Source organism: Eimeria necatrix, genomic scaffold (genome assembly GCF_000499385.1).
Source record: "Eimeria necatrix Houghton genomic scaffold, Enh_scaff32, whole genome shotgun sequence".
NCBI lineage: Eukaryota > Apicomplexa > Conoidasida > Eucoccidiorida > Eimeriidae > Eimeria > Eimeria necatrix.
The window spans coordinates 1-68,398 of record NW_013655314.1 but is presented as its reverse complement, the minus strand read 5'-3'; the positions used below and the strand labels follow the sequence as shown (position 1 = coordinate 68,398).

General features: G+C 51.0%; 11 protein-coding genes across 11 annotated transcripts; 6 read left to right on the top strand and 5 right to left on the bottom strand.

Moving 5' to 3' along the window:
• Nucleotides 1-5,289: 5,289 nt before the first annotated feature.
• Nucleotides 5,290-13,067, top strand: ENH_00044130 (hypothetical protein, conserved; the record flags this gene model as incomplete). The annotated part of the gene is made up of 12 exons (XM_013585362.1): nt 5,290-6,630; nt 7,130-7,736; nt 8,111-8,356; nt 8,520-8,642; nt 9,108-9,260; nt 9,468-9,534; nt 9,642-9,757; nt 9,916-10,053; nt 10,148-10,516; nt 10,696-11,420; nt 11,590-12,495; nt 12,678-13,067. 12 exons carry the CDS (start codon nt 5,290-5,292, stop codon nt 13,065-13,067), a joined length of 5,181 nt encoding a protein of 1,726 aa, XP_013440816.1.
• Nucleotides 13,068-20,118: 7,051 nt separating this feature from the next.
• ENH_00044120 (oligoribonuclease, putative) lies at nt 20,119-20,664 on the top strand (the record flags this gene model as incomplete). Its single annotated transcript, XM_013585361.1, has 1 exon — nt 20,119-20,664. One exon carries the CDS (start codon nt 20,119-20,121, stop codon nt 20,662-20,664), a length of 546 nt encoding a protein of 181 aa, XP_013440815.1.
• A 904-nt stretch (nt 20,665-21,568) lies between these two features.
• On the bottom strand, nt 21,569-26,953 carry ENH_00044110 (exosome component 10, putative; the record flags this gene model as incomplete). The annotated part of the gene is made up of 12 exons (XM_013585360.1): nt 21,569-22,054; nt 22,153-22,190; nt 22,362-22,836; nt 22,960-23,052; nt 23,274-23,372; nt 23,619-23,771; nt 23,964-24,021; nt 24,210-24,311; nt 24,493-24,647; nt 25,073-25,302; nt 25,497-25,607; nt 25,810-26,953. The coding sequence occupies 12 exons, from the start codon at nt 26,951-26,953 to the stop codon at nt 21,569-21,571; spliced, it is 3,144 nt and encodes a 1,047-aa protein (XP_013440814.1).
• A 1,481-nt stretch (nt 26,954-28,434) lies between these two features.
• ENH_00044100 (hypothetical protein, conserved) lies at nt 28,435-29,802 on the bottom strand (the record flags this gene model as incomplete). The annotated part of the gene is made up of 1 exon (XM_013585359.1): nt 28,435-29,802. One exon carries the CDS (start codon nt 29,800-29,802, stop codon nt 28,435-28,437), a length of 1,368 nt encoding a protein of 455 aa, XP_013440813.1.
• Nucleotides 29,803-34,347: 4,545 nt separating this feature from the next.
• On the top strand, nt 34,348-38,137 carry ENH_00044090 (cation efflux family protein, putative; the record flags this gene model as incomplete). The annotated part of the gene is made up of 6 exons (XM_013585358.1): nt 34,348-35,171; nt 35,868-36,539; nt 36,735-36,825; nt 37,109-37,265; nt 37,485-37,570; nt 38,054-38,137. The coding sequence occupies 6 exons, from the start codon at nt 34,348-34,350 to the stop codon at nt 38,135-38,137; spliced, it is 1,914 nt and encodes a 637-aa protein (XP_013440812.1).
• Nucleotides 38,138-40,025: 1,888 nt separating this feature from the next.
• On the top strand, nt 40,026-41,838 carry ENH_00044080 (hypothetical protein, conserved; the record flags this gene model as incomplete). Its single annotated transcript, XM_013585357.1, has 4 exons — nt 40,026-40,119; nt 40,891-41,103; nt 41,368-41,498; nt 41,680-41,838. The coding sequence occupies 4 exons, from the start codon at nt 40,026-40,028 to the stop codon at nt 41,836-41,838; spliced, it is 597 nt and encodes a 198-aa protein (XP_013440811.1).
• A 1,512-nt stretch (nt 41,839-43,350) lies between these two features.
• ENH_00044070 (hypothetical protein, conserved) lies at nt 43,351-44,195 on the top strand (the record flags this gene model as incomplete). Its single annotated transcript, XM_013585356.1, has 2 exons — nt 43,351-43,686; nt 44,004-44,195. The coding sequence occupies 2 exons, from the start codon at nt 43,351-43,353 to the stop codon at nt 44,193-44,195; spliced, it is 528 nt and encodes a 175-aa protein (XP_013440810.1).
• Nucleotides 44,196-44,503: 308 nt separating this feature from the next.
• Nucleotides 44,504-47,699, bottom strand: ENH_00044060 (activator 1 36 kDa, putative; the record flags this gene model as incomplete). The annotated part of the gene is made up of 13 exons (XM_013585355.1): nt 44,504-44,587; nt 44,706-44,742; nt 44,898-44,976; nt 45,238-45,291; nt 45,406-45,541; nt 45,643-45,680; nt 45,807-45,850; nt 46,286-46,376; nt 46,564-46,661; nt 46,926-47,011; nt 47,172-47,248; nt 47,397-47,473; nt 47,626-47,699. The coding sequence occupies 13 exons, from the start codon at nt 47,697-47,699 to the stop codon at nt 44,504-44,506; spliced, it is 975 nt and encodes a 324-aa protein (XP_013440809.1).
• A 1,222-nt stretch (nt 47,700-48,921) lies between these two features.
• Nucleotides 48,922-55,278, top strand: ENH_00044050 (Tyrosine kinase-like (TKL) protein, putative; the record flags this gene model as incomplete). Its single annotated transcript, XM_013585354.1, has 8 exons — nt 48,922-49,860; nt 50,049-50,120; nt 50,232-50,382; nt 50,693-50,801; nt 51,117-51,391; nt 51,518-54,306; nt 54,647-55,092; nt 55,182-55,278. The coding sequence occupies 8 exons, from the start codon at nt 48,922-48,924 to the stop codon at nt 55,276-55,278; spliced, it is 4,878 nt and encodes a 1,625-aa protein (XP_013440808.1).
• Nucleotides 55,279-58,041: 2,763 nt separating this feature from the next.
• ENH_00044040 (MORN repeat-containing protein, putative) lies at nt 58,042-60,799 on the bottom strand (the record flags this gene model as incomplete). Its single annotated transcript, XM_013585353.1, has 5 exons — nt 58,042-58,283; nt 58,589-58,737; nt 59,189-59,291; nt 59,693-59,865; nt 60,294-60,799. 5 exons carry the CDS (start codon nt 60,797-60,799, stop codon nt 58,042-58,044), a joined length of 1,173 nt encoding a protein of 390 aa, XP_013440807.1.
• A 1,838-nt stretch (nt 60,800-62,637) lies between these two features.
• ENH_00044030 (hypothetical protein, conserved) lies at nt 62,638-64,782 on the bottom strand (the record flags this gene model as incomplete). Its single annotated transcript, XM_013585352.1, has 9 exons — nt 62,638-62,715; nt 62,800-62,887; nt 63,078-63,107; nt 63,271-63,371; nt 63,630-63,724; nt 63,916-63,981; nt 64,251-64,351; nt 64,513-64,585; nt 64,704-64,782. 9 exons carry the CDS (start codon nt 64,780-64,782, stop codon nt 62,638-62,640), a joined length of 711 nt encoding a protein of 236 aa, XP_013440806.1.
• Nucleotides 64,783-68,398: the final 3,616 nt, after the last annotated feature.

The following is a 68,398-nucleotide window of genomic DNA, read 5'->3' as shown; positions in this document are numbered from 1 at the left end:
TGTAGCGATCATGCTTCCTGCAGCATGAGAGCACATGAACGGAAATATTGGGCCGATTTCAGCATAACTCAGTTGTGCCCAAGGCGCCTCGGTCTCCCAGGAGTCCCGCCTTGTTGCCTTGAAGTATGTCCCATCTAATGTTCTTTTTCCCTTGTTTCGCCATTTTACCCATGCATTTGCGCTTCTTTCGTGTAAAAACTGAGTTTTAGTTAGGGCACACCCTCAGCTACATGTCAGCTCATTACCAGGCATCGATACAGAACATGTTGACAATTTCTCAATAATCCTTCCGCAGCTTGTGCTGCGAAAACCGTGTTGCAAATTTTGGACTTTTCAGATTTCTCTATCAACGCAGCTTCCTAACCAGCTCCAAAGATGACGCTGGCCGGGAAAGCCATATGGAAGGCAGCATGCATGAAGAAGATGTTCAGTGCTGGAGCACCTTGCAAAAAGCGTGTGCGCGAGGTCATGGTTTTATGAAAAAGTGATAGCAACAATTTGACGCAGATAGAAGAAAATATGCTACTTAGGTAATATGAATGAGTAGACTGATTTAGTGGAGAAGTGCCAAAACTAGGTGCTAGGGCAATGTAAACGCTAATAGTCAACTAATGCCTCATGCATGGAAGGAAACTTAGGCAAAACTCATTTCTATTCCAAAGCTTCTTCTGGTAATTAGCGCAATAGTAAAATGAAGTATCTGTTTAGGGTTACAACGGAAATATGTTGGGGATGTTGAGGAGAAATACTCTTCGGCTTGCAGACTTATAATAGAAACCAGCGGGCTGCCCCACAAGGCAACAGCCGCTTGGAGGGCTATATCACTCAGCAGCCAGCGTGCTTTAATTTCCCTTATTTTCCTTTCATACTTTAGCCGGCATATCCTTTTCTATAGTTTGGCGGATTTTTCGTTCGGCAGAAAGGGTATCCAGATTCGTTCTACTCACCTTCTTGCCTCCTCCAAGATAATATTATGTGTGAAATCTCTGTTGAGAGACTTTCACAGTATAAGATGCACTATGATCATTCATGGCCTCAAAACTTGAAACTAAATGTACATGAGCACTGCGGAAACGCTTTTTGGAGATAAGCAGATGCCTAAGAAAACTTGACAGCATGGTATTGACTAAGAACAAACACTGGACAACTGCGCCTGCTGTTCGAAACACTTTAAGCGGAAGAAAGTTTGTCCCTAGCGTAGCTCATAAAGAGCACAACAGGTAATAGCTGCTTTTTGGAAGCACTGGATGGTAATAATGAGTTTTTATTGCTTATCCGTCAAAAAGGAGCTTTGTCTCTTTATTAGCGATACGCCTGCTGTAGCCATCAAGAAACTCCGGATGAGGATTGGAACGTTAAGACTGGTGTTCGCAAATCATCATCCAAACATGAATTTGGTAATCTGTTGTTGTGGTTCCTATTACGTTTTGCCAAAATACTAAAACCCCTAATTAGTTAGAATGCATCAATGCATCTATCACGCGTCTGGCAACTCAGAGCTATAGCAATAGCATTCATCCAAGCGCTTTTAAAACGGCTCTAACCGACATTAGGCTCACCAAATTCCGTATGAAGTACTGCATGTATTCATAACATGGCATCGACCAAAGTATAAACTCCTCTACTGTCCGATAGTTTGCACAGGCCGGCTAATATGCGTTTCAGCAGGGTCTCCCAATGTAGCAGCCAAAAAGCGCCAAGGACACTGGATCTCCTACACGGTCTGAGATCGCAGCGCTTTGGAACGATCGCAACGCATCGTCTTGCTAACGTGAAACTAAGAATAAGGTACGAGCCTAAACGCAGCTCACAAACTGCCAACCAAATGGCTGCCAAATTGGTGTCAGCATGAAATACTGAATGGCCACCTCTATTGATTCGCTCCTACATTTGTAGTAATTCACAGATATCCCAATTTACTGGAAAGTGAAACAGCAAGCACTTCTACTTGTTGGGGACTCCGTTTCGTTCCGTTAGCAGTAGTTGGACTGTTGAAGCCGTGCTCTCAAAGTTTATACCTCAATTATCTCACCTATGCACTAGTGAATGCGTTTCAGCTTTCACCGGGCAACAAAGGATAAGTACGGGAGGCGAAGTCTCCGCCTTTCCACCAGCAACTAGCAAATGGAAGCCGACGGAAGACTGCTATGCTGAGGGCAAGGCGCAGCAACATAAATATACACGCTCTTTACCGCTTTTCTCCCCCCCTTAGAAATACTCACGCCCTTTGAAGAAACGACGAGAGACGAAAACGACCCATGGGGACTCCATAGCGCCCTTATCATCTTGCCTAGATCTACTGCTTTTTCACTACGATGCTTATGGGGCCTCCCACTCCAAAGGTCGAACCCAAAAAATAAGGTCCTTTAACGCAGACCTAGCCACTACTGCAAATTTGTAACTTCAAACCTAGCTGTTGGCTGTTTTGGGCGCGACATTAGAGTGGTAATTAGTCGTGGAATTGTGAAAAGGCGTTCACCGGACCTCTTCACTCGAACTCTCTTATTCGCTAGCACATGAAGTCAGCATTCGCAACTCATAATGAATGCGGAATGTGTAAGCTTGGCTGTAAATTTGTGTGCACATTAGTCTTGACGCAAGCAGGGGTCAAACGGCATACTCTAGACAGCAGATACCTTGGGCTTGTGTGCATAGCGAGAACGCATCTCTAAATTTACTGTCAAACTCCACTGTTCTGTAAGCCTTACGGCAACCACAAGGCTGCAGGCGTCATCAGTTAAAATTGAAGCAATCCAAGCTGGCGTTCTCTGAGCACTGATGCGATAATGCTGACGGCGAGCAGCTCTCCCTGGTCTCCGCTTCAGGAGTGTATTGGCTACTTGCAAGGATTCCGAATGTCCAAAATGTGATAAATTCTCAGGGAGAGAAAAATTCTGTAGATGTAGAGAACAGAATCTCCGTTTTCACCTCCTTCAGGCATGGAACTGCTGCTAACATTTGCAACTTACGCAGCCCCCTGCCAGAGACGCTTAATTGCCCAATGTGTAGCCCTAGAGACCGTTGCAGTGCTTTAACTTTCTATTCTCTCAAACTATACCCCTCCTGGGCCAAACCTCAGCAAAATCCACTGCGCTACAAGTAAGTCCTTGCCCTGGGAAACGAGCGTTTCTGCCGTGTGTCGTCCGCCTAGCTCTCTCGAAGTCGCTAAGCTCCTAGTGCAGCACTATACGTAGTGAGTTCTGTGCCCATAAAAGTGTTGGGGCCCACTAGAGCGATGCAGGCTTCTGACTTCCATCACTGCGCATTCGCCCCGCTGGCTAGTTGTTGATAGCAACTCTACCGCACGGCGAGCAGCAGGCACACCTCGCGCCAGCACAGCAAGACAGTCAGCTTATCCTGTGGGACTTCTGGACTAAGTACTGAAGCAGGGCTTCCATTGTAGAATGCAAAAGTGCTACGAAACTCCGTGCTCGCCTCTCTTCAAGCTCTGTCTGTTGCCAAGAGCCACAAGACCCCACCCAGAAACCCAGCACTGCCGACCACATGTCTTAAAGTAATGATGCAGTTCCACGTATGATTTGTGCTAAAGCATGCAGGGTTTCATGTTTGACAAAACTGCGCTGCTAGTTCACCGGGAAGTTGAGTGTTGCGGCGTGAATAGGGCCGTGAGGGGTCTTTCGAAGGAGCCGTGAGTCTCCGTACACGGGCTTAGGAAACAGGAAGTTCTCGTGGATGTTATCTTGTAGTTTTATTTTTTAAATTAAAAATGAAGGACATGTTGGCACAGCGGCGTTTGCTGCTGTGGCCTGGGTTGTCAGCACAGCAGCGGCAGCAGCAGCAGTAGCGGCTGCTACTGTAGTGGCTTCTGCTGCAGCGGCAACAAGCTCAACGGCGAGCAGCAAAGCAGCACAGCAGCACGTGTCCCTCTCTGCTTTTTCGTGCCTTGCAAGTTCCCATTCTCTAGGGGCATGTTCCCCTCCTAGCCCTGAACCCTGAACCCTAGCCTGCTGCCCTCCTGCGGCTCTTTCTGCATTAGAGTATTTCCCATTGCCTTGGTTCCTTTTATCTTTCAGTTATATTTTCCTTCTTGTACTGCCATCCTTTAATCGGAGAGCAGCAACTGGGGCGAGGGGGGTGTCTGTACACCTCAATTGCATGTAGAGCGGCAGCGGCGAGGCATTTGCTCTCCCTGGTGCTACTACTGCTGCCTCCCAGTGGGCAGACACAACGCCAAGGCCCATAACTGCAACAGCACCGGCTGTATCCTTCCAGCTTCTGCGGAATATCACAGCTTCAGGCGGCAACGGCAGCTGCAGCGGCTAAGGAGCAGCACCCGGAGCGGAAGCTGCAAGGAAATCCGGAGCCGCAGCACCGCGCAGCAGAAAGTTGCATCTCCCCTTTCTTGCTGCGGCGGCTTCGCTGGGAAGTTTCCGCAGTGCCTGTGCTTCGAGGGTTCCTCTGTGCATGCTTGCAGCTGCCTGTGGCTTTCTGTGACCGCGGCGGTTTTCTGTGAGGACTGCGGGCTGCTTCGTGCTGCTGCTCCGCGGTCTTCTGCTGAGTGAGGCAGCAGCAGAAGGGGTTGTTCCAAGTTGCTGCGGCTCCGCCTGCAGCAAAGTGCACTCCTCCCTGCAGCAGAAACCAGGGCCAGCTGCAGGTCCACCGCTGTGGCAGTCTTGGCCTGTGGGCTGGTGCAGCAGCGCAGCAAGGCGCAGCAGCTCAGTGTCTATTGGGAAGTGTTTGTGGTTTGGGGGCTTCTGCATGTCCGGCAAAGTTTCTAGTTTTGTGGCACTGCTGCTTTCGTTCTTTTTGTCTGTCTTTTCCACCAGCTGTTGGGAATTGCAAAACACTTCTTTAGCAGCTTCTTAGAAGCATCTTTCAGCATTTGCTGCGCAGTAGGGCGTGCTGCTGAAGCGCGGGGGGCAGCAGCAGCAGGAATCCGCTTCAGGTCTGCAGCAAACGCAAACAGCACTTGCGGGGGGGTCCTAGCAGCCGCCGCTGCTGCAGCAACAAGGAGCAGCTGCAGCAACGGCGGCAGCAGCTCAAGAAGCCACTGCAGAAGCTGGGCAGCTGGGAAACAAGTAGCAGCGCTAGCAGCAGTAGCAGCAGCTCTTCCGCAGGCCTATACAGGTTTTGCAGCAGCAAGTGGAGCAGCAGGGTGTCTGCAGGGAATAGTGACGCAAAGAACTGCACTTAGCTTAGAGTTCGCAGAAGCAACAGCAGCAGCAGCAGCAGCAGTAGCAGCAGCAGCAGCAGCAGCAGCAGCAGCAGCAGCTTCAGCAGCAACTGAATCTTTTGCACTCCGTAGCTCGCGATATGTTGTTTGTGGAGATGAGCGACACTGGAGCAGCAGCACAAACACCAGCAGCAGCCAGCGTGGAAGGCTCCAGTGGAGCAGCAGCGACTTCAGCAGCTGAAGCTGCAGCAGCAGCAAATGCAACACCTGCTGCAGCAAGCGAGCAGCAGGTGCCCGTTTCCTGCAGCGCGGGGTCCGACCCCGCAGACCATGCTTCTGCTGTTGCTGCTGCTGCTGCATCAGTGCCTCCTCTTCCGCAAATCTTAAAGACTGAGGCTGGCTGCTGCTTGCTGTGCCGTGAGAAGAAAGGCTTGACGCTGCTGCAGCTGCTGAAGGTGCAGCTGGCTCCCCAGGAAGCAGCAGCAGCAGCAGCGCCAGATGCAGCAACAGACGCAGGCGCAGCAGCGGCCGCTGCTGCAGCAAGTGGGCAGCAGCCAGCTTCTCTAGAGATTCAGTCAGCCAGCACTACAGCCAAAGATGAAAAGGGCAGTGACAGACAGGTGGCAGCGCAGCAGCAGCAGCAGCAGCAGCAGCAGCAGCAGCAGCGAACTGTGCTGATGCCGCTGCTGTTTGTCCCGGGTGCAACAAAAGAGGCCTTGTGGTCTCCCTGTGGCAGGAGATTAGCTGTTGCTACTGCTGCTGGCGAGCTGCTGCTGCTGGAGCATCCCACGTGGAGTGTGGGGCCGCAGCTGCAGCAGGAAGCAGCTTACCAGTTGCTGAGGGCTGACTGGCTGCTGAAGCAGGAGGAGGGCGAGCTGAAAAGGCCGTCAACTGCTGCTGCTGCTGCTGCAGCAATAGCTGGCGCCACGCCCGCTGCTGCACCCACGGCAGCTCAAGCAGCAGCAGCAGCGATGAGGGAGCACGTGCTGCAGCTGGTAGCTGAGGAGCTGCAGCAGAAGCTGGTAACTGTGACGCTAAAGCCCGAAATAGTTCCTCAGGATGACCAGCAGCAGCAGCAAGAAGTCCTGCAGGTGGACCAGGAGGCGCAGGTGAAAGCTCTCCACTGGTCACCGCTGGGCACTTTCTTGGTAGCCAACATTCAGCCGGACATGAGGACTCAGCTGATGCAGCAGCAGCAGCAGCAGCAGCAGCGCAGCAGCAGCGCCGCCAGCGCTGAAGGCGGGGCTGAAGCTCCATCCAGCAAAGCAGATGCTGCATCTACAGCAGCTTCGGGAGCAGCAGCGGGAACGCCTGCAGCAGGCGCGTCGGGAGCAGCAGCAACACCAGCAGCAGCATCTGAGCACAATGTTTTTGTTTGGGAAGCAGCAACGGGTAAGGTCGTTGTGTCTCTGCAGCAGAAGAGGCTCGTTTGGCCTCTGCTGCAGTGGCGGGATGATGAAGCCTTTTGCTGCATTCCAAGAAGACCTCACTTGTTGGTGAGTGGCGCCTTTTTCCTTTGGATCTTCATAACACTATGTTTTTAATGTTTCTTTTTGCTGTTTTTAGAGCACTTTTCGTATCGGTTACTGCCGCTGCTGCTGCTTGCTGCACCTTGTGTCCGGTGTTCGTTCATGTTTTCTTTTTCTTGCACAGCCTACGTAGCTAGTTGTGAATCGCCGCCCCCATTCGTTACAGTTGGCTTTGCGTTAGTGTTCCTGGGTTTGAGCCCATTGCTGCCTTTGTTGGCGTCATGTGTTACCTTTACCTTCCGTTTGCCGAGTTTATTCCGTCTTCATTTGCTCTCTGTGCCAATTCAACTTCTTTTGCGTCTTATCTCTCTCTTGGCCGGTCTTTCTCGTGCGTTATCCTGTATCCTGTTGGATTTTGTTTTTCGTCTTTCTGTTTCTCGCGCGTCTTCTCTTTCTTTGCCAGTTGCTTGCAACGAGGGCATCAGTGACTTGGGGCTTACGTGACGGGCTGTGTTTTGGCTTCCAGGTCTACGCTGGCAACAACCTGAGTCGTCTTCTTTTTCGCATTTTCGTGAGGCGCCTAAAGACCTTTGAGATCGGCCCTGCGCTTCAGTCGCAGCAGGAGCAACCTCCACAGCGCCTCTGCGTCGCTTGCTTTTCCTTCGGTGCTACGCAGCAGCAACAGCAGGCTGCTGCTTCTCCCCCGTCTTTCTCGGTGATCGAAGTTCCCGATGTTTCTGCTGCAGCCGCAGCCGCAGCAGCCGCAGTAGAGGCGGCGAAAGAGAGGGGAGAGGATGTCGAGGCAGCATCTTGTTTTGACCCCATTCCAAACCCCCAGCAGCACCTGCTTGATCTTCTGCAGGAGCAGTTGCAGAAGCTTGGAGAAACTGCCACGGGCGGGACTGCTGCCACCCCAGGGGAAACCAGTGGTGACGTGGCAGCACTGTCAGTGCCTCCCGCCCGTGCTGCTGCTGCAGTTTTTGCAGCAGCAGCCAAAGCAGCAGCGTATGAGAAGGCCCTAGTCCGGCTTCTTGCGTGGCAGGTGCTGCCTTCAGCTGACTCCACAGACTTCCTGTGGAGCGCATCCGGGACTGCCCTCCTTGTAGTGGCCAGCACGACCGTTGATGCAACAGGTGCCTTCCAACGACTGCTTTTTCTAGTCTTTGCATTTGGCCGTTCGTCTGGCCTCTTCGGCCCCCGTTTGCCTTGTTTTTTCTCCTTCTTCTCACCATTTGGGTCTTCGTTTCCGCCTTCATGCCAAAACCTGTATCGGCTTCTTTTGCCGCCATTTCTTGCATCCCGTTTATTCTTTTCGGTATTTGTATGTCTTGTGCTCTTTTAGTAGTACATTGACCCTTGCCGACCTACTCTGAACTGTGGATATAATTTTTTTGCTTGAACATCTTGACTCTCCACTGACTAATTCCGTCCTAAGTCTTGATCTTACGGCAAATCCTTCATTTTTGACAGGGGTGCCTTTGTGCGATGTCTGCTCCGCGTTTTTCAGGAGAAAATTATGGTGGAGTGGGGGACTGTTGGGCAGTCTGTCTTGGGACGCCGCAGCATCCGCAGGCTGTTTCGGCGTTGCAGTGCATTCAGCGCGCGGCCTCGCAGCAGCAACAGCAGCAGCAGGAGGAGCCTCCGCTGTCGCTTTATTGCTGCGTCAGGCGCATTAGCAAGAAGATAGTGCAGGATGTCAAGTGGAGTCCCACCAGGGATGAATTTGTCCTTATAGAGGGGAAGTCGCCCAGTGGTAAGGCGCAACCCGAACATTCTGGACCATGAGGTTTCGTATTGCATTACGCCTTCAAGAGTCTTTTCTTGCTTGTTGGTAGTTTTTAAAGTTTTTTCTCATCGGTTCCAGACCATTATTTTCCAGTTGTCACTCTATGCTCCTGTGTATCTTCTCTCTCCAGACATCGTGCTACTTGACCGCCAAGGCCGCACGCAATTCGTCTTTCCACGTCGGTATCGGAACTTCGTTTCTTTCTGTCCCTTTGGCCAGATGGCGGTGGTCGCTGGTTTTGGCAATTTGGCAGGTGAGCGAACAAACTACATGGGTTTGTCCACGCTCAGGACTGCCTTCCGAGGATTGTAGTGTCCGAATGTGGCCGCGGTGGCCTCGCAGTCTGGTGACTGTTCCTGCGTCTTTACTAACGCTGCTATGTCTTCAGCTTCTGTTGCCTTGAGTGTAATACACTGTCTCTTTTTGCATTCCGTGCTTCATTCCGAAACGGGAGCCCGTTTTGGTCTCCTGTTAACCTGCACTCTGTTCTCGTGCCGCCTGTGCTGCTCTGGATACATTTTGTTCCATGTTTTTTTGGAATGCTTACATGTCTCTGGAAGCTGGGCTAGCTCCAGCAATGATTTTAAATTCTATGTGTCTCTCAAAACTCGTCTCCTGTTGTGGCACGCCACAGCCTCTCCCCGTGCGTTCACGCTTGCTTGTTCATAAACTTTACCTTTCACCCGTCGGTGCCTTTTTTTCTGGCTTCCGCGTGCAGGGGAGGTTAGTTTCTACTTCAGGGATAAGGCCTCTCAGGGTATGCAGCACATCAGCGAGTTTAGGGCTCCATGCACTGTCTTGGCTCTGTGGGCTCCTTGCGGCTCCTACTTTGCAACGGCGTCCACATATCCCCGCATGAAGGTTGACAATAGTCTGAGCGTCTTAGATTATAGAGGCAAGATTCGCCAACCCTTCAGCCCCAAACCCAGCCATTTTCGGCCATTTGTTAGCTTATTGACACTTCCTCCTGTGATCGTGTACGAGCTTGTGCTTCTGTGGCTAACGGGCTCGAGATGCTTCTGCTTAAGTCGTTTGCGCCATGCTTAGTGATGTTCCGTGTTTGATTTCGTTACTGCAGGAGAATCTGTACAGCGCCTGCAGTTCGATGAGCTCTATCATATCGCGTGGAAGCCGGAATCTGACTTGTGAGGGCCGAGCGATGTGCAGGTGCAGCAGCAGCAGCGACACTGGGCTAATAGTATTGAGCATTTTGCTGAGTTTTCCATTGGCCATGCGCATGTTTGTTTTTTAGGGAACCCCCGTGTGCGCCCCAGCCAAATGAACGTCTGCTGGCGGCTGCCGAAAGTCAAGCATTCCGGCCGAGAGGAGCAACCCATCAGAGACGAATCACTACCCGCATCATGAACGGTGAGCAAGCGCTACTGTTGGAGCTGCTTTCCTCTTGTGTTTTGCTGCTGATATCTGCGTGGCAGCGAATAATTCCGATGTATTTCGCAACGGCGATTATCCTAAGCCGTGGCATCTGCAACAACGGCAGCAGTTTCTGTGGTTCTGTCTTCGTGCAGGCGAGGCAGTGGACGATTCTGAACTGCCTGAGGACCTACGAAGGCAACGCGAGCAGATGAGGCGTCGGAAAACCGCTGCTGCCGCTGCTGCAGCGAAGAGGAAGGAAGCAGAGGTTGTGGAGCTGGAGTGGCGACGCCGTAAGTGATTGCTGCTTCTGCCATTGTCGGTTCGTGTTATGCTTGCTCCTTGGCTTAATATGCATTCATTGCGAGTTGCAGCTGCTGTCTACAGAGCCAAAGGCCGAACCGAAAGTGTCTCCTGAGGAGCCAGCAGTGGGAGCTCCAGGAGTAGCTGCTCTTGCTTTTGCGGAGGGAAAGCAGCGAGGAGGAAGCTGCACCAGCAACGCGTCGCAGGCGAGCAGTGCAAGTAGGACCTCTGTGGCTCCAACGGCGGGGCGTCAACAGCCCCAGCAGGATGCTGTGTCAAGTGCTCCAGCGAGTGCTTCTTCCTCGGGCGATGAAGCTGCTCAGGATGCCCAAAATGCTGCAGCAAAGGAACAGCCGCACGGTCAGCAGGAACAGCAAGACCAGCTCCACCAACAGCAGCAGAACATGCGACACAAGGCGGGGGATCTGGGACCAGACTGTGCTGCTGCGAGCGGTGCGTCAAAGTGTTGTATTGCTGTTGCTTGCCTTCCATCTAAGAGCCAAATGTAGCTGTTCCTATTGCTTCTGCTTGCCTTGTGTCTAAGAGCCGAATATGGCTGCTCCTGTATTCTGATTTCGCCGCTCCCCGAGCGCGGTGGCTACGCACGTACTTCACCTGTATGCTTTGCTCAGGAGTAGACGACTTGACTGCATTGCTGGAGCAGCAGTCTCTCCAGCACGCCCAGCAGCAGCAGCGTCAGCAGCAGTGGCAATCGCAGCAACACTGGCAGCAGCAGCAGCTACAGCAGCAAGTGCAGCAGCAGCAGCTGCAGCAGCAGCAGCTGCAGCAGCAGCAGCTGCAGCAACAGCAGCTCCAGCAGCAGCAGATACAACAACAACAGCTCCACCAGCAGCAGCTCCAGCAGCAGCAGCAACTACAACAGCAGCATTTGCAACAGCAGCAGGGAGTTCGTTCTTCAGGGACGCAACAGCCATTAACGGCTGCTGGCCTCCAAGTGCTGGGGCCAGCTCATCCAGGCGTAGGCGTTATCGGTTCCCAGGTGCGGCAGCCACAGCAGCAACAACAACAGCAGTTGACGCCTCAGCAGCAGCAGCAGCTGCTTCAGCATCTGCAACAGCAGCTGCAAATGCAGCAGACAGGAAACGGCGCCTACTCCCGTGTACCAGGACACAATTTACAGCAGCTGCAGCAGTTGTCGGCTGAAGAGCTGTCTGCAGCACTGCGGATGATGCTGCCAAACCTGCCCACAACGCAGCAGAATCAAGCATTGCGGCAGCAGCAGTGGCAACAGAGCAACCGTGGAGAAAATGCCCTCAGCGCCATAGCAGCGGCTGCTGCGCGACAGCAGCAGCAGCAGCTGCTGCTCCTGAGACAACAGCAGCAGCAACAGGACCTGGTAAGCATCCGGTGGTTCTGTGGTTGACGTGGTTAGTGCTGTGCCTGCTGTAGCTGCTATTACTGCTCTTTTAGCTTTTTATTTGCTTGTGGTGTTTCATATTTTCTCGTTGCATGCGTTGTTGCTTGCTCGTATAGCTCTGTGGCTTTCTGATGTGTGGGTGTTGCAGCAGCAGCAACAACAACAGTTGGAGGCCCAGCTCCGGCCGCTGCTTCAGCAGCTACAGCGTGGCAGCGGTGAGTCGGCACTGGGTCGGGGAGCCGCTACAATGCAGCAGCAGCAGAAGGCACTGGCTCTGCTGCGTGCGGCTGCTGCACAGCAACAGAAACAGCAGCAACAGCAACGTAACCTGACTCTTCAGCAGCAGCAAGCGCTGCAGCAGCAGCAGCAAGAACTGCAGCGCCAGCAGCAGCTGCGGCAGCAACAGCAGCTGCTGCAGCTGCAGCAGCAGTCAGAGCTGCAACGGGATGGCAGCCTAGATTTGCAGCTGCAGCAGCAGCAGCAGCGCCAGTCCGCGTCAGCATCATCAGCTGCGGCAACCTTGATGAACCTGCCAAGAGAAGCCCGCTTACTCCTGCAGCGACTGCAGCAAAGTGAAGGGGCGCAGAAGACAGCGCAGCTCCTGCAGCAGCTGCAACAGCAGCAGCAGCAACAGCTGGAACGCGAGGAGGTCCAACAGCAGCATTACCGCGGACCTCGTTCCAGTGCTGCAGCGCAACAGAGGCACGGTCTTAGGCAGCAGACTTGGGACAGCGGGGCTGACAGTGAGCCTCAACAACAATTCACTCGGCAGCAACAAATGCAGCTGATGCAACAGCTGCAGCAGCAAAACAAACAGCAGCCGCAGCAGCAGCAGCTGCAACAGCAGCAATTGCTCCTGCAGCAGCAAATGCAGCAGCATCAGCAACAACAGCTGCAAGGGGAGCAGTTGTTGGAGCAACAGCAGCAGCTACAGCAGTTCTTGCAGCAACAGCAGCAGCAACAGCAACAGCAGAGGCAGCACCAACAGGGACGAAGGCCAGACGCAATGAAGGAGAAATGCTGGCAGTACATTGACCCAAAGGGCAATGTTCAGGTAAGATGCGAACTTTGTTATCGATGAGTTTCCCCTTTGCAGCGGTAGCTCTAACACTTCCCAGCAACAGGCACAAACCAGATACCATGGGATCAGCATTTTGGGGGGCTGTTTGGAGAAACGCGCATTCTTTTGTCTGGCTCACATGTTTGATTAGGTAGTTCTGTGCGTGTTTTTTGTAGGGTCCATTCTACATTAAAGAAATGCTCGTGTGGAACACTATGGGCTATTTCGATCCTGGACTGCCGGTGCGCTGCTGCACCTCTGACAGATTCGTCCCTCTGAACAAAATGTACCCTCCACCTGTACGACCCTTTATGCTTCCACCTAAACTGCAAGCAGCAGCTGCTGCAGCTGCAGGGTTTGGAACGAGCAGCGGGGGAATACCTTCAGCCTCGAACACTCCAACAGCGGGGGCCCCTGCTGCGGCACCGGCAGTTGCTAGCGCTGATGATGGCAATAGCAACAGCGGCACTGCGGGCACTGGCGGGCTTTCCGTTGGTGACATAGGCGCTCTAGCTGGTGCTTCCGGAGGTAGTACAGCCCAAGGCAGCAACGATGCGCGCAGTTAAGTAGTAGTGTTGGCGCCTGTATCGACGCTAACTACTGCTGCTAGTGAGACAAGTTTGCTCCAGTGAGCTATGCGGCAGGCTACTTCACTGCACCATGCTGCCTCGCAGCTCATTCCTGCTGCGCAGGTGCACAGCTGGGGGGGCTCAGGCGACATTTTGGCTGCCAATGCATGCTCAGGTGCTGCTTTAGCAAGGCTTCTCGCACTCTTGCTGTTAGGGGAGGAAGCGGTCGAGAGGTTGGATCCTTGCTTGCCTTCACTGGCTTTCTCTGTGTCATTTTCATAGTTTTTGCTGCAGTAGCTGCAGCAGTTCTAGCAGCAGCACCTACTGTAGCAGCAGGTACACCTGCCAATGCTGGTGAACCTGCTGCTGACTACAACGTTGTAGTCAGCCCATCCTTGGCGTGCAAGGCGGGGAGGAGTTGCTTTTGTTTGTATGGACTTTGTGGATGAGTAAAGGCAACAGAGATTCTTTAATTATGCGTTTTCTTTTGGTGCTGTCATTCCTTGACTCTCGGTACTGTCTTCTTACATCTTGACTTTGTACCGATACTGGCTGGTAGCGCCTCTTCTGCAAGCATTTTCACGTAGAGAGCCGCGACCCCATCAGAAGGCTTAACTGCAGGAGCCTTAACTGCTGCGAAGATAACAGCAGATGTTCTACACACGGTGCCGGCGTCTGTGAGTATGTCCCATGAGTGTATCTTTCTGCGTGGCAAACAGTAGTGGAGTGGGTTTGGAAGGTGCACGGGTAAAACACGCAGGCAGCGAACGATGTAGGCACTCTGGTAACATTTTACAACTGACCTTCCTGCTAGATTGAGTTTCTCTTTCGCATTGTTTTTTTCAGTCCTTCAGCTTGGACTCCTATGCTTACTTGCCTGTATTCTCTTATTCCGGATCCTATGCATCTTCCGCATAGAGGTGTGTTTGCATGCTATGTGGAAAACCTACGTGAGCGTATTTGTGGATCTCTCGGGCTAGTTTAACTATAAGGGAATCCGCTGGTATCGTCTAGCTCTGGATCGCACCCACGCTGCATGAAGTCCCTAGCGGCACCAAATCAGTTGTAGAACCCTGCATGATCCCTAGCAACACCAAAGCATTTATAGAACGCCGCATGATCCCTAGCGGCACCAAGTCAACTATAGAACGCTGAATGTTTCTGGCCCGGAAAAGATTTTTGAGTCGAGGACGGACGCCTCTGGATGCGCAGTGGGTGCGCCGCTCAAGCAGGAGCAAAAACCTATTGGTTTCCTCAGCAAGGTCACGACCGCCACATAGCAGGAGTATTTTACCTACACCTGGTCGTTCTGGCCCTAGCAACCGCTTTGAGCAAGCGCCATCACTCATAAAGCGCCGCTGAGGTTACCGCAGGCACTAACGAACAGGTTGGTGTGCTGTAGCATCACTGAAGTACATCCGAGCTGAGCGTGCCATGAACCATGCGCGGTCGAATGTTCTTGTGTTTTTTTTGTGGCAAAGTCTCAGCAGTGTACGCACAAGGTGAGCACGGTCACATGGCAGATGCTCAACGTCCTGCAACCTTATAGCACAGTGTTGACTCGTATCACAGGTACTATGGAAGGAATGCCACATTCGGATCGCCGGTCATTGACCAATCTCAACAGTATGAGAAGACCCTTACTGATTACTACTACGTTCGCTAGAGTGTGCCATATGAGGGCGTTGACAGCATTGCAACAGCCATAGCGAAGGATGACGACAAGTATCTACGAGCCGCCTGACCACCTCACACACCAATTTAGGCTCCTCCAGACGCTTTCCAAGTATGGCTTAGCATGCAGGCACCCCGTGCGCGAAGAATACCCATGGAGGAGTTTTCCGCTGACTTTATCTTTCCGACAGCAAACCTGCATCTGGAAACTGTGACACGATTGACACAGCCGACACAACTAATCGCTTTTACACGGAAGGGTGGTTTTCAGCTTATCTCACGAGAGCAACACTCCGCAAGCCATACGCCGCAGCAACTAAACAAGCGAGTGAATGCAGCGACTGAAGCTCCGTAACAGTCAGCTCGAATCCCTCACAGTGGGATTAATTTCAGCAGCTCTGCACCCATTTTAATACCGAGAATGTTATATCATTGGCGTGTTACTCCCAGAGGAGAGAATATATTCGTAGAGCCAATTGCTGCCTGCTCAGCAGTTATACTAATTTGGGTAGGCAGGAATAGGAGCACCTTGTTTCCCGCACTCGATCCAGCATTGTAGTGCGCAGAACTACAGTGTAGCCCGAAAATAGCCTTCAGGGTCGAATAATTCAGAATGTATAGATTGATGTAGTAAATAGACACAGCATGACAGTTTGCTTTGCAGTTAGTGTAACGTTTTGGGGGGTGCCAAGAGGGAGACACGCTGTACTGCACACCACGGCAGCGTAGGGATGGAGAAACGTCATGGCGCAGACTGGCGTATCTCTTTGGAAACTGGCCCTAGAAGGACATTTTCAACTTTCCTAATTTTTAAACGGCGCCTTCGCTTAGTAGCGAATGGTAGGGGTAGGATCCTATGCGGCCAGAATGAGAGAGATAACACGGGAGCCAAGATGGGCATTGCTCACTACAAGCATACAAACCGGCTGGCCACTCTTTCAGCAAACTCGCCCCGTGTAAAGTGATGATTAACTGAATTGTCTTGATCAGAGGGCAGTAACACTTCTGGCGTTTCGTCTTCGCTGTTTCACCCTCCATCACAGCATATCCAGCAGTATTGCTATCAAGAGCAGTGCGGTATCCAAGGTTGTGAGTGATAGTAAAAGGCCTACGCGGACTTCAAGCGCTTTTCCGTTGTACTTCCAATATTGCTAAACGCAGCGCGCAGCAGCAAGCGTTTCGCTGCTATCAATTAACTCTCCAAATTAAAATGCCATCGCTGCGGCTCACTTAAGCTGACTGAGCACATTCGCACAGTTTTTTATTGTTTGTCGCATGCTCCCACCTATTTCCTCCAAGTATTCCAGCTCTTTTCGTTCCGTATTTCCACCAGCATAACTTAAGTCCGCACGCAAGAGTTTCGGCTGCGAATGCATCAACTGACCAACGAAGTGGTGTTCGGAATGTGACTTTGCGTTTGCACGCTTATTTGCCTGCTTACTCAACATGCGTGCATCGGTGCAACACCGCAATACAAGCGATCCTACGAGCAGAAACACGCGTCCAGATACACACAAAAGTAGTCTCATAGCCGTAATAATGAGGAAAATAATGGCTGTAGGAATAACATAATAAAGAAATCGCAAAGCACAAAAAAAGAAGACAACTGAATTAAAAAACTGACGAAAACCAAGTAAAATATAGTGCGCTAAGTAGTTCGCTAATGGTGCCAATGTTTTCACATGCGAGCTTACACGGAGCAGGAAGTGAGGCAGGCTAAAACTCCCTGCATAAAAAAATGGGTTAAATGCGGGGAAAAGAGGAGCTTAAGGAAGGGAAAAAGGCTAGAAGTGCGTGCATCATTAATAGCAGGTCATTGAGACCGCTGGAAATATCTCACAAGAGCACCAGTTGCAGTGACAGACGCAGCAGCTTCAGACCGACAACAGCAATAGCAGCAAGACAAGATACAGACACATAAGCAGCAGCTACAGCAAAAATGGCACCAGCGAGAGCAGCTGCAAGGTAGCATATGCGGCCCCAATCGACAGCTACAGATGTTGCAGCAGAAATAACACCACCAAAAATGCTCCCGACTGTATCCGCAGCAGCCAAAACGAAAGTGACAACAGCAAGTGCAGCCAGCTGATACTGCAGAAATCGCAGCAACAACTACAACGCCCGCAACAAGCGTGATCACAAACGCAATAGCAAATCCACAAACAGCAAAAGCTGCATCGGCTGAAGCAGCAACAACGGTAATACCAATAGCTGCAGCAGCCACGACAACAATAACCGCAACTCTACAGCGGCAAAAGCACCTGCGGTAGTGGTAACAGCAACCGCAGAAGCAGACTTTACGTAGTTGACAGTATTACTAAACTTAGCTTCCTCTGTATGGCAGCCAGTGTGATGCAGCTCCAAAAGGAATACCATTTGGTACCCACAAACAAAAAATAAAAGCCAGAGGCAGATTTTTATGCTGAAGAAACTAAGGGGAAAATACGGACAAAAAATGGCAAGTACCGGCTCGCGAGGACGCAGCGGAATAATAAAGGGAGGGAGGAACTTGTAGTGCTGTGCACTGCATTGCAACCACAAAGTTGTCTTTTGTTTTGACAGAAATCAAAAGAATTACGATGATACAAACTAACAATTCTATGTGCAGATGGCAGAGCCTTACCCTCTGTTGCGATTCCAGGCTTTGGTGTTGGCAGTGACTCTGCAGTGGGTGGAGCCCCGTGCACGCCGAGAGGTTGTGCACTGTAAACACAATCCAGTTCTATTCTGAACACTCATCCGAACCCTTGGCCTCTTGAAAATATTAACAGCATGCACAGATGTCATAATCTCCGAATTGTAGGCACATCGCTGGAGACTTGTTCTATTATGGCCATGCACAGATATCATAATCTCCCAACTGTAGGCAAATCACTCGAGACGTATTGTATCTACTGTTGTTCGCTACTGAGCAAAGCGTAACTACCAGTCAGAGCTTGGAGTGCGACACTTTTGCGCGTCATACAGCTTTACTAACCGAGATCGCATATGATATATCCTGTTTTATGCCAATCGTGGATATGCTTTTTCCACATCAACGTGCTCATTATTTAGGTCTAAAGATACTACTTCGTGCACTAATGCCACATGCAGCGCTGTGTCCTGGAAATGACGATCAAACCACGGACAACGCCAAAAGATTGGCACCGAATTGTGCTTAAAGCCTTCTGCTTCGCACTTGAGCTCTACTGATTGCCAGATGGGCAGGGGCCTCGTGAACCCCTAGAATCTTGTTGTGCCACTGCGTTATTGTGGCTGGCATCCCTCTCCTCTCCTTGGCAGGCCTCTGCAATCCTAGGCAGGCACTTCTACAGAGAAATTCCTAGCTATTCCTAATTTTTGCCTGCTCTCTGTCTCAGGGGAGCCTAATCACTGCAAAAACACCCTTGTGGAATTATCGTCGTCAACATAACCCAAATAAAAAGCTGACTAATACGGAGCCCCGGGTGGCCGGCCAATGTCTTGTCTCCAAACGGATGCCCACCGTACACCACAGGCACCGCTCACAGCCTTGAGGGACAGATTTACCTGAATGGCGTCTTACCTGTACGGTGAAACGGTTGTCGGCGAGCACTCCCCAGTGTCTACATATTTAGCCTCGTTGTGACCGAGCACTCCCCAGTGTTTACACATTTAACTTCAAGTCAGGTCCACAGCACCAAAGCAGTTGCCCTAAGCCCCCCAAGATATCAGAAACTCCTATGTCCACGTATTTTTATCTACTGCCTTCGAACAGTGAGCCACAAGAAAGCCCTAGAAGTCCCTCCTCCTATTCTCTCCGTAGCTTCCCTTTCTCCCACCTAACCTCACCCGTCAGCGTAAGGAACAGTGTAGGAAGGGAGCCCTATGGGACGCAGTGCCACAATCCTGAAGTGCCACCCGCTTTTCTTCAAAGCGCAGCATAGACTTCACACTGCAACCACATTGTCAGCCTCTCCCCGACGAAGTCACACCGCCCGACGCCTCAAATCCCCTACGTGCAGCCATGAGCAAAACGACTAAGGGTTTGCAGTGTAGCTATGCTCAAGTTACACCTTCTGAAACTAAGTTACCACGCACGAGACCTGTCACAACGGATCTCAAGAGACATTGTGGGGAAGTACGCACAATCCAGTTGCCCCGTATGGTAATCACTTCGCACACACTAGCGGTGCACGCAAAAATGGTACAATAAAATTCCCTATTACTCTCTAATATGCAGAATCACTGAATGGGTTGGAAGGTGGAAATCTTCACATTCACTGGAATGTCGGCCTCTGTTGCAGCGAACGGATGCTGGGGGCCTCTGCAGCCCCCCCTCCCTTGGGCAAAGCAGCGTGTTAAACAACCGCCACCTCGGGAATCCCTGCTACCGCTGAAATATCTGGATCTCTGCAGCAGCGAATTTGAGGCGTAGCTGATTTACAGTGTGCAAATTCGTGTACTTAGTGTTAGTTTGTCGCGTTGAGACATGCAGGAGTGAGGGGCAATGAATGCGGCTGGAAGGGTGTCGGTGTTGCTGCACAGGGTCAAGGCCCAAACTCAACAGGCTCCGGGCCACTGAGGCCTCTCAGCCAGCCCTTTTATGGGGTTCTATTTCAGCAGCAGTATAGCTGCTGCCAAGGAGAAGCTGTTGAGGTGTTTGCGAAGAGCCACTGTGCAGCCTCTTGGCGGTGTCTGCTGCTACGAGGAGGCCTTACAGCGGTGAATTCCCTGAAGGGAGCATAAGGGGCATTCTCTTTCCACTTATTTAATCACTCGTGGCTTCTTTGAGTTCCAGGAAATAAACATTGCGGCCAAAGCTCTTTCCTGCTCTCCCATTCTCCGCGTTGCGGTGGGAGGTAGAGTCCAAGCAGCGTGTTTCGGGATTTCCAGCTCGATTTTGGTGGAGTTTTGCCGGAATGTATCATTAGTTGACTCTTAAAAATTATATATGAGCTGCAAAGACATCATTTCAGGTAGAAGGGAAGGAAGGAGCTCCTGGTCTACTGGAAGGCGTGTCTAGACAGCTGGCTGTTCGTGTCTCCATCGACCGCCACCGAGAGTCTCCACCAGACAGCCATCACCGCAGGCGTTTGCCGCTTTTGGATGACATCATTCTCAATATATATGTTTTTGTTCCCTTCTTAAAACGCAAACCATAAGGTAGGTGGTACTGCATACGAAAACCTCTTATAGCGTCGGTGTCGTCTTGGGCTGGCTGTAGCTCTGAATACCATTTAGGGCAGGGCTTATTGAGGAGGTAGCCAGCTCTTGATGCGGAGCAAGTATGTAGCCATAACCACAGACTTGTTCCGTGTGCCTCCGGATGCTGATTGTGTGAGTGTTTTTCTATTATGTTTTCTCTCTGCAGCGAGAACAAACGTCTTAACTGTCTTCTCAAAATCTCGCAGTGATGGGTCGCCAATTCGACCAGCCCCTTCTGTGGCTGGATTGTGAAATGACCGGCCTAGACCCGCTTCACGACCGGATCTTGGAGGTTGCTTGCATTCTAACCGACGGAGAGCTCAAGTACATGCAAGAAGGGCCCTGCATGGTGCTGCATTGCCCTAAAGAAACACTCGAGGAAATGGGGTCTTGGTGCCGAGAGCAGCACGGAAATTCAGGCTTGACGGAGGCCTGTCTACGAGCGACGCTGACGGCAAAGGACGCGGAGCAGCGCATAATAGCTTTCTTGAAGCAGAACAGCGTGGGAGCGAAAGAGGCGGTTCTGGCTGGTAACTCCATTCACATGGACAAAGAGTTCTTGAGAAAGGAGATGCCAGCCCTTCTTGAATTTCTGCATTATCAAATCTTGGATGTCTCGAGCATCAAGATCCTGGCGCAGTCTTGGTTCCCTACGGTCGCTCCACCAAAGAAGCTCTATATGCACAGGGCACTTGACGACATCAAGGAAAGCATCCAGGAGCTCGTCTATTACCGCAATAAGATTTTCAAGTGAACAGCGCCCAGTTTGTCATTTTGCGCAGTACGCGTCTGAGCAGCTGAGTCAGGAAGTGGAAACGGAGCAGCGATGGAACAGTGCCTTTGACGGAAGACAGACCCCAAAAGAAGCAACTGATTCTGTGCCAGTGTTTCTCCCGTCTACGTGGAAGATGGCGATGCTGCACAGTGTCGCATTGCTTAATTTTTTTTTGGATGTTTCTTTTCCTTCATGTACTTCCACCTGCCACTCTGCACACACTGCGGTGCTGGACCACGCCCAAGTCTGTTAAAGGGATGCTGTGAATACAAGCACATGCCGCCTGGTCAGGTTTGCCATCACTACTGAGGTGAAGATATGCAACCACGGGGACAAGGTTCATCCAAACTTCCCATGGTAGTGGGAGCTCCCCCATGCACCCTCACGGAAGGCTCTTCTTGGGGTTCTGCTGGAGGTGGGAAGCAAAACTCTTGGGATTTCTGTGTGTCTTTCAACCAGTTCTTTGTCTTGCAAAAGCAACAAGCTTGTCGAAATATATTTTGCTGCGTAATAGTCCTATGCCTTCACGTTTTTCAACTCCGACGAGAGGCTGACCTTCGGGCCCGCTGGGAAATAGGTGCCCAAGAGCTCTGTCCTGGTGTGCCTACGCGGGCTTGTGGAGGGTCGACTGCTAATGTTTGGCTGTAAAGATGTCGCCTGCACTAAATTCTTACGTCTTCTGGTTTGACAACTAAATCGAGCGCATTTGTGGATGCCAGCTCTTGAGACAGGCGCTACGTATCGAACCACCGTGCTATCGGATAAGACAAAGAAGGCTCGCCTTCTATTAAGTTTTTCACATCCCTCTAGAGCTGACATGTGACAGCAGCAGCCAGGATAGTGACCGCTGTGCCGAAGCCAACATTAGCGAGAGGTAGCCTATTTAATTGACGAACTGTGTAGCTTCTAGTGGTCGTGGCAACTTCGCTGGGTGCTGTCGCTGCTTTTTCCGCCTCTTCCACTTCTGTTGAGCTACGGGGAGCAGACCCATCGAGGCCTCGACCTCTGCAGAATGTCCCCTTTTCTTGCTTACATTCCCCACAGTGGCGTCCTTGGCTACAGTGGGTGACGTGGAAGGCGCCTCCGGTGCGGTTGGAGCTACGGCCGCTGCAGAACCACTGATCCCTATTGCTGCTACTGCTGCCGCCACAATTTCTGGGTCTGGTGGCGGGGGCGGGTGAGCAGGGAGTAAATGAAGACCCGTGCTGACGACTTCATCAACCTGATGATGCTGTTTCTGCTCCACCTGTTCTGGTACCTGGACGTCCGGCATTTCTTGACAATGCAGCAGTCTGTTCATTTCCATTTGCTGCAACTGCCTGTATACCCAACGCGCAACTTGCCGCGCTTTGTGAGACGCGTTGCGGACCTGAGAAAACCAGTTGAAACGCAGCAACAACGGTGATTCACATTTCGTGCTGAAACCTAACTTGATGATGCTTCTGTTCACAGCTGCTCCTCACTCACACTGGCAGATTGCACCGATATACCCGATGCTGCTGAACCTGCAAAGTCATTTGGACAAAGCAGCACCCACACCAAGAGCACAAAAAAGATGAGAACGTGAGAGGAAGAGCTAGAATCTACTGTAGCAGAAGCACAAAGGAGAGTTGCGGTAGCAGCAATAGTCAAGGGTGGCAGGAGCAACAGCAACGGCAGCAGCGGAGGCCACTTACCGAAGTAGTTCTCCATATGACAAGATAAGACATCCGAGGAGATCCTAACCACCACTGAAGGTTTAGGGCCAGTCGAGCCGATCCGGAAGAGGCCTCCTATTTGCACCGGCGACTGTTGCTGTTGCTGAAGGCTGCTAGTGTTGGTGTCACTACGACTGCTGCTGCCAGGCGAGCTACTGCCATTGTTTTTGTCGAAGGCGTTGGGCTCTCCCTTATTGTCGGAGGCTCCTGCTGGTGCATCCACAGAGGCCTCCGGTGCATCAAATGCGGCAAGCAGTTGCTGCTGTGCAGTCACAGCATTTCTAAGCACTTCAGCAGATGGCAGCAAATCATCCGTATCGTCGAGCATCGGCTCTGGCTGATCTGGCTGTTTCTGCTCCTGCGGCTGAGTCTGTTGCTGCTTGCTCTCCGCTTCAGCCTCCTGATGAGCGTCTACTGGAGGAGATGGTTGCGTTGCTGCTTTCTGTAGACCGTCCTGTGGAGACATTTTCGAGAGCAGCAGTAGCAGCACAATCCCTCAATGCTTTTCATGCGCCATACAGCAATACGACTTAGAAATTGGAGAGGCTAGGTTTCCAAAGTACAGATGGCAGCCTACATGAATGGCTTTCAAAATATCCCCGCTGTACCGGCGGACAGCCGGCGGTGTTGGGCGGATGGCGCTTCGAAGCTGCATGTGATCTAGCGGTCTCTGCAGCACCACCAACAATCAGAACAAAGCCAGTGATTACTATTAGGGGAATACTAAATGCAAGGACACAAAGGAGAAGGTCTAGCCGCGGAAGCAATAAATAAAATTGGCGTTGGGGACAGCAGCTGGCGCCAATGTATTTGTCCTGCGACGCAAGCAGCCACTGCCGTTGCGGTAACAGCTTTTGGTGCTTTGATGCCCTCTTTTAAATAACTTCTCACTCTTTGCGCCAAAAGCAAGATGCAAGCATTTGCGAGGACTGCGTGGGGGCTGACGTCCCTTTTCCGGGCAACAGAATCTCTCCACGCGAGAAGCCCCTTCTGCAGAGAAAAAAGATAGTCAAACCAATGTACATAAAGTTCAGCAACGGCAGCAAGCGCATGATGGCACAAGCAGCAGCAATACTCCAATGATACAGTCATGCGCCACCAACGAATAAGTCCCACAAATAAGCACAAGCGGGGTGCGGCGTGTAGCCGAAAGCTAGCCACATACGTTAATGATGGATTTGGAACGGGGAGAGTAGCAATAAGAGCAATGCAAATAGAAGAATCAGCAAGCCTTACGAGAGCCGCAAATGATAAAGGTGCAAGCGCGACGTTATTCCTTTTGAGGAGCTGAGTGGCTTCCTTCTCCTCATCAAACGGTCCCTCGGTGTACAGGGAGAGACAGATATCTCTACTGCGTTCCATCACTCCCAGAACTGCAGCCTTGCCCGACTGCATGCAGAGGCATGCATACGACAATGAAGGAATTGGCATGCTGCTGGTGCCGTTAATCGTGCTGCTTTTGTGCGACGCTGCAGCTAACTCTGGATCTTGCCAACTTCGGTGTTGCTGCACTCTGCAGCAACACCAGTAGCATCATGCAGTGGCCTGTCCTATTGCATTTAAGGTGTTTAAGGCGCATACTCCAGTGGGGGTGCCTAGCTCCGCAGGCGTTGTGCAGCTCAGATTGAACATTCCCGTCCTGCAACAGCACCCACAGCAGCAGTCGCACTAGCAAGTATTCACATTGACGACTTCCCGAAGGATCGACCAAATATGAAGTAAAATGCGGCCATTCGATCTCGAAGTCTGTGACAAGATCTTGACGTTACGGTATTCCAGCTTGCTAAAAACACGACTAGCAGAAACACACGCAGCGGCTGCACGTACTGGTCGTCCCTGGCGAGAAGTTGGTTCTGCATGCACTGGTAAATGTAAGGCAGATAGTGTGTGTCCGACCGGCCGTAGCTCTTCATTTCCTTGGTAAGGGGCCTAGACAGCAAAGAAAGCAGAAGCAGAAAAAACAAGAACTCCACAGCTGCACAGAGAAATGTCGGACAAAACGTGACCCCGGGCAGGAGCAACAGTAGGATTCACTGCATACGTAACAGGACGGCCTGAGCACTACAGGAAGTGCTTGATTTGAATACAAGCGTCGAGATGTAGGACTCACCTGACTCTCCAGTCCGCTAGTTGCATTTTCCTGTCCTTCTGCTTCTTTAAGTAAAAACTTAGAAGATTTGCGAGAGAAGCTCCACCAGGGATCGCCAAAGTTCTAGCTGCCACGGCCGTGTCGAATACATTAACCAAGTAAACGGAAAAGTCACGCTGCGACAAACAAAAGGTGACGAGAAGAGTCAAAGCCTCCGCATAACAGACAGAAAAAAGACAATTTAGCATGCACAGAGTATTTAGCATGCGCAAAGGGCAGGAAAGCCTGCACGTCAATACGCACGGGAAATGTAATTCGGCACGCGTCCGCCAAAGTGGCAGAGGTTGCAGTGCCGCATGTCTATGAAGCAAAGATACACAGGGACACCAGAACAGCATGCACGGGGCATATGAAGGGAAAATGGCTGTCAGGGTCAAGCCACGACAATGTCACGAGAAGATCTCTCCACCGCAGATGCCGACAGGTTCGACAAAATGGTGGGAGCGCTGCGATGCAGGAGGGATAGCCAAAAATTACGCAGACAACGCTTAAAAGCGAGCTGTGTAACTCGCTTTATGAAATAGTGAAAAGCTCGATGCACCTGCAGCCATATGACGTCACTTGCTGAGCCGTGAAGGATTTTGAGAATTTTGGGGTTCGCGGTGAGCTCATTCAAGGCAGTCAAGTGAACAAAAAGAGAAAATGGGTCGACAAGGAAATCCTTAGCCGCTCCTGCGCTTCCGCATGTGGAAAGCTGAATCAAGCATATAAAACCTTTGTAGCTCTCGTAGGAGTGGTGCTCCGTGTCAATGGCTACCACCTTATGGCGCCCTAGAAAGCAAAATCGCATTGGCACAACACCAGCAACAATATGATGCGCACAATGGACTAGGCGCAAACAGCCCACGGCAGCTGCGACACGTCTGCCAAAGACATATACGCAAGACAGGCACAACAGAACAAACATACTAGAAATTCACGTACGGCAGCTGCAGCACCTTACAGCCGACAACGCAGCAGCTTACCGCTACAAAGCTCGTCTAGCATCTCCCGAAGTTGCTGTGGCGTTTCCACAAAAACCAACGGAGTTTCCTCGACAGGTGAAGGTAGAGTAGCCTCTTTCAAGGTGAAAAGTTCTACTCAGAAACGGCAAAAGAAGTCAAACAAAGCACATGGAGAACACCAAATGTTGGCAATTTACTGTCAGCCCAGCGTTGCTGAAGGTGGCGTCTTCGCCTCATGAGGCGCCTGAATACGAAGTGCTTTCCGCAGCAGCTCCAACAGCAGAAGAACTGTTAAGCATCCTATCGCTGATATTTAATAAGAGCGTCAACACACCTGAATATACACCCGACTGTTGCTTGTCTCCCTCTGCAAGCCACACTAGATCCTTCAGTTCGCCCTCATACGGATGTGGCAACGGTTCAGTGCTTTCTGCGCTTTGCGCCTCATCTTCTTCTTTCTGTAGAGTTATCAGGTCCTCCTCATGCTGCCTGAGCTGCTCCAGCAGCTGCTGCTTCTGCTGGCCCGATGCAGTCTCGGCAGCAGCAGCAGTAGAGACCGTGTCCTCCAGCAAGTCCCTCCGCCTCTCCAGCCAAAGAGCTCTCTCCTTCTGAGCATCCACTGTAGCTGGAGTCAAAGGGTACTTTTTGTGGGGCTTCTCGTGAAGGCGAGGCACAAATTTTCTGCTGTCGTTGTTGATAAGGTATGCCCACTGACTCTGAGGGCGGCCCTCCAGCACCGAGAAAATGGAAGGCAGACTTATAACGCGTCCATCACGTCCCAGCACTGCAGATTTCTCATTTGCTTCTGCTGTCTCTCGAGTCTGCTGTTGCTGCAGCTGCTCCTGCTGCCGCTTCTCTGGCTGCCCCCCGTGCTGCTGTGAAGGCAGCTGCGCACGAATTCTCGTTTGGGGACTGCGTCTGTGTGCCTCCAAACACAGATCAACTGCCTCAAGCAGCTCATCCAATAAACCCTGGATGCCAACACCAACACCTTCGTGAATTTGCTGCCCATGCTCCTGCAGCAGTATGCTGGTGCTAGTGCTGCTGCCTTTACCGGTGTTGCTTGTCGAGTCAGAAGGCCCAGCTAGTAAACGGTGAAGCTCCTCCGCCTTCTTCAGTACACTAAGATTGGAACTTTTCCCTGAGCAGCCTACAGCGATATCTAAGAGGATTTTGAGGGTGTCTGCTGCTGCTGCCTCTGCTGCTTTTCTCGCGTTGCTGCTTGTCGATGTCCTGATGGTGTAGTCATCACCCCCAGGGATTCTCTGTGCAGCAGCAGCTACACCCGCTACCTGGTGTAGCAAACTCTTGAGGCTGTTCGGGCGTGGAGTAACATCGTTAGTTGGATCGACTTCCACTGCTGTTGCTTCTGCAGCAGCTTCTGAGCTTTGTGGGTCCTGGCTCCCCCTTGAGTCATGAAGCAGCGCCTCCGTCCTCTGACAGAGGTACGCATCTACAGTGGAAAGACAGAAGTTCATTGTGGGAAGATGCTATGACTGTCCCCCCAACTCAGTACATAGTTGGGTGTGGGGCCCCCCAGAGTGGGACCGCAGAAGGCTCTTGCTGCACCTTTGCTTGGTAAAATATGGAAACAAAGGCGATTGAAAAACAAATGCAAATGAAACAAAAGAAGACAGGAGCATGTTTCTAAAAAATTGAAGGCTCCAAGGGCCCCCGGGCGCCCGCTCCTTCAAAGTTTCACTAATGACTCCTGCATAGCCCTTGGGTTGCCATACGCCCAGTTGAGAGGAACAAATATATAAAGAAGAACAGTAGAGAATGGCAGATCCCGAAAAGGCGCACAATTAGGTTTCCAGTACATGCAATTTGGGGCTGCGAGGCGGCTAGCGCGGAGCAGATTTCCTCGTTTGTGTTTACGCACGAAAACGAAAGGCGAGCCATTAACTTACGTTTAAATGCATCCAAATACTCAAACCTCTTGTTTGAGCGCTGTACAACTGTGGACGCGAGAGTACACTGACGCATTGCCGTGATCGTTGACGAGTGACCTATGGCGACCTTAGGCTCTATTCTTCAGGCTGACAAACTGAGCAGAAATCGGCAAGCAAATATTTAGACTTTCTTCCAGATGAGGCATGACATTTTTAGGCCACTACAACGGGCCACCAGAGTAGAACAGCGCTGTAACAGTTGCATAGGATATTGCGTCGATTTCCGTGAAGCTCCCCGTTGCTTCCCAGTGCACCCGGCGCCTTATCTATCCGTCATTCTACTTTTTTTAGACGCAATGAAGAGCTAGACTTGTCCGGTGACCATTCGGCGATCATGCATACGTTCATGCTGTCATTAGACGCACAAGGAACGATCACGAACGGCGGGAAGAGGAGTCTATGAGTAAACTGAAGCTTCCCAAGTTTACCAGGCTCAGGAGTACCCAATACAAGTAGGCAGTTCGGCGCCTCCGACATATTTTTGGAGTAAAAGCAGATCCGTGGTACTGGACAGCGCGGGCGTTTTGCTCTACCCAACAGGCGCGTTTGGCCTACGTCTTCACTTTCGAGCAACGCACTGTAGCTGTGCGTGCGCGTCAGACAATGGCACGAAAGAAACTATAGTTGTAGTGCTCCGGTGACTGGCTCTACGCAAAACGGGGAAATCATTCTTCCGTACAAGATAGCAAATGCGGTGCCAAACAGATCTTGGGCAGATTCAGTTGCAAAACATGCTGAAACAAAGAATTAGCTTCAGCGCCCTCTCAATATGTGCGCCATGGTACAAGTTTTTATAAAATATCCCCCTGAGGCGTCTCGCTTAGGAGCAAACCTTTTCAGAATGGCACGCTGCCTGTATAAGCACAGCGAGGATGCGAGACGGCATGAGCCGGGCAAGCCAAACACTGAATTCTCAGCGACGGAGTACGGTAACAGAAAAAGCCCTGGCTTGAAGACGTGTTCGTACAAAGTAGAATTCACGCTCTAGGGAGCATTTTGGCGTTTTATTACAGGAGTGAAAATGCAAGACAAGCGAAATCTGTGGAATCGTTTGCGTCTTCTGGTCCAAGAAGTACCCAGCGATTCACAAGTGTTTTTTTGACCGAAGCAGTAGCTGAAGCATTCTCGCGTATGAGGTCTTCTAATTCTGTCAGTCTTTGTGTAACTCCCTCATATGTCCACTGGTACATCCAGGTGGAAATGATTTCTTCTGGGATTTCTTGTGCCTTGTGTATCCGGCTGAAGCTCGAAAGCAAAGATGCGAAGAAAGAAACAGGGAAGAAAGGCCTCCGCTGCTCTGAAAAGAGCGCACCGGTCTTGGCAAGCTCCTCAATGGGCCTCTGGGGACCGCACGGCAATGCTGTGCCCGTGATAAGTAAGAGCTCGTGAAAAACTTGATGCACTTTTGCATCCATCTCCAACTGGAGCTCATGCATTTGGATTGAGTTTGCCAGAGAGTGAGCCAGCGCCTTCGGTACTGCTTCATCCGTAGCAGACGCTTCTCCGCAACCTGCACTGGCTGCCTTTTCTGGTTCAAGCAGATTCATGAAGCCCCTGAAACTCAAGAGCCCGCCGCCCGAAGTTGTCCAGGTTCCTCCAGGGAAAAATGGATTTCGTACACTGAGGCGGCTTTCGTCGCTCCTATGCGCCTTCGCCAAGAATTCTTCAAGCTGCTTTAGACACACAAGACGAGCCTCCGCTGCTTTTATGACCACCCACGCAATTTGTAGCATCTGCGCGTACTGCCCTTGTTGTTCTGGTGTCGCCCGCTTGCCTGGTCGGTTCTTTTGAAGCAGCCAAGACACTTGGCGCTCAAATAAATTCAAAGGGCTTGTGGTTGGAGACGACCCCTGCACTTTGGGAGTGTAATGAGCGTGAAATGATTGCCTCGTGGCGGGAGAAGCTGTTTCCCATAGCCGCTTGAAACCTTCAACCTGATCCTGCAGGGCCTCTTCGAACATTTTTACCTCTTCAGGGTTTGACGTTAGGAGCGGGCCTTTGAGTTGGGCCGTCTTCTTAAGGGCTCGTCGGCTGGCAATAGTGAGCACTGCCAGCAACACAGCCACGAATGCAGCGCTCCATATGAGAGCCCTTCTTTTCGGCTTTCTTCTGGGAACTTCACTTTCATTTGTTTGGTTCTTTGTCCCTAAAGATGTTGCGTCCGTTAGGCCTAGCTGCTGTTCCTCTATATCCGCGAGAGCATCGGGGATGGAGGCACAAGGCAGAGGAGGCGGGTCGCAGCAATCCTGTGGTTCGGATACAACATCAGTTTGGCCAGCGTGTACGGACTGTTCCTTTTTCTCCTGGGAAGCACTTCTTACAGCTGTGTCCGCCTCCGTCTCGCGAGCTTCTCGCTCCTCTACTGCCTCGTACATCTGGCCTGTACCAATGTGCTGCTCTAGAAGGAAGATGATGTCCAGCCCTCGATTGCAGCTCCTGCTTTGTGAAGCGGGGGCGGGTAAAATGGCGGATTATGATGCCCGTGAAATGAAACTTAAAAAAGACAGCGAATTTCTTTGGTTGCTCTTGTGTTGTTCGTGTGTCTGTAAATTACGACCCAAACGGGCCAACACACATTAAACCACAAACACCTGAGCCTCGAAACTCAATTTAATAAGTCCTGGGATTCAGTATCATTGGTTTAGGTGTGATGCAAGAAGAAGGTCAGGGGGCTTCCTGCTCGTGTTAACAAAAGAACACCCACGGCACTGCGTGGCAGCGGGGACTGTTTGGGGAACGATCCGATCCACTAACTGGCTTCTGCCGAGTGATTTGATTGGTATTCAGTTTTCGTTTTGATAGAAATCCATAAAAATGGGTGTGGATCGGGCAGAAATGCAAGTTTCGTGCAATTTTTCTTTTCGGGGGGTCGTCCTAGCCTCGATCGGCGCACAGCCGACGCCAAACGGCAGCTCCTCACTAATTAACCCATTGTTTCCGTTGGTCTTCTTGCAAGGCTTAATTCTGTCTGACACGCCGCGCCAAGCGTTAATTTTTTCTTATAATGCGTAAAACCAGGGCGCCTGAAGCTCTCGTAAATTCTTCTGACGATCTGAAGTGAATTCACCGGCGCATGCTGGTACGGTGAGAACGGGCCATGTTTGATGATGGTATATGGTGGGTTCTTCAGTATATAGTAGCTTTGGATCTGTATTGCGGGGTCCCATATGCAGGTTACAAGATTTTAGTGTATAGAGTGCTCTAGCCTACGTGCAGCAAAGCAGCGAAGTCAGCCAAATTTTGAAATATTGATGGGAAAATGAATAGGCGCCGGCAGCAAACAACGCAATGGGCAACACTTTTGGATTCTGTTAAGGCCTAGCTGTTGCAGGATAACGCGGGTGTGGTCATGCCGCCAGAGGCCCAAGTGCCCACATAGCGGCGCTTAGTGGTATTACGAACATGCATGGTCATCCAGCCGATTAAATACTCCTAAAGGCGTCGTAGGGTATGCGTTCTAATTCCGTTTTTGTAGAAATGGGTGCCGCTGATTCTGAGATCAACAAACGGGCGCGCAGTGTCCTCAAAGTCAGAACACACGAACGTGCGGCAGTAGTTATCAGTACCGAGAAAATACTGTACCTTTGCTTCATTATTTATTAGCTCTGGCCACGCCCGAATAAGGGCCTGCTTCTTGGCTCCAAGCTAGACATCTTATGAGCTCATGGTAGAACGGAGGCATGTGAACTCCTCTTTAGAAAACATGCGATGCGTGAGATAGAATCGATGATTGAGGGAAATACTGAGAAACTGCCGCAGAGGTGTAACATGTGTGAGGAAATTAGCGCTATTGATCAGAACATTGCCACGATAGTGACACCCTGGTCAAGCAAAGGATGGTGAGAAGTTGCTTGGAAGGTAGCGGGAAATCCCCTAGCCCCAAAAGGCATAACCTTTTACTTGAATATTTCCAAAATTTGGAGGAATACGCTCTTCTGCCGGTTTGGTCTGGCCATACAAATTGGAGGAGAGCCAGCTCCGACACCTAGCGTATAAAATTTTGTAGCCACCCAGCATTTCTACAATAGCGTGAGTAGGGGTAAAGGGAGAGTTGGGTGCAATCGTAAAGCCATTTCTATGCATGGTAGTTGATGGGCGTACATATTTTCCTGAATCGCTTTTGTGCCTATTAAGCATGACTGTCGGCGTGCCCGTAGGAGAATAAGCCGGGCCTATTCATCTACCTCTTGGCAATGTCGCTATTTATTGATGTGCAATATGACCTGGCATTGAGTAGGTTGGGGTCTTTGTCGCAAGCTTGCCTGGCACAAATAGCACGTGTTAGCTAAGCGGGTGTTTTGGTGGCAACCTTGCGGATTAACTTCCAGAGAACAATGCTATGTCCTATTTTAGCAGCTCTTGTATCTACAGAGGCAATTTCTGGGCTCCGTCCTGCCGTACCTAGTTGCGCGCGGCTGTGGGCCAAGGCGGCTCTTCCTTTCCATCATCGTCTTGTGGGTAGGCCGTATCTGGGTTGCTGGGCTGGGCTATGCGGGTCAGACAGCATTTCTCTGCTGCGTGGGAGAATGGTCTTTGACGCTCCTTACGTACTTGTGCTGCACGTGGTAGATATGCCGCGTTAGCCTGAGTCTCATGGAGTAGCTCTTTTATAAGAAACCTGAGCTTCGCTTTGCTGCGTGCCTTGTAGGTACCACGCAAACGATATGTAACCACTGTGCACTGCTAACAGTGAAACAGCAGGGCCGTGCCGTGCATGCCTTAACAATCAGGGAGAAACATCCAAGGAAGACAGGTGTACCCCAACAGAAAAGCACATAGTAGTGCTGCGTCGATTATTGGTTGTTTAATGATAGACATGAATTCATGTAGCCAAACCAGGAGAAACGCATACGAACCGAGCTGAGCTTGGCTCACTACAACCTAGAGGCTGCTCCTGGATCATCTTTTACAGCCCATCAGCACAATTCGTGAAAATTTTATCTTTTTTGTGCTCTGGGGCCACCAGCGTCAAGCGTTTGGAATGAGCTCGCTAGAAATGCTCCTGCGGAACAGGGATATGGTAAATGCACATAACCAAATGCCTTCCAGAATTGCAGCTTTATTGCCTCTTGCTAACTCCAAGCCGTGTGCATAGGTACAGAACACACCAGGCTTCGTCGTCAGAGTGTCTAGTCCCTTTGAATGTTTATGGCCTCTATTTGGTATGTCAATGTATATGTTATGAAACGTATTACTCTGAAGGTCATTTTTGGGCTACACTGTAGTGCTGCGGACTAAAACGGAGCCCGCAGTCGCCAGGCCGGAGTCGTATTACTTGAGCCGATGTTCTGGTGTCAGTAGTGTGCCTTTAAGAAGAATGCCGTGAGTTTGATAGATAATGAGGCATCGTTTGGAGTTAGAGAGGAAGAAAGGCCGGATGAGTGTAGGAACTGTAGCAGCAGTTCTCAAACAATGTAAATGGCGAGGCAGATGACGCTTGACGTCGCCGCGCAGCGTCGTTCTCTCGCTGTGAAAGATGCCTTCCATGGGGGCAAAAACAGAAAAATAGTTTGCTGGGTGTTGGGAGAGTGGGCAGAGAGAGGTGAATCCTCCCCCATGTTGGATACCGCTCTCTGTAGCTACACGCATTGTATTAACACACATTGAAAAAGAAGCCCTCCCCTCCAAGTGCATTTACTACACACAATTCTCAGGGCTTGTGGTGGCATTAGACGGCCCTGAGTGTGTCCTTGGTCTTTCTCACCGTTTTTTGAACGCCGTTGGCGTCCCTGAACATCAAGCAGCTGACTAGCGTTGAGGTTTGGTTTTGTTTGAGGCGTCCTCCCTCTCCCTCTTGTTCTTGGTCAGGTCTTGCCCAACACCATTATGGTCTTGAAAGGTGCTGTTTTCCACAGCAGCTCACTGATTTTTCCTAGTGCCTGTGCTGAGTTCCACTGGCGCTTACGCACAGTACACCTCCAGTTTTGGCTGCCACACCAAAGGAACAAAGCTACTATCATTAGGATGCAATGTGTGAGCGCATTTTAATCCAAATCAGGCTGCTTATAGTGCTGAGATTCCCGTGGCAATGTTGGTATGTTACGTTGTTGTGAGTACAGCGGAGTAACGCTTACTACCCTGTGAGGAAAGACAGAGCGGAGTTGTGCCTCCTGCTGTTTTATTCTATGCTTTCGTGTTAGACTGAGAACTTGCGGTCCCCTGCATCGCTCATGTGCAGCACTCTCATGGGTAAACTACCCTTCCATAATATGGGGTAGAAAAAACAGCTGCCCCAGCGGCTTCTGTCTGCCGTTCACACGTCTGGTACCTTCTGTAATAGAGAAAGGTGGAATAGACATGCTCAGTAAACATACTTGCCATTTTCGGCACCAGAAACTTTATCTGCCTAGTGCTAGAAGAGGCCCCTCTCATCTTCATAACGTGTTGCTGCAGGGGTGGGGGACTGAACAGGAGATGTTTGACACTGCTAATGGCCTCCGTACGTGCAAAACTCTGAGCCCTCAAGTGTAAATCCATAAGTTGCTTAGCTTTGTTTTAAATTTTTCCCTTCTCTGGGGTTTTCCGCAAAGAGCAAGTGCTGCTGCGCCCCCCACATCCGAAGGCAGGGGACCCTGAGGCCTGCTCCAGTGTACCGGCAGCTTCGGTTCAGATACTTCAAACTTTCAACTACGTCCACTGTGCATTTACACGTCAAGGGCAAGATAACACTGCGCTGCGCATTGACAGCGCCGCTTACGTTGGCCCAGAACCAGGGGGCGCCGCAGAAGGCGCACCAGCATTACTAGCCACTGCAGCAGCAGCAGCAAAGCTAGTTTTTTGAGCTAAAGTACATCTTCCAGCATTATCTGGTCTTGTGAGAAACAACGCCTGCTGCTGTTGCGGTTTCTGCGACAGACAGTGCCTGCTCTCTTCGCTCTGCCGAGAGCCGGTGCCAAGGCAGTTGAATCAGCCAGCCTGCCATGGCAAGGCGAGGGAAAGGTCCGCGTGGGACCGCTGCAGAGGATAATCAGCAGCAGGTACCGCAACAGAAAGCAGCAGGGGCTGGCGAAGGGGACGGACACAGCACCGAGGCGCATTCCTCGTCGCCGCAGTCCCAGCAACTCAGTGAACAAAATGGAAGCAGCAGCAGTAGCTGCAACGGGGAAGAGACAAATAGCAGCGTCAACAAGTGCTGCGACGGTAAACAGCCTTCCCAAGCTCATGTACGTAGCTTGTGTTCCAGCAGCGACAACCCCAGTTCTCAAAAGCAGCAGCAGCAGACGGAGCAGCAGCCGCACCTAGAGCAAGAGCTCGTGCCTGTCCCGCATAGCTCCGACAGCTTCAACGGTGGCACTCGCTTGACATCTCTATCCCAGCAGCAGCAGCTTCAGCTTCAGCAGCTTCAACCGCAGGTGACGTCGCAAAGTTTCCAGAATACAGGTGCCGTTGGTGAACCTTGCCTCCATACTCCTCAGCAGCAAAACCAGTTTTTTTCTTTCCCTCAGCAGCTGCACCAGACGCAGCTGCAGAGCGCGAGGTTGGCGGAAGAGGGGCGTGGTGAGACTGTAACTATACCGGTGATGAGGGAAACGGGCGAGTCTTCGTCCGATGCTGATCGTGTGCTCCGCAGACAGCTGGCTGTTGATACAGCAGCAGCTAGGGCCCGTAAGAAGCTCCTTGTGGCTTCTGCCGTTTGTTTAGTGTTTATGGCAATTGAAGTTGTAGCAGGCATTGCTGCAAACTCTTTGGCGCTTATGACGGACGCGTCGCACCTCCTGTCAGACCTATGCGCCTTTCTCATCAGGTACCTTGTTTTGGAAGCTGCATGAAACTATGGAAGCCTTTGTGTTGTTTGTATTTTGTTTTGATCGCCCCATTCTTTGTGCGTTTCAAAATAGCACACAGTGTGTGGTGCTTCAGCCGACAAGCTTGTCTTTCTTCTGCTGCCGTTTCGTCTCCAAGCCTCAGCTTGCATGTGTGTTCGCTCGACTTTTGGCTCCTTTTATTCACGTTTGTGCCGACTATCGCCGTCTCGTCTCTTGCGCGTGTCGAATTGCGTCTTGTTAGCCCGTGTTGTGCGAGTCTTGTCTCTTCTTTGTGTTTATGTTTGCCGGCGTCTCAGCTTTTGCTTTCTTTGTTGCTACCGCGTTTTGAGCCATTTGGTCTAATGCTTTGATTTGCTCTTATATGCTTGTCTGCTCTTTTTCTGTCATTTGGCCGCACGCCTGCGTGCCTATAGTCTGTGCCACCTTTTGGCGCTCCAAGTGTCCGAATTCGTGACTGCGTGTTGTGCTTCTGTGCTGCTCACTATGCTTGGATTTGTATTTCTGTCCACCTGATGCATTCGTGCATACTACTTGGAGCAGGATTCAACTTTTGTTGGACGTGCGTTTCTGTGGTTTAAGGTGCGCACATGTGGGTTTATTAAGCGGGCCACTCTGGTACGTGTTTGCTGAAGCGGATGCCTGTTCGTTCATTTCTGTACGTTTTTGTGGCGCAGTTTATTCGCGCTTTGGGTTTCCCAGCTGAAGGGGACCTTGTCCATGTCCTTCGGGTACCACCGGGCAGAAATTTTGGGCGCTCTTTTGTCAGTGCTGCTAATTTGGGGCGTCACTGCTGCTCTCGTGGTGGCTGCACTGCAGCGCATTGCAGCACCGGAAAAGGTAGAGGGAGGGCTCATGCTGCTGACGGCGTCTATAGGGACGGCTGCCAACCTATTCATGGCGCACATTCTACACATACACTCTCACGGGATCGGTAGAATTCATACAGGCCATGGTGCCGAAGTGGAAGGCGCTCACAGTAGCAGCAGCAACAGCAACAGCGGATGCTGTGCTGACAACAGCGAAGCAAGGGCTCTATCCCCAGTACGCTCAGCCGGTTGCTGCGGCAGCAGTGGTAACAGCAGCAGCAACAACAGGGCTAAGAACAACAGCTACGACCTTCACGGACATGACAAAAATGATGCGCGTACGCTGCTTCTCCAGAAAGGACCTAATGATATCGAGCAGCAACAGCAAACAGCCGCTGCTGCAAAAGACGACGTGTATGTACGGATGGAAGAGGATCCAGAGACCGAAATCGAGAGCATGAACCTTAGAGCTGCTTACATTCATGCGCTTGGGGACCTACTACAAAACATTGGTGTGATGATCGCATCGGCTATCATCTGGTACGCCCGACCGAGCATTTTTAATCCCTAGAGGGGAACCTAAAGCAGTAGCCCGACAAAAGCTTGGCACGAAATGCGAGCCAGCGAGCTCGCAGCTTCTGACGAAACGCAGTTAAGTGTTTCTTTGCAAGCAAAGTCAACCATGTGTTGAGAAGTTAGGAATGAGGCTACGGAGGTCTGGGCTTTTGGTGTTAGGTACAATCCCGAATATTCTATCGCGGACCCAGCGTGCACTTTGCTCTTTTCCATGTTCGTTATCTTGACGACTATTTCTATCATCCGCGAGGTCGGCTCTGCTGCCGCCTGCTGCTGCTGCTGCTGCCAAGATTTCTCCCGTTACTGCAGGATATACTGTAGTCGCTTGTTTGGCTGTGTCTGTTTTTCGGAACTTGTCACTACTTAGGACTATAAGGCATCCGTGTCTCTAGCTGTTCTCCAAAGTAGCTGGATCTTGTGCAGAGTGTAAAGATTCTTGGTTTGTGTATGTGTTTGCAAAGTGGAATATCCAGTGTGCTGCATACGCACGCTTGTTTTTGTTGGGTATTGCGAGGCTACGGCTTTCTCTTCAGGCAGTAAATGTGCTAATGGAAGGTACTCCTGTGGGCTTGGACGTGGCCGTGCTGCAGTCCGACTTAGTGTCACTGCGAGGAGTGCTTGAAGTGCACGATCTCCACGTTTGGTCAATTTCCATAGGACGGCCGGCGCTTGCCTGTCATCTTGTTGTCTGTAGGCGGAGACTTTTGCTGCAGCTACTGCTGAATACATGTGATTTTGTGTTTGTGTTGTGAAGAGCCTGTTGCGCTGGATACAGCAGAGGGTTTCCCGTATTTTTCTCTGTCTGCTGTGTCTCAGCTGCTTTTGGGGACACTGTGACGCATCGTGCTGCACGTTAATAGGAGCTGTAGAGCCAAAAGCAGGCGGTTCATGTTGTGTGTGAATGTTCAGGTGATGAGGAGGCTGCGCGTCGTGTTCTGAGGGCGGCGACTCTTCTTTGCCAGCGCAAGCATGGCATTCTTCATACAACGATCCAAGTAAAGCCCTAAGCTGCCATGCTGCTGCTGCCGCTGCTGTTCAACTGCTGCTGCGACTTGGGGTTACAGCTCACTGCCGCTCGACTTTGGCACGATAAGTTGGCGCTTGCTCTTCAGCTTGTCTTTGGTAGCAGACAGGTGTTTACATAGCATAAAGAAGTTGCTTTGCATGTGCACTGAGGAAATTATTTATCTGCCTCTATCTGAAGTGTATCTAAATTGGGAGCAAGCATACAGCACAGGGGGCCTACTTGCGTCTGATTTCTGTGCGCCATTATGCGGCTTTGGGTTGCATTTAGCGTTCGCTCTTTTTCTCCTGTGGAGCTGTTATCTGCGGCGGGTTTTTGCCCCTGACTGGCTGTTGCACGTCGCTTATCCGTGATAAGCGACATGCAAACTCCATCTACTGCTTGTTGCTGCGGAATAGTTACAGGGGTGAGGTGTGAACTTTATAGTACTCCACTGTGTGGTTATTATCTGCAGACCGACTTCTCGTCCGATGCCTCCTGTTGCGACACGGAGGCTCATCAGAAATGCATGGAACCTATAACTCGTGCAGAGCTTTGACTAAATTTGTGCTCCCAAATCCCGCTGCGGCTACTGTCGCTGTGCTTCCGTCAGTGCTGCTTGAAGCAAGGCCTATGCAACAGCAGTAACGCGATGCACACGAGGCAGCAATGGAGATGCAGTACAAGTGTCACGTGCTACTGCTTTTGCTGAAATGTCCGCGTGCTGCGCACTTACCAGAAAAGGCGCGTTTCTCTGCACGCGTTTTTCTACTAGGCGAAGAAAAGCGGCAAAATCAGCGGCAATGTATTCGTTGTAGTGCGTGCAGCGGCATGTTGTCTTGTTCTGGTATTATATTTGACATCAACGAGACGTGGAAGTGCATCAGGTCCGTGGTAGCAGCAACAGTGCTAGAGCCTCAGAAAAAGCAAGACTAGAGTTGAGACCGAGAGTAGCAGGCATGATTTCAGATTCAACGACACTAGAAAGCGCTGGTGGCAAACTCTGTAGGCCCTCCCCCGCCTTATAACAGATTTTCACTTGAAGTAGTATAGGGGCTACATGGCAGTATTGAGGTTTCTTCTATTTAGCAGAACTAAGGTCGTGAGAGCGCCCCGCATTTGCTTTGCCGTCTTTTGTTGGCACGCTTTGGGCTCCTTGGGGCTTATTTACAACATAATGTGGGACAAGAGACTGCGCTGGGTGGACTGGTAGGGGGAGATAAGTTAGCGGGTCGTGGAGGGACTGCACCTCACACAGAGGTAGCGAGGAAACGGAACACAGCAGGGGCAGTAATCTCACTGCTGAGTGCGTGTAGGTTTCGAGACGCCTCCACGCATGTGCATAGAGACGGGTAGATCCTTAAAATGTGCGAACTGCTCTGGCAGTTGTAAAGTGTGGTCGCACGTTTTTTACGTGGTGCGTTTTTTTGTCAACCGATAACCCTTTCATGGGAAAGTTTCTTTCTGCTTAGTACGGAAAGGCGGTGTGCAAATCCGTCCAGTGCACTGCTGACAATAGGATGTGGACGCAAGGCGGGTTGGCGCAGGCGGTGTCGCGTGGGTAGCTGTTCAAAGGCACACACCACGTTGGCCCTTAGGTCGATGCATCGGGAGGAATTTCAACTGCTCCAGATCACGGCACGCAAGTGCATCCAGTGGATTGTTGACAATGGGGTGCAGAGATACAGTGGATGGGCTGCAGGCGCTCACTTCTAAACTGTCAGCGAGCCGGAAATGACGGGAACGAGCTTATTTCTAGCTTTGGGGCAGTTCGCACCTGCACAGGCATGCACCCATATAGACAGGGAAGAAGATGCGTATACATGAATTTCCACATGATTACTACTGGAGAACAGCGCTGTCTTCTTGCTACAGTGGCTTTTCAACTTCCTGTCGTTACCTTCATAGTCTGGGTGTGGCTCACTTGTTGCGTAGCCAAAATGCTGTCACTTATCGCATAATTAACGCTTATATGCAAAAAATTGTGAGCGGAAGGAAAGCGAGATACAGAAGCAGTGGAAGGTTTTCTGTCGACACCGCGATTCGGCTCACAAAGGGTCGTGCAGACAGGTAGATCTGGCATGATCTGCAAATTCCATTAATCGACCAGTATAAAAGGCCGCATTAATTTTCCTACTGAAACAAAAGTCTTTTTCACCAGTTTTTCGAAGAGGTGTATTACACCCAGAAAATGAGCAAGTGAGCCGCTTTTTGCAGCCAGCATCACCTTGTGCAAGGTGCGGCTCTTCACGCTGTTGTAGCTGAAAAAAAACCTGGGTGAAGCGAAATTTTCAAATTAAGGGCTTATTTATTATCTATTGTGCAATTTTGTTAGTTGGAAGGCTACGCATTCACCGAAGCCCTCTGAAGAGAAGTGTCTGACTAGCGCTTCTAGGTGATGTCCCTAATTACTCAAATTTGAGTTCTTTCTGCTTCATCCAGTTGAGATGTCAGCCAACGCCAAGAAGGACGAAGATCGCAATTATGAGCTTGAAAATGAAGTGCTCAGGAGGCGAATACAGACCCTGGACAAGCTCCTTGGTAAGATGATGCTGTAGGTATACTTTGATTCCAACGGAACACAACACAGCGCCGACTGAACATGGAGAGCTTAGGGGTCAGCACAGGGAGAACCACACCGCTGTTCGCGCATGCTTCACAAACGTTTCAGTGTGCGTAGCGTAGGGGGGCAATGAGTATTCTTCCGATATAGTCAGGGGATAAGGCTGTTCACGGATTACAGCATCAATCCTTTTCGGCGTCGCAGTCTGTCGTAGTACATCAAGCTAGGATACATATCTTTCACCCGCGCGAGCCGGGTTGAAGTGCCCGCTATGGGGTGGTCTTACTGGTTGCAGCACCTTCTGTTCATTTGTACAAAAGCAAAGAAACATAAGAATTGAGCTTTACACGACGAGCTAGCCTCCAGAGCTGCGCTAAATCAGTTGATGTTATAAGTTCAACTTAACATTTGTTTCCGTCTTTGCTGTATAGTGTCTCTTTGATCCCATCGAGCGGGCGCCTTCCTCTTAACACTTGACACTTCGCATTCTTTGAACTTCTCCCAGAACTTGAGCGTACAGTTGCACATTAGGAACAGTGGCGGGTATGAATGGATTTCACGGCCATTTTTAGGAGTCACTGCAGCTTGCAAGCCGGACTATAAAAGCACATAGCACATAACGTGCGTAGAGCTTACGATACATTTGCGCAATAATTGCATTGGCATCGGAATTTACAATATGCAGTCTACGAACAGATAAGCTGACATAGCGCGGGCATTATCTCCCCTACAAGAATGCTGTATTGCAGAAGTGGAACTGGAGCTGCGGGAGAAGAGTGAGCGTGCATCTGCTGGGCTTAGAAAGCAAATAGAGGACCTCAATGAGTTATTCAGAGAACAAGATAAGCTTCTCTTCTCAAGTGTCGGAAATCTGAGTCAAAAAATTTCAGAGGCAAAAACACATTATCAACAGCTCATCCAAAACCTACAGCAGCAACTGCAGGCTGCAGAACGTGATGTAGGTAGGCGAAATCAGAGTCGCCAATGCAGAATGCAATTCAGCGAAAAAGCGGTTCAGGTGGACAGTCGCCCGTACAGTTCAAGCTGTCTTCATTATTTCTCTACATTGCCGCTGAGACTTGAATACTGTTTAAACGCTCCTAACGTCTCTACGACACAAGAAACCCCCAGTTGTGCCGGGCTTTATAGAAGGGCTGTCGGCTGAGCACTGGTGCCAGCCCTGAAGCCTTAAGCGCAAAGCCTTTACCTTTGGGATTTACGTACAGCTATAGCTGAGGAGGACGTCTCAACGACACGCTCTACAAAGGAAAAGGAATTACAGAAAGCCAAACAAAACCTCCAGCAGCTGGAAGGAGATATTGAGAGAATGACTTTCCAATTTGCCGATCTCCTGAACGTGTGTCAGAACCTAAGAGTACCATCCTCAATCACTATTGTTAAGCATACCTACGATTTTGTGAAGCCAGCAGGCGCTTCAGGGCTCTTCTCCTCCAATCCACCCATCCTAGTAACTTGTCTTCGCTTGTATACAGTTCGGGGCTTTTGTACGTTGCTTGCTCTGACTTTTGCGAACTCAGGATACGGCAGAAAAATTGGTGGAAAGGATCTCAATGTCGCAGGGTAGTTGGGCAGCTGAGCAGAAGCGAAAACCTTTGGAGCTCCGCATGCAGGAAGAAACTCCAATGGACCTGGGTAGCTTTCCTATACGATCTGGGTCAGGTGTTGAGAAATCCTAGGTAACAGCAGCTGGCGAAGTATTGAGGCAGGTAGAGGAGGCAGCACACACTGTGATTTTGCATGAGATAATGGTGCTCCGGACCAGTCTGCACTTGCTCTTGATATATATGTCTCTTAAGAATCTTGTGGTTTTGGCTTTGTTGCGCTAGCTGAGTGGTGAAAACCGGACTTTTATTTTTTTGGGGGTCGCGCAGTCCTGCGTTCCCTGATCTGTCTGTATTGCTGTCACAGGAGCTTCTGTCTTTGTTCTATGTCTTTGTCACTCCGGTTGTGTCCGTGTTTGCCTCTGCGTTTCCCTGTCGCTTCTTTATGTCCCATTCTCCAGACGTATAGCTGACACTGTCTTTGTGTAGCTTTTTGTTCCTAGCTGCATGAGCAGCTTTTCCCGAATCCTTTGAAATATAAGGGCATGGATTAGCTAAAACACTACGATTTTTACTACTTCGGTAACGGACGTGGACAGCTTAGTCGTAGAGCACAACGGCCAGACAAACCAAACAGGGCCGAAATCATACGTTTACATCACATCAATTCAAGAACTGGGAACAACCATTTAGGGTTCGAACGTCAAAGACCTCAAGGTCTAAGCCCCAACCAAGTTCTCACAACTAACAAGAGACTCACACTCTATGCAGCGAGTCTGGCGGCTTTCTGCTCAGAAGAGATGGTGAGCAGCTGCCGAAGGACAGCTGAGGAGGACTCACTTACCGTCACCGTATACCCTGGGTGCGTGACGAACCCCCCCAAGTGAAGGCCTCCACGAGTGGAGGCCTGCTGACCGTCACCAGGGGTGAGATATAACGCACACACAAATCTTTGAAGGAGGAAAGGGATTCAGGGGTACCACGTTTTAGGAACGGTTCGCCGGACTCGTTCTTGCTCTGTCTCCTAGACAACACAATTCTTTTCTGAAGCATCAGCAAATATGTGCCAAACGGCTCGTGAAATGATATGCAATAAACGTGCAGTCGCGGGCCACCACCGCCTTGGCGGTAACGCGTGGCCCTAAACTACGATGCAGCAGCCGCAGGTGTTCTTGGTATTCTATTCTTTGTCGTTCCAAATAGCAAATAAAAATTAGGAGCAGCATATGCTTTTCAAAGCGAAATCATAACTGTGAAGACGGTCCACAGTGTGGAGTTTGGAATGTACACTTTGTGTTCGGGAGAGGCGTGTCCGCTTGCCGGGTCCTTTGTGCGGCACCCTTAGGCGATGAGTGATACACATATCTCGATCATGCACCTGCCTTTCTTAAACAGTTATAAATTTATAGCTATTCTACCAAATAGTTGTAGGATAACTGCAGCAAGTCAGCTGTGCAGCAGCAGCAGCAGCAGCTGCTGCTGTAGCTGCGGGCGGCCGCAGTGGTCCGGTGCTGCCGGCCTCTGCCCGGTGGTGGTTGCTGCAATGTTTGTCAATCGTTTTATTGATTTGCCTGTTTAACATTAATTGTGCATTATATCGCTTGAAACCTTGGCCTCAGTAGTAGTGTGGTAATCGCCTCGCCTAAGATGTCAGCAGCAGCAGCAGCAGCGGCAGCAAACAAGGGGTTGGTGGAAGGGTCTCCGACGGCTGGAGCCTCTACTTCAGGGCGGGAAGGCTGTCCGCCTTCCTCTGGGACTGGCGAAGGCCTCCAATATCAGCAACAGTATCCAGTTTCGCTGCAGCAACAGCTTGCGGCCCAGGGTATCCCTCACGGTTACCCTGGCATGCTTGAGGGAGGGCCTGTAGATCCAACCCAAGCTCAGGTAGCTGCCTTCGCTAACCAGACCGCAATGTATGGTCCTTACGGATCTCCTTATTCACTAGCTATGGCTCCTCCTCCCACGGGGGGCCCTTACTTTCCCGTGAGTGTAGCCACAATTTGCTAAGCCATCACCACATTCATCATGCTGAACACTTCATGCCGCAGAAGCGTTGAGCATCACACACAAATAATGTAGCGAGACACTTCATCTACAGAGCAAAGGACCCACTCCACTCGGCTCCTGACCAGCAGGAGGATGGGCCAACGCCTGTCACTGCGCCTTGTGCACCAGTCAGCTGTCAGTGTCTGGCGGGGCGGAGTCCGTGACTTTGCCCCGCGCAGCTTCGTGGAGGTGATGGATGACGTTGAACCTGCAGAATTTCCGTGTGTTTTGCGTTGTACTTCTGGGTTTCGCAGGGCATGGGGGCTCAACTACCCTTTACCGGCCTTGACACATTCACTTTGCCAGGGCCCGCTTACTATGACCCGTATGGAATGATAAACCCAGCGGCGTGCGTAGCCCCCGTTCCTCCCCCAGAAAACCGGGAGGTGGAGCAACCGAAGCACCTACGCAGGAAAGCTAGCAAAAAGTGGTTTGGTTGCTGCTAAAGCTACGAATGGACGGCAAACGCAGAGAAAGTAGGAAGCCTCGCCTTCCTAGAGGATTTATACGGAACGCAACGTTGAGACGAGCGTGCGATCCCCAAATCAGAAAATGTCAACTTTTGGACGACAGTTCGCAAATTTGACGGGTCCACAGAAATAGGCCTCGAGAGTTCTGGGGTCCCTGCAGGCCCCAAGCTTTCGAGAGTCTCATGTCTGCAAGCTTTGCGTACTTCTCCAGCTTGGAGTCTCCTCGCACCTCTGTGATAGATATATTCACCAGTGTTCAGCTAGCTAGATGGTTCGCGAGCTAGCTAGCTTGCCGCCACAGCAGGCGGGCTCTTTGGGGCATGCAAAGCATGTCGGGCCTCAAAGAAAGCTGCGATGATGGCGTGTAGCTGCACGCAGCAAACACAAATTTTTATTTGTTTGATTTTACGCTCTCTAGGCATATGATATGTTTGAATCTTAAGGTATATATACGGCTTTGCTTCATCGTAGTCTGGAGTTGCGCACCTGCACGAATTCACCTGAGCCCAATGCCAGTCTCTCCCTGCGAGGCAGCCATAAAGCACAATGGCTTTTATTTTACAAAAGCGTTTTAGTGAGACAAGGCAGTCTGAGGGTCTAACCCCTGTATTCTACTTGGAGAGGGTAGGAACCCCTCAGTCATTCTGCGGTATGCAGAATTTGGATATCCTTCCTCACTCAATATCTGCCAGGCGTGTCACGAGAGTCAACGCCACAGGCACCGGCAGCTTCATATTTCGCATCTCGCTGTGGAGGGCTGAGGCGCAAACCCAAGACTCTATGTTCCCTTCATGAGGCTAAAAACGGTACTACAAGTGAAAATCCTTATACTGGGGAACGAAGGGACGGACAAGGAGAGAAGGAGACATAAGGAGAAGAAAACGGCGAAATGCAGTGGATCCACAGTGAGCATGAGCTGACTTCGCCTTCCTACGGGCTTCGAGTCTCACTGGGTGTAGCGTTTAGCGTGGGATAATTTGCTTCGAAAGGCCGACTCCCCTTCACCGTTTAAGCTTACCTCCAACCCAGTCTCTGACCGAGTAGCCTCGCCTTGTAACCAGTCCATAGAACTCTGCCAACCAGCACACACGAATGCCGGCTCTCTGAAATCGGCTGCTGCCGTAACCCCGCCAAAATAACCCAGAAGTACAGTCCTGAAAAAGAGGGACCAGGGCTAGAAAATCACCTGAAGAACAAGTCCGCAGATCCTTCTCCAAGAGAATCTGCATGACGCCTTTTACCTCACTTGGTTGAGGTATCCCCAAAACGCGGTGTACCAGCTCGGCATCGACTGGCTCCCCAGGGTGAGCCATGCTCGCTGCCTGAGAAAACCATTACTCCGAAGTCACAAACAGCAAATCATAACCTTTTGCCGGGTCGCTCTCACAAGAGCCTTAATCATATCCTAGAACCTAACACTCACCTGCATGCAATTGAGGAGCCGACGCATGTCTCCAGCAGCTGTAAAAAGAATGAACAAAACCTCAGTCACGAAGCCCCAAACCATCAGGCCTATACCTGAGGAGGAATTTTATCAACTGCCCCGCCTGCCACGGTAGATCCTTCAATTTCTTAACTGCTGCTCACCGATTTGCAGGAGTGCCTCATAGCCATCTTCTGTCACTGACAGGCTGCGAGCAAGCAAACACTCAGTACCCCACCATAAGCATGAGAGGCGCCCATTACTGCAGCAAGACTCGAGTACTGAAGTTTGGTGTGAGTGTTGACAGTTGACAGTTAAGCAAGTGGATCATGTACCATTCCAGCTTCGCTGCTTCTTCTGCTTTTCGCCTAAGCTGAAATAACAGACAGGCATTGAATCGCAAACCCCTGCTTGTAAACCCGCAAGCCACAACGGCGAGAAGAAGCGCATACAATCCAAACAACGATTTCTGCCCATAGTCAAAGCTACAAACGCAAAACCTACGGCTTCGGGCTTGAGGGGAGTAAAGCGCATGCTGCACGGAGAACACAAGGCAAGCGCTAGACGTCCACTGAGAGGTTACAGCGTCCACAAAACAGTAGCAGCTACACAAACACCGAAGGTATAAGCAGTTGCAGGTTACCTGGTGCATCTTGACTGAATGGCAGGGGTAATTTTGTTGACGAAGTTGCAAATTAGGCAGAAACGGACGTTGCGCGCATAGCTTTCCATGACTGAAAATGTCACACTCTCAGATCCTCAATGTACACTCTAAATTCGTTACCCCCAAATGAACAGCCAAGTTTCTTTGCTAATTCCATCGTGCAGCAGCTGCTGAATGCATGTCTATTCAGATGGGGGAGGCAGGCAGCACTTTGAGAGGCAGCATAAGCTAAAACAGCGAGCCCAGTAGAAACACACTTCTTCTTAGCGCATTCTGCGCTGCAGATGTCATTTGATCTGCTTCATCTAATATGATCAGTTTCAGTTTAGGAGGCCCAGAAGGCGCAGTCCCAGACCTAAGAAAACTCAAAAAATCTGATATGTGTTCCCATAGCCCTGTGTCCTGAGCTCTTGCACGTATAGCACCGACTGGAACACTGGGAAACAGTAGTGATCTTCAGTGTTTCATGCACAACGCTTCGTGTCACGACTGTCGACCGCCTCCTTAGCACAGTTGGTAGTGCGTTTGATTCGTAATCAAAAGGTCGTGGGTTCGATTCCCACAGGTGGCTTCCTTTGGAGGACCTCATTTTAAACCCCAGTGACTGACTGCAGCTTACAGAGAGAAAGACGCGGAGGTCGTTTCTGCGAACGTTTTAACCAGTTCTCGCACAGACCCGATCCCTCTGTCATCTGAGGCATTCAGCTACAGCAGAAATACACCCACACATTTGGAAAGACTGCATCCACAAGATCGAATGCCACAGCAACAAAAATGCCATCTGCACCACTGACAAGGCGGGCTAGATTGTTAACCTATGGCAAAGTTGTTAGCAGAGCCGGCGACCCCATGGCTTCTGGCACACCTCAAGAACATGAGATGCCTGTTGGGAACCATACAGCTGCCTAGCCACGGCCAGAATAGTAGACGTTTTGCCAGTTCCTAGGTAAAACCAGAGACCGCAAGCAATGGAGTCCAAGTGTGGATCGAAACCGGCTTCACAAGGAAACACGAGCTGCAAATATCTGGTATTAGCGCGTCTTTGAACTCTAGGCACTGTTTTGAAACACTTAACCTCTTCGTTTCTCACCTGGAGGACCGTGAAACAAAAGGTGAGGCAGCTGACCCTTGTCGACATACCGCCGAACTGAGCATTCAAAGAAAAAACTAGAAGCACCAAACAGTACAAAGCATAAAAACTGTGCCGACCAAACATGTCAACAGGCTAGTTGAAAAACAAAACGCATAGCACTTTAGGCCGGAACGCGCTTAGGGCCTTAATCTGCCCAGTTCTGTGGATGGTTAAAGCTTAGGTTGACTTGCTTGTCTGGATAATATCATCGTGAGACAAAATGTCGCTCAACGTCTTTGGGCGGTAGCGCTCCACCTGCATGGATTACCCAAAGTGCAAAGAATCGTGTGCAAGGAAGCCAAGAGAGCCAGTGCCCGGGGTTAAGGGAGCAAAGCCAAGGGTTTATGTATGGTTTATGTATGGGGGTATGGTTGCGAGTTTCGATGTACCCAAGGAAGATCAGTGTCTTCGTTTGTAGTGGTGTTGGGTCCCACAGCGGCTCCTTGTGGATTCCTGTTTTCATCCATTTTCCAGTCCCGTTTTATGTGCGTCCTGTGTATGAATTTTGCTGCTGTTGCCACTGATGCGGATGATATGGTGCAAGTCCCCTCGCGGCTGCTATTGCCCTACGCTGCAGACCGTAAATGGTGGCACTAAGCAGGGTAAAAGCAGTACCACTAGTTCTTCCACTCTACTGCTGAAGGTATGGTTGGCCTGAAAGTATGTGGAGGAAGAAAATTGCTGCCGTCGGCAGCGGCAGCAGCAGCTGCGGCAACAGATTTGCTGCAGTAACGCTCCAGGCAGGTCTCCCAAACCAAATGTTATTGGAGTGGAAAAATAGAAAATGAATTCTTCCAGTCTTTGTCTTTGCTAGAAGGGTTGTGGAATCGAGTGTTGACTGGAGTGGTGAGGATGGTGGAGGGCCCCAAGGCCCCACGCCGGCAACAACATCAACCCGCTTTTCCCAGTACTGCTGCCGCTGTCGCCGTTGCTTTTAGCACAACAGTTACTAATCATTGCTGCCTTTTTCCGAATTGAATATATGTTACACGTCTTTTGAGATGAAAAGGGCAGCAGACTAGTGTTGTTGCTCGCTTTCGCTGTTGCTACCTCTAGTCCAGCAGCAGTAGCAGCATCACCCACCTAGATCTGCTACATCAACACTTCATTCAGCCGCATGCCTAGCCGTCTTCGTCCTCTCCCTTTGGTACTAATGCCTAATCGAGACCGAGAATCCCGCAGGAGGAGCACTTTCCCCGCTTGCCAATGCATTTGAACTCCAGGTTACGCTTGCTGTGCAGACAGAGCTCAACTACGCAGCTGCAATAGCCTCTCAGAAGCAGCAAAAGCCGTTGGAGTAGGACAAATAAATGCGGACTACTCAAATTGGCAACTGGAGGAAAAGGCGCATTAGCAGTAGCAGCAGGAACGCTGTACTGACGATTACAGTGAATGCTCCGCAGCCCTTTGAGAATAAGGAGCAGGAACTCACAGCAAGTCTTTGTTTCAGGAGACATTTTTCCCCTGATAAGCCCAAGATGTGATGCAGCAGTCACAGGAACAGCAGCAGCGCCAGCTCCTACAGCAGCTGCTGCAGCAGCGACAACAGCAGCACCTGCAGCAGCAGCAGCAGCAGTTACAACCCATGCAGCAACCGTATCTGTTACCGTCCCAGCAAGGCTTTCAGGATCAGTCTCGGGGACTGCTTTGCACTGGTCAGGATGAACGTGCATTGGAACAACAGCGGGAAGGACGGCGACTGCCGCAGCAGCAACATGAACAGCAACAGTTGCTGCAACAACAGCAGCTGCAGCAACACCAGCAGCTAGACCAGCAAGTCCTTAATCCGACAACGCATCATCACTCTGCGTTATCGGGAGTATTGAACCAAGAAGCCTTGCCTCAGGAGAAACAGCAGCAGATTCATCGGCTTCGTTGCCAGCAACAGCGCCAATACGAGCAGCAGCAACAGAGCCAGCAGCTCCATCAGCAGCTGCCACGCCACCGTCTTTCTCGTCAAAGCGAAAAGATAGCAAGCGCTACTCGGGAGCAGTCCAGAGACCTCGTTGGGCGTAGTCAGAGCTCAACTGAACTCCCCGTTGGTTTGGCTGCTGCTGTTGCTACGGCTGCGTCTCCAGCAGCAAAGACGCGAGACTATGCAGCTATTTCACTAGCAAAAACAACAACAAGGGCAAAAAGAACAAATACGAAGGCACGGAAGCTGCCAGCAGCAGCGTCGATGTTGCTGCGGCGCTGTCTTTCGAAGGAACTGGTAGGGCCCTCGCTATCGGACTTGGCTTTGTTGCCCCGTTTGTTTCACATCTTCGCTGATGATGGAAGCGCGCAAAGCAGCAACAACAACAGCAGGAGCATCTGGGGGACACGAGACAGCAGCAGCAGCGCCAACAACCGCATCCAGAGCGGTAATAGAAGCCGGCAGCTTAATTTCGAGACAGCGGAAATGTTTTCTCGGGAGCTGCTGGTGAGCACCTCTTTGACACTACCAATGATGCTGGTGTCGTAGACTCTGTTCTCGCCTTCACCTGCTCATAATGTTTTGCCTCGATATCCAATCGTGGAAGGACTAGCAGCTGAAAGATACATCTGTGTATCTCTGCTTTTGTTGCTATGTTTATGCCGTCACTGCTGCTGCATCTCATTTTCTTTCAGCGCTGCAGCGTTCTGCGTCACCCCGTGTCAGCTCTTAAGGCCCTCATTGTGGCCCACAGGCTTTTGGCGCAGGTGAGGTTGGGAGTAGGCGCATTACAGCAAGGCACACATATACATGTTTAGCGTCGGGGAGCAGACTTTAGCTTCAATGTCTTCACGTTCTTTTCTCGGGTGTGGTCGCAGATTCCAGTGGATGCTTTTGTTGGTTCTTCTCTCCACAAACTTCCGGTGCACATACTACGTATTTGGTCAGCCAAGGCCTTCCAGCCTGCAGCAGAAGTAGCAGCATCAACAGCAGCAGACGCAGGCGGGGCTTTGGCAAGAGCTCTAACAGGTACATCAACAGTGGCTGCAGCAACTGTAGCAGGAGCATCCAGGCCTGAGGGTGCGGTGTGTGCCTGCGCGGATTTCTTTGCTGAAAAGCTACGACTGCACGTGCAACTTGTAGACTGCTGCACTGGTAAGGCACTAAAACAGCAACATCATTATAAGCAACAAAGAAAGGAGAATAAGTGACCCAGAATACACATAAAGGGCGTCAGCAACGTACGTAGCGCTTTCTGTTTCTTGGATTTGTCTGGGTCCTCTACGGTTTGCCTTTGTATGTGCTGCATCTGTTGCTCCATCGGTTTTTGCTGCTGCAGGGACTTGGTCAGTCTCTCGTTTCTTGAGGGCTAATGGAGTGTCTTTGGAAACCCTCGTGGCCTTTGAAGCAGAAGGTGTTGTCTCTCTCAATGCTTCTGTTGCACTGCAGTAAGCTCCTGGTGATACAGTGCTCTCGTCTGTCTCGGCAGGCACACAAGACACTCTCACTATTTAAATCGACTGCTCGAGAGCTTTGCAACTTCGAGCATTAGGTGGATGGCACATTATTAAGCATGCAGGCCATGGGACTTTTGCAGCAGAGTAATGGAGAGAGCGAACACAGCTGCTGCAATGTTAGCACCGAAGGCTGCAGGCGCCGTTGTGACCTGGTGCTACCGTACCACCCAGACTGCAAGTGCATCAGCAACACCAGCACCAGAAGTCTTGTCTGGATGGATTAGGTGCTGCTATGCTGCGTCGCAGGCTAATTAGCGTACTGCACCGTGCGTGCACTCTTTGTTTGCTGCTGTTGCAGCATAGGGGCAGCACCCTCTTTGCTGTGAGTAGCATATACGTAGTCCTGCTCGTGGATGACATCTGGGGCATTGCGGCATTGCTACTGCGCCTACTTCATGCGCTACTGCAACGCTGCATGCGCCCAGCAGTCGCAGCAGGTGCGGGGCTGGCTTTAGTGTCAGTGCTGGCTTCTCTTGCCAATCCTCTTAAGGAAGCTCTCAAGGATATGCAAATAGCAGCAGGTATGCTTGAGCAAAAGCACTGGCAGCAGCAGTGGCGACAGTAGCGGCAGCAGTAGTCTGAGTGAAAGCAGCAGCACCAATGGAGGACAGGCTGTATGCGCTCTCTGTGTTTGGTCTTTGCTGCAGAGGAATGTGCTGCTGCTGCAAGCAGATGCCCATTGCTGCAGCGTATGTGCCCTCCACCAGCTGAGACACTTTTGCTGCTGGATGACTTACGGAAGCAGCAGCAGCAGCAGACCTCGCGGATGTTACTGCCTCGCAGCCAGTTGTTGCCATACAGGCCTTCTTCCTCAGCACGGAAGTCCATGCAGGCTGTTGCGCAGCTTCCGCTTCCTGCCGACCTGGAGGCTGCCGCTGCTGCTGCTGCTTCCTCTGGGACTGGAGTAGCACGTGCAGCATCTAAAAACGACAAAGAATGGATATCCTTTCTAAAGATTGAGGAGGTGTACTTGCTGCTGAAGGACACAACGGTAGAGATTGCGCTGCTTTTGCAAGAGCAGCCAAGCTACTATGCCAGCAGCCACACGCACAGTAGAAGCAGCAGCAACAGTAGCAGCAGATGTAGCGGAATAAGCCTGAGGCGGCATGACGACGTGCAAGGGCGCGATGGAGGAGCAACAAAATCAGTCGACGGAGCGAGAGATGGCTGCTCTACGCCGCGCGCTGCAGCAAGCGTTGCTGCTGCGGAGCCCTGCCATTCATGCTCTAAGAGTGAATGCCGTGGTTGTGCCTTTGCTGCAGCAGCATCAAAGGGAGCAGATTCTGTGCACGAGCAACAACGAAACCAACGAGCACAACAGGGGCAACGACAGGGCAATAGAGGTGTAGATGAATACGCTGCAGGGGTTCTAGAAGCTGTAACAGGAGCCATTGATGAAGAACATGCTGCAGCAGAAGCGGCACCTCCTGCTGTGCAGGCTGGTGCTACCACAGGCTCTCCTACTGCTTTTTGTGCTGGGGGAGCAGCAGTAGCGGCAGCTGTTACTACTCAGGGCTCCCTAGCTGTCGCTTCCTTTGATGCGGACCTACGCTCCCTTACTTGTGGTAGCCCCTCCTTTCAGGAGATGCTACAGCAGCAGACCCATCTACAGCAGCTGCATCAGACCCAGCAGACCCATGTACAGCTCCAGCAACAACAAGTTTATCCACAGCACTACTTTGAGCAGCAGCAGCATCTCCAGCAGCAGCAACTCTACAACCAGCAACTACAGCAACAAGTGCACCAGCAGGAGGTTCTAGGTGAGGCGTTGCAGCAGCAGCAGCTGCAGCAAGCAAGGGAGTTTCTACAGAGGCCACAGCAGTGGCAACCACAACAACCGTGGCAGCTCGAGCAGCAGCAGCAGCACCGGCAGCAGCAGCAGCAGCAGTGGCTGCACGGCAACGTAGGCGACTCACGGAGTGCTTGTGTATGCCAGCTGCAGCCTCAGTGCTCGCACCAACAGGAACTGCAGAAGACCCAGCAGCTTCAGCGGCTGCTCTTGGAGCAGTCGGCCATGAGCCATGAAGGGCAGCTGCACCAGCTCCACCGTCATCCATTGGGGCAGCAAGAGCGTAGCCTACAGCACCATCAGCAGCTCTGTTTGCAGCAGCAGCTTTTACTCCAGCTGCAACAGCATCAGCAGCCGGCCCCTTTGCAACAGCCATCGTACCTCCTGCAGTGTGATCAGCAGCCCCGCTCTCAGCAACACTACCAGCAGCAGTATCAGCAGCAGGTGAGGCAGCAACAGTTGCAGCAGCTGCAGCACATGCAGCAAATACAGCAGCAGCCCGTCGCACAGACACAGCCATGGTGTGGGGCTTTACAACAACCCACCTGGCCAGAAAGTACGTCCACATCAACAACAGCGGGAGTCAGCTCACTGAGGTGCAGCTGTGTGGCATGCCGCAGCAGCAGCGGGCGTAGCAGTTGCTGTTTGAGGGATCTGAAGGCGCGATTGGAAGCGCTGAATCTGGGTGTTGATCCCACGGAGCTCAAGATTAATTGCAGAATCGGAAGTGGAGCATCAGGGACTGTTTTAAAAGCTACCTGGAGGGGCTGCGACGTGGCAGTCAAGGTGCTGCCAATATTGCGCCAGCAGGCGCTGCCACAGCGGCAGGTGGTGCAACAGAGAGACCACACGCCAGTTGCTGCTGTTGCGGCGGCGGCAGCAGCGCGAGAACTGCAAATAATGAAACGACTCAGGTGCCCTAACCTCGTGCTGCTGATGGGCGCATGTGCGCTGGATGATGATGCTGTCTGCAGCAGGAACAGCCACAGGAGAACAAACGACGGCAGCGCTGCAGAGAACGCAAGCAGCGCTCGAGATCTGCTGGCAACAACTGGGTGCCAGGGTCCAGGTCTAGCAGTGGTGATGGAGCTGTGTGCTGGAGGCAGCTTATTTGGGCTTCTGCACGGAAGGCCTGAAGACGCGCTAGCGGCTGCTGCTGCTTCTCCTTTGAAGCCTGTTGCGGCAGAACCTACAATAGCCGCTCCTGCAGATGCTCCTGGCTCATGCGCGGCAATCATGGGGCTTAATGTTTCCGTGGACAACTCCTTATTTACTACTCGTGACCGTGCGTCCAAAGCAGAGTCTGCAGCTGCACCTGCAACTTTGCCAATACCCGTTGCAACGCATAGAGCTCCCGAGGGATTGAAGCAGCCTGATTCGCGGCAACAGCTGCAGCTGGAACAGCCGCAACATGATATGCAATTGCTGCAACAACCGGAGCCGCAAGAGGAGCAGCAGCCGCACGAGAAGCAGCAACAGCGGCAGCGGCTGACTTGGGCCCAGAAGCTGAAGGTAGCTCTGGACGTTGCTCGGGGCTGCGCCTACCTGCACGCTTCCCAGCCTCCTGTGGTTCATCGCGACCTGAAGAGCCTCAACATTTTACTCGTCGAGAGCATCACCAGCGACAAGCAAACGCCTGTGGCAAAGGTTGGAAAGAGAAGGCACAGTTACATTATTACCTCTTCTACTGTTGATGCTGATATTTGCTGTGCCTCTGCTTTCAACTAACCGGCTGCTCTCTTCAGCCTAGTCACTGTCATTTTTACTTGTATGGCATGCGCCGCCATACGTGTGTTGTTGCTTTGGAGATTCTACCGATACTGCCTCGTTGTTGCTCTCTGCACCCGTAGATTTCCTGCTCTCTGGATGCTGCTGTTGGGGCATCATATCACTGCGAAGAACCAGGGAAGTTGCTAGCCGAGAACTACGCCAAATTCTTGGTTTCTAATTGCCGTTGCGTTTGCTGCTGCTGCTTCTGCCTGCACAGGTTGCGGATTTTGGTCTGAGCCGTTTGGCCACAGCAGCTAGTCGCGGTGACGATTCTGCACCAGGAACTGCAGCAGCGGCCGCAGCATCAACAGGACTTGGCGGCTACTCCTACAGAGATGTTGGGACCTTTGCTATTCGGACCCGTGCAGTTGGGACAGTTCACTGGATGCCTCCAGAAGTCATAAGGGGCCTCCCGCAAGGGCCGGCCGTCGACGTTTTTGCTTTTGGCATTGTTTTGTACGAGCTCGCGGCTGAAACCCTGCCTTACCTCAGGCCTAGAGACGCGTCATCCCATCAGCAACGGCAGCAATGCGAGCATAACCCGCAGGAGGCAGACCGGGAAAATGTGTGGCTGCCACCTCCTTCGGAGATTTGTGCTGCTGTGCTTCGAGGAGAACGCCCTGATGAACGTTTCATTTTGCCACTGTGTCCTCCAATCTTGAGGTAATTAACACCACACAGTCTACAGTTAAATGTCAGGGGCTTACCATCTCCTGTTGACTTTTTAGCTTTCGGAGTCCATTTGTTTGCAGAAGCCTAATGCGCCGCTGTTGGGCCGAAGATCCCTGGGCGCGGCCAACTTTTGCTGAAGTTGTCGAGGAGCTGAAGGCCGCTCTTGAAGCCACATAAGCACTTGCTGCTACTACCACAGAGGTCGGCTCCAGCTGGCAGCTTCACCAGGGGCGGAAGCTCCTTCCGCCGCAGGTTGGGCGGGGCTAGTTAGCCTTGTTGTTCTGAAGGGGTCGCAGTAGCAATGGCGACACCGACGCCCTTAGTGTCAGCAGTTATGACTTTGATGTCACAGCAGCACCGGCAGCTGTTGTTGGTACTGGCATAGCAGCTGCTGCACAGGTTTCACGTATTTTTAGTTTTGGCTGAAGCGACGGGAAAGCGCAGCTTGCTGCATTGTGCATGCGGCCTGGTGCGTTTGAATATGTGTCGCCGGCGCCACTGAGTGTGCACGCAGTGTACTTGTTCGTGCACCCCGGCGTTCAGTATGTAAGAACACTCGATGTCTACTAACTACAGCGCAGCGTATGTTGAGCCCGTGCCACATGGCAGCCGCTCTTTTCTGCAGTGTGGCTATGGAAGAGAACTTGGCTATTCGATTCCTGGGCGGATCAGACTTTCGGATATCGGATTTCAGGTACAGAAGCTGAGATTTTGGCTAAGGCATTCTTGCACAAAGTGGCGGCGCGCGTTGTGGCCTGTACCGGGACAGCGCTGTCTGCATTTCTCACTGATTGGTCAAGGTGCAACTCGTACACAAGACAGCAGCAGAAGGCAACAAAGAGATTTGGAGTGAAGAGGAAGCACACCGCTTTTTTCGGCTCTACTTCTCGTTGTGTTGATGGGATCCTTCCTTATAAAGTGTTATCTTGGTGTGATGTGTACACTTAAAACTGCAAACACAGACTTGTTTTTTTGTCCATCGTCTGCACTGATTGTAGAAAGAAACCGTCTTCTCTACTGGGGCTCTCCGTGTAGCTAGCATGGAACGGGTGCTTCTGGCAGGCAGCAGCACGCACAGACAAGCGCAGCGAGTTGACAGAGACTTGTGTTCCAGCGTGCAAACACCAACACACTCAAGGACAGGCAATGAACGAATTACATGAAGGCAAGCCAACAAAGACAGTGAAAAACGCGGATAGGGCCAGCGGAGGTACGCACACATCTAGAGAGAGGTTCATACAGGTAATGCAGAGAGCTGGCGACAAGCACGACACTTAGGCGCGAAGTCGGCAGAGACACGCCAACGACCAGCTACAACGACAGTCCAAAAGTCAAGAGGTTGAGAAATCATTGCTATTTGGAAACACGCTGAGTGGTGCACAGAAGTACAGACGAATACAGCAAATATAATGAAGCTTCCTAGCACTCCTCACAAGGCCCTGGAGTGTACGCGACATACAAGTATCCCAGTACTACTGAGGAGCCCTTTCTCATGCTGTAACAATCTTGTCGGTGCCCTGCCTGAACTTGAAGACATTGGTGTAGTGCGATTGCCATGCATTGCATGATTCAGCTCAACGTAATAAGGCTCACTTGTAGTCCTGAAGACGCGGCAGGCCCCGCATTTAGGGAGGGCCAGGAGTGCTTCGACCTACACGCACAGAAAGCCGAATCGTTGCTCACTGAACTAAGCCAATGCGTGGATAACTTGCATATAACAAGTATATATTAGGAAGGGACACAGCTCTCTGCAGCGGAAACTCTGGGAAGGCTTTGCCACCAACAGATAACCCTCAGTCTTGCAGACAAGGCACGAAGTAAGCTCGTAACAGCGATGCGCCGTTGCAAAGAATGAGCACAACGGGCCGTTGCTCTTTGTAAAGGCGTTTCCGTCTGCTGTGACCAAACCGAAGGCCAACCATTTACCGAGGACTACCGTTGGTGAAGCTGTTACCTAGAGTGTTTCGATCGCCGCGAGAGGACCTTCTCTGAAGAATATGCTCGGCTTCTAAAATGTTGGAAAAACAACAAAGTCCCTTCAGTTTCTTGTGACGCGCATGGAACATTGCCAAAATTTTGTCACAGCTGGTGGTCTCTTACCGGTTCCGGCGCAGCCGGTGGGATGCTGCAGCTGCCCCAGGGGATAAAGAGTCGGGGCTGAAGTGAAGCATGCCAGTCCAGAGGAACAAAAGCACAAAAGTACAAACGGTTTTAATGACTTTCACCCCTGTTCAGTAGAGGGGACGAATACCTCTCCACCCCGCGAGCCGCACTGAAACAAGCATTCAAGTAGTCGCACATTTATAAGCCGCTGATTTCCCGTGAGGGCAGATACAACATATCAACCTCGCACATGCGGGGAAGCTGTGCAGTCTCCTCAGTGATGAGCGTACGCAACGTGACTCAATCTCCCCCGATGAGTTCGCGGAGCGTCGTACACACGAAGATGCGAGAGGCTGCTTTTACTCTTAAGCGCTCTCATATCTCGTCCAAAAGCAGCCCTATAAGCCACGCCAAGATGCCCTCAACTGCGCAAGCAGTACAGTCTAAAGCAGGGCCTCAGTTTTCCGTCCACCTTTCACTATTTCTGTTTCAGTTTGGAGGTCTGCTACAATGCCTAATCTGACGTTTCGTCACTACATGCTACTGTTTTGTCCCTGGTGTAAATGGTCACTATATGTGTAGCTCAAATGTCCCCACTAGAAGTTGCCCAAGTGCCGCAATGACCTAGGAAACCAAAAAGGGCCTAAAAAAGAAGGTTTTTCCTTGCACAGTGCAGTACAAAGGAGAAGAGAAACCTCTACTGCGCTTGTGTTTCCTAAAAAGCTTCTCCAAGACAGCACAAGTTTGCTTATTCCGCAAATCAACAAAATGTGCTCTCTGGCCTCCCGGCATTTACAAAAGCAAATGCACTTGTGCAGAGACCCTTCCAAAAGGTGCCTAGTTGGGTGCCGCAGTTTCTGCTTTTGGTGCTGCTGCTGCCTTCGGTGCCGTTTCTGCGGTTTCCGTTGCGGTTGCTGCTGCTGCTCCTTCACGCTGTGTGCTGCTTAGTCCCGAATTCTGCTTTGACGGGGCTTCAGGGGAGCCCTGACCTGTCTTGCCCTCAGCAGCCTGAGCGTCAGCGGAAGGGGGCGCATTAGGCTCCTCCAACCACTTCACCCGTACCCCAAGGTTCCATAGAGCTGCAGCAACACACCCATTTGCAGAAGTAGCAGCAGAAACACGCTGGGCGCAAAATGGCAGCGAATATCAGCCCATGCCAAAAGACACTAGATAAGAGCTCAATGAGAGTGCGCAGCTGCTAGCTTTCTCCCCTTTAAGATGGGCGTCCGCATACCCCACTAAAAGTACTCAAAGCATGGTCATACTCATTGCTACAAACACCACTCCCTCTGCCCCTGGCATGCTATCTCCCGGACTACCCAACGACCCCATCGCTTTTCGTTTGCCGCGGCCTATTTATTTACAGCTAAATGTACTTCTTTACCTAATGGAGAAGGCGCTCCTCCTTTCGGTGTATGCCGTCCCTCTCCGTGGGGCAATCCATTTTTAAATTGGCCTTTAAAACAAGAGCCGTCAGGCCACGTCAGGCATCCTTCTCCCTGCATTTTACTGTCAACGAAGTCGCCCTCATATCTGGCCAGCAGTTTCAGCACAAGAAACAGCAACAGCGGAATAAAATACTTTTGTGTCCTTCTGACTCACCCTCGGGCCATTCGTAGAATTACACATCCAAGAGCCTCTGACCAGGTACAAGAGGGACAGATAGTCGAAATGGCAACTAAGCTGGACGCGCTGACGATTTAACCTATGCAGATGCTAACCTTCCTATTAAGTTTACAAACAGAAACGCACACGCGCTCCCAATTTGCAGTTTTATACACAGACACGGACAGGATCCGTACATTAAAGTGGATGCCCACTGAAGGCTGAAGTCACACTTGAAGCTAGTCACGGCTTTTCCCACTCACGCAGATACATGACACAAAAGTTAGTAAATTTCAGCACTATGCTGCCTGCCGCCATAACCTCGAGTTTTGAAAGAAACAGCTATAGGGTTGGAATTCCTCAGGAATAAACAGCTCACCTGCGCCCATCAGTAAAATAAAATGTTCCTTTCCCATGCATTCGGCTTGCGCGCCATTCTCCCTCGTAGGCCCGACCATCTGGCCACGAATACTTCCCAAAGCCTGCAGCCAAAAGGCCGAAAAGCATCAAAAGTGTGACGTTAGAAAAATTAGCAAGATATCTCCAGATCCTACGAGTATAAGCTAACAGGTTATTTCCGCTTCCTTCTATTGCAGCACCTATACACTACAGAGCTAGTCAAAAAGTAGTGGTCGACAAGCAGATGCGCCCCGTAGCAAAATGCTAAAGCTGATAACACTGGCAACAATGGCAGCGACAAATCATCCGAAAGACATTACAACTGATGGAGAGGCTCATCTCTTTTGTGACCGGTGCGCCAGCTGAGGTGCCAACGGACAGCTCTGCTGGTTAAATCTCACTCAACACTGCACGCCAACTTCCGAAGTCTCAATTTACCGTTCACCACAGCCTGCTATTCTGACGTTCCACTGTGACCTCTCACCACTCATCTCGCCCTGCTGAAACTGTCCCTCGTACACGTCTCCATTGGAAGCTGTCATGATGCCCTTTCCGGATTTTAGTCCATCGGCAAATTGGCCGCGGTACTTCGAGCCGTCAGCAAGCGTTTCGCAGCCTTCTCCATCTCGCTTGTCTTGCTTCCAATGGCCTACGTACCTTCACCGTTTAAAAAAAGTGCACCAACTGTAGCTGCTTACTAGCCGGCATGGCATAAGATTTCCAAGACGCGTGTGCATGCGCAAGGTCTCAAGCGTCTGTCGCACAGCTATGTATGCAAGTGCATTCGTGCAAAAGCGGGTGCTAGTATTCATCTACGTGGACGCCCTTGTAGGCAGGTGCACAAAAAAAGCACGCCGTCTGCGTATAAAAATACTTGCACATATACATGTGCACGTTGCTGCAAGTATGAGAACCGCAACCGTCATACGATCAGACACGGAACCTACGTAAAATGCACCAGCCAACGCAGACGCAATCGACATGTTCCTCGCCTTCTCATAACGTGTTTCCATTATTTATATTTTGGTGTCACTTGTCGAAGCGTCAGCCAAAGAAAGAAATGCTCAAGAACTTTTGTGCCTTACTTCGAGCCATCGGGAAAAGTGTATACTCCAGGCCTTGTGCGGGTTTCAGCCTTTCCCTTGACGAATTCTCCCTCGTATTTACTGCCATCTGACCTCGTGAGCCGCCCGAACCCATCAATTTGGCCTTGGTTGAACTGGCCAGTGTAAACAACGCCTTGCGCCTGCCGCTGCTCGCCTCTCCCGTGCTGCTTCCCGTTCCTCCACTCTCCCCTGTAAGTCACTCCATTCTTCATTGCCACCTCCTCGCAGTCCTCTGGGATACTCAAGTCTATCCCCTCAAGGGGATCCACGTCCTCAAGCAGGTCAACTTCGCGCTCTGGCTGAGCAGCGGCAGGCTGGGCCAAAGCAGAACTCCCGTTGGCATCTGGGACAGCAACAGACTCATCATGTACGGAATTTTGAGCTTCTTCCTCTCCTCCTTCATTTTTTGGTTTTTCAATGCTCGGTTTTGATGCAGGCGACTGGGGGCGGGCGGCCGCAGCGGCCTTGCTCCCTGAACATCCCATTTATGCGGAGACTTTCAGACTGAATTAACTGCGGAATACGAAGCGTTGACAGCTATTCGATGAAGGAGATGCAGGAGAGGGGAGGCGGGAACGAGTTGTGGACAGAATACTTGTAGACAGCGGAACCCCCTCCCTCTTCTCTGTTTGCAGCTGAAAGGGCCACCGAAAATGAGCAGGCCCAAAAGTGCCTCATTAATGACTACGAGTACCTAAAAGAAACATAAATCTAAGTTGAAGTAACGGAATTTTTTTGCGCCTATTTCTTCCTCAAATTCGCGTGCTGTTGCAGCGCTGCAGAGCGAGTCCAGTGGCAGCTGTTGCTCCTCCCTGTGTTCAACATAGCTCGAAAACAGGGAGCCTTCACACCTGAGAAAATCTTTTCCCGTACAATGTTAAATGCAATATTAAAGCCCCTTAAGAATGCAGCACTTTGGCAGAGTAGTCAACTCATGTGCCTGTACATGTTCGGCTTGACCATCAATACTGGCTTTGAGCATTCGGGGCTGAAGGTGATCTTCAGTCAGGGACACAATGAAAATTTGGGAGGCTCCCAGGAAAACTGGGTTATAAGCCTGTTCAAACGAGCAGTGCAGCCGCTCCTCTCAATGTTTCCCTCATTCTGTGGCTTCCATAGTGGCAACCCACGAAGTACAACTCCAGAGCGGACTTAATGGATTCGCTGGAATTCCAGTCAAACAGAAAGGCACGCAGCTGCAGTAAAATTGAAATGTTCGATCACATAATCAGAGCTTCAAGAATCACATGTACTCCTCCTCTTCCTATAGAAGCCGACCACTGCCAGATACTCTCACCGCATATTGCGGTCATTGGGAGCTTGATGGCAGTACTGGGCGATCACCCCATAACGCGTCCCCACTGAGCTAGCTGAATTAAACTACAATGAGTCTAGACGAAAATATGTTTGGTTAAAGTTCCCGCCGGCCTCCACATGACGACAGCAACGTTATGACAGCGGCAGGAGCCATCCTACACTACACTTCTGCAGTTCTGGACTATCGGCCCCATAAAGTGTCTAGGAAAGGCCTTCAGAACTTATCCAATCACGTACAGCCGAAGCATTCCAAAATGCTGAAGCGGCACGCTTGAACGCTATCTGCACTCAAGTTACTCTCCTCATCACAAGTTGTTCAACAAGACATTGGTTAAGCTGCAAATGCAGCAGCTCCATAAGGCGTAAATGTGTAAATGACTTCAGTGAGATGCAAAAGCACTCCGCTTGACCAGAAGGGCGGCTGCAAACGGAGGAGATGAATCACTTCGTCTGCTCGCCTGTTCCGTGTCCCGTAGGCGGCTTCTCAAGTAACGGGCGACTGTGCGCGCACATGCGGCATTGCTCCATATTTTTACAGTTCGGCAATTTTCCCCAGGCACTTTGCCGTTTCGCCGTACATCGTTTAGGGACAGCCCTTTGGAGGGATAAAGACCAGAACAGTGGGCTTTCCATCACATAGGTGGTATGTTCGGAGCTAGAACGGCACTGGGAAAACCGCTGGAACACCGTTGCTTGAACAGCAGCAAGCATAGTGCTGTTATTAGGGGGAAAATGCATATCCCAATATTCACATTACAAACACCCGACGAGAGACACGCTTGTGTGCCTCAGGAGCAGCACTTCCTCCGTCCCGAGATTTGCTGCGGAGAAAGCAGCAACAGCACAAAGCCGCAAATCACTCCATAATCTACGTAGCTTGTTTTCGAATCGCGTTAATTTATTTCTGCCTGACCAATGCCGCATTCCGCACTTTGCCAAAAGGGCGCAAAGGATGCCAAATGTCTACGACAAATGCCGGCCATCGTTGCATCTACCCAAGACATCTCTATAGTGAACAAACGTCGCCTTCACAATCTGGTGCGGTGCTATTTATGGCAATATCACATAACCTAGCATGATATTTCTGAGTTCATAGCAAAAAGCAAACGCGAAGGCATAGAGGCACCGGAATACAGGGACGAAACTCTCGTTCGCAGCGTAAGCTTACCCGTGACACCACGACCTGATTATACAGCTGCTGTGAAGATGCTGCAGGATTTTGCTCCCCCGCAGACTCTACTGGGCCAGGCGAGAAGCTGCAGACACAAGGGAGACAAGCCAATTCTAAAACGCGATGCATCGCAGTATAGGCGACCCCAGGCGAGCCGTGCAGCTACTACTTCCAGCAGCAACATCTCGGCTACTAAAAATACCATAGTAGTCTCCCGCTCCACTCGCTGATGTGAAGGCGACAGGAATATTTGGCTGTAGTGGAAATGGACCTACCGGATATCTCTTATTCTATTCGCCGCGCACCTGAGATTCAGAAGAACACTGTACTCAACGTCGCAGTCTCGCAGGGAAAAAATATCCAAAGGGAGCAAATTCAAGAGCTACTGCAGGAGCTATGCGACCTTTTCTGTTTAGGTAGATACTACCGTTAAGAGGGCTAGACGCAGGGCAGGAAAATTAGGCATACATGAATGCTTCTTCAACGTTGACGTTGCCTTTAGCGGACGTCTCAATGAAGGGGATGGAATACTCGCGTGCCAAATCCTCCCCCTTGGACCGAGACACCTGCTAAACAGCCCAAGATGTGGTCGCACGAAGTAAGGCAAGTCCACATTCAGTGAAGGACGTTCAGCTCTCCATGAGATTATTGAGGGCAGCCGTGAGCTTGCTTGCGTTCACCACCGTTGTGTTTTGTCGTGAACATAGACGTGCAATCCGTGTACATTTATTTAAGTGCATTTTATTGCATAATTGGACTCTCAAGTTGAAAGATTGAAATCCATCAGCATCAACTGTTCTTTTCTGAGGAGATATGATTGCTCTCACCCTCTGGGCCTGCAGGTCGAGCTTGTTGGCAATTAGGACACGCACGATACTGGGATCTGCGTATTCCTCCACATTTTGCATCCAGCGACGGATATCTGCATGGCGTCAGAAGTAAGCAAGCACGAAACAATGCTATGCAGCAAGTCGAGAAATACCGTTTCCGCGTGGCACAGCGCACTTGCAAAGCAAGCACAGGAAACGCTTGACTTTAGCCGCAGAGACGTCCAGCAGCCAATAATACATCCACGCTTTGCAGTGAACTGCAGTAATCAACCAGAAAACGTACTGTGAAAAGTCTGGATGTTCGTTATGTCGTACACCAGCATGACCCCCATGGCGCTCCTGAAGTATGCTGAGAAAAGCCACTGACATCAGAAAAGGCCTCATGTGAAGCACTTCACATATTCCCAAATGCCATTCAGTGCAGTATGAAAAGGCAAACCGATTTAGAGCAGCATTAAGAGTGGCAATAATGCATCATTGTCTACGCAGTGTGGTTTTATATATGACGCGCAGCTATTTCTACTACATTCCACAAATCGCTGCGCTTTTCACTCTATTGAGCAGAAGCTGCTCGCATATTCTATGAAAGCAACACCGTGCATCACTCAACACTCTTACCAGGCGTGATAGTACGGAAGCGCTCTTGGCCGGCTGTATCCCAGACTTGTATCTTTATGCGCCGCCCACCACATTCAACGACTTTCGTTTTGAAGTCGACGCTGAACCCCAACCACAGCATAGTAGTGTCCAGTTCTCAACAATAATTAGTCTCTAACTGTTTTCCTATTTGTAATCCACTTGCTCAGACTTCACTGAACTCCAGACGAAAAGCTAACGAGTTCGTGCTCCGTGCAAGCTGGAGCGAAGATGTCTCTCTCACCCGATGGTCAGCACGAAATTTGGGTCGAATTTATTTTCTGCAAAGCGCAGAAGAAGGCTCGACTTTCCAACAGCTGCAGACAGCACATGTCCAGGCAAAACAATTCCAAAAATGAAGCACTACACCCCTGGACTGTGCAGCCAACGCGGCGTTCTCACGGGTTTATCGTTTCCGACATAAGGTAAACTCACAACTATCGCCGAGGACCAAAAGTTTAACAAGGTGATCGAAGGGCTCTGCCTTCTCCCTTCTCCCTCCGCGGTAGGTCATCTCGCCCGTTTAGGGGTAGGAGCCAAGCCTGTCGAAGTGGGCAGCAACGAGTCAGCACATCCCTGTCGGCCGTTGCCGGGCTGAGCACCTAACAAACTCCCTCAACTTCCTGGCTCTTCTTGAAGCTCACTTTAACAAGTACCTACACATGCGCGCTTCGCTAGAAGCGGTGTTCTGTAATGGCGCAAAGGCAATCGTGCCCTGAGGATCCCAATACCTCAACAACCCACCTCCCCATGCCGCAACTCCACCCATACGCCGCTGTCTCAGTATAAATTACTATGCTTCTGCACAAAAAAACAAAGATCTCGAATTTCCAAGATTTTCGCCGCTGTGAAGCGGCTTTGCACTCTAGCGATGACGTTTCAACAGCTTCAGCTCACTGGGAAGTCTGAGATTGTGGAAGACTGAATCGGACTCATCGCCCTGCGGAAAGGCTCAGTGGCTCGGTCTTCACCACCCCTTCAGGCTAGTGGCTCCCCTTGTGGGGGCCCTTTCGGCCTCGGGAGCCGCCACCTGCAATTGGCAGTTCTTATTGGTGGGGGGTAGTCTGCGCGAGGAGTATGGGCGCGAAAGAAAAAGCCAAGTGACTTCGGCTTTTTACGCTAGCAGGAAGGTGTCGGTTTAGCCTTTAGGTGTACAACTAGCACTTCCGCCGAGTTGGTGTATCTACAGCCCATGCACGCGCGCGGAAAGTTGGCCCCAAATGAGGCAATGAAACAATGTTGAAACAATTCCAATCAGAAAATGGGATAGACCAAGACTCTTATTTACAAAATAGCACGTACTGTTAATTCTGTTCCTCCTTCATGCGCAAAGAAGGAAAGAAACACACGTGAAACCATAGCAGAGGGGCGTGAAGAGCAGCTAACTTGTCCTAGACGAGCAAACAAGACAAGGACAAAATTAATTGATAGAGGCAAAAAAACCGCCTGCATATCAAGCTCAAATAAGATTTTCAAAGCGCAAATGAAGGGCATCGCTCGCTGTAATTTACAGGCTTCCCACAGCCGACTGTGCGAGAGCCGCCGTGTGTTTTAGGGGCTGGAATGGGGCCCCTAACGTCAAAGCCTTTCGAAATCTGCAGTTATACCCCTACCACTTCTTTTTTGTATTACCTTGAAAGCACTACATAGCAGGCATGTAGATGTGGACTAGTCCTCTGGTGGGCCCTGCATATGAAGGCAGAGAGTGTTCATAGGCTTAGGGGCGGATTCGGGGGGCGTTATTGCTGTGCTCAGGCATTCCTTGTAGCATTGTGATCGCGTCTCAAATGTGCACTTACTGCAAGATATAAGTATACCAACAACAGCGGGCAAGACTGAATCGATAGAAGCTGAAAAAGTATGGAATGCGCCCAAGGGACAAGGCTCATGAATGGAGCACTCTGCTGTGTTTACTGGTACATGGAAACACACTCTGCGGCGGTGCAGTGGAACTTTTTGGTGTGCTGAGAAAACTTCACATTGAGGAGATTTTTGCCTGATGTCATTGTAAGCTCCAAGGATGGCTATGTGATTCTATGCACTGTCATGGAGGGCGAAAGTCATCTTGGAGAGACTCAGCGAACTCATTCATGGCGCTGATCACGCAAGTGTACTTCTGAAGTGGTTTTAGGGCGGCTAGAGCCGCGGAGCTCTGCAGCCTAGCTGGGGTTAGGGGCCTGGAGCAACCCTCTAGGTAGGTGAATACCCTACGCAGGCCGTGTGGTGGAGCATTGCGAGGCATTACCTTACGACATGGCATGCTTTCGAAGCTCCCATTTTTCCGACCCACATTTTTGCCTTGTTCAAGGGTTCTTTATGGATACTGGAGATATCAAGAGGGCCTTTCTGTTAGGCTGCACAGTGCTACGTAGTCCGTAGATCCCAAGACCCTGCGCACCAATTGGGAGCTGCTTCATATTAATTTGAGCCTCTACACAACTTACATTTACTGCTGTAAGCTCGCATGCACACTTCCATTGACGTGGGAAAGCTCGTGTCCTCGAAGTAGCCTATATGCGTTCGACCTAGGAGCCTCATGGGAGTACCCGGACAGTTTTCATAGAATTTGGCAAAACAGAGACTATCAAAACACGTCTAAAGTCTAATGAAGTAGAAAAATTGAGGAGCGAAATGAAGGAGCCGCTGCAACTAGATAGGGGAGGGGATTACTCGCCTGCATCACCGGTCGCCCAGGGCGCCGGCAAGGCTGCGGACCAGATGCATGTCATTCAAAAGTTATCCAGAGGCAGAATCCTATGGGGTCTATTGAAGCGTTAGTGTTTGTTGAGGACACTTTTCAGTTTCTTTGCTAGCGCCAACGCCCAAGGAGGCTAGGATCATGGCCACCCTTCTTGGTGTCGTGATGATCCGTTTCGTTTGAATAGGCTCAGACCCCCTGCCGATGCGGCAATGAGCTGATTAGTTGCCTTAAAAACTTTGCTTCATTGCACTGGGAATGTCTTGAGGATAGTGCAGGTATGGTTGTATAAGAGCTACAGAGCCAATGACGCCATAATCGATTCTCTGTCCGTCAACGAGATGCCAAAACTGCTGGGCAAAAGCGAGCAAAGCGGACGTCGCAAAAAGCACACCACGAAGTTTGAAGCCCTAACGAAACTTCTGCCATGCGAAAGTTCCTGGGGACTTAGGTATTTCAATGACAAATGGGATAACGGTGAAGCAGTCTGAAGGTGTGATTGTAGAAGTAGGCAACGAAACCCTGGCCCGCACCGGCGCACCCCTGTATATCGAGACATAGCGGTGAGTTGAGGACTACCACGACGTCCAGGGCTTCGGAAAAAGCATGGAGAAAGCACGCCACGGCGAGTCGTGGGACCGCGGTGATTTAAATGGTTCGAGCGCAAGGCACCAACGTGATATGGATGTAGCCAGGATACTCAAAGGGAAGTTCAAGGGATGTGATAAAGTAGGAGACATTGCCACAAACTGCTCTATTTCTGACAGGCTATGAGCGGGGCCAAGGAATAGCAAAAGGCCTTTTCCGGCTGCATCTGGAGAGAGTGCTCGCAAACATTTGTACGCATGAACCTAGTCATTTCCGGATATGAGTGAAATGGGCTGCAGATATGGAATCACGACAGAAGGAGGAACCTGAAACTAAGAAACGGATAAGGTTAACCAACTGAGGCTGCGGTGGGAACTTCTTGATAGCAAAAAGGTGCAACGAGGCGCCAGAGTGTGAAGTAGGAGGCCTAGTAGGCTAAATGTGGGATATTCCATCACTACAAGAGAGCTCGCTTGTATATGCAGATTGTGCAGCACCGCAGCGATGAAGCGAGGACTTGCATGCAAACCAGGCCAGCAATTGTCCCGGCTTGCTGTGTAGCATGCATACGAAGTGAATTACCCAACTTGGTGTTGCTGTGGTTTTGCTGGACGCATATATGGAGCCCTCTTGGGTAGTAATGCCCCGTTTAGGTGCGTTAGACCATTGGCTGTAAAGTGGCCGCACCTCAGAGTGCTGCAGCTTCCTGAAGATTGTGTGTTCACTCTGGCTAGAGGCCAGGTTGTTGCCGGGTCGTTAATGGGCTGCCGGCATGCTGCGGCAGCGACAGTGGCCTATAGGACAGCGCACGCCATGCCGGAGCAGCCTTCAATATTAGAAAGAG